The sequence below is a fragment of the Zychaea mexicana genome, assembly GCF_025766255.1.
Source record: "Zychaea mexicana strain RSA 1403 chromosome Unknown BDB00scaffold_28, whole genome shotgun sequence".
Classification (NCBI taxonomy): Eukaryota; Fungi; Mucoromycota; class Mucoromycetes; order Mucorales; family Lichtheimiaceae; genus Zychaea; species Zychaea mexicana.
In genome coordinates, this window is record NW_026516691.1 from 7,899 (window position 1) to 73,008 (window position 65,110).

At 43.4% G+C, this 65,110-nt stretch overlaps 22 protein-coding genes across 22 annotated transcripts in view; 10 read left to right on the top strand and 12 right to left on the bottom strand.

The window, feature by feature from the left end:
- Nucleotides 1-4,020: 4,020 nt before the first annotated feature.
- On the bottom strand, nt 4,021-4,356 carry BDB00DRAFT_818660 (uncharacterized protein; the record flags this gene model as incomplete). Its single annotated transcript, XM_053123173.1, has 2 exons — nt 4,021-4,085; nt 4,128-4,356. A coding segment is annotated over one exon (229 nt), but the record flags the coding sequence as incomplete, so codon positions are not given.
- A 184-nt stretch (nt 4,357-4,540) lies between these two features.
- On the bottom strand, nt 4,541-5,408 carry BDB00DRAFT_818663 (uncharacterized protein; the record flags this gene model as incomplete). The annotated part of the gene is made up of 3 exons (XM_053123174.1): nt 5,303-5,408; nt 4,751-5,012; nt 4,541-4,665 (listed from the first exon to the last, which is right to left on the bottom strand). Coding segments are annotated over exons 2-3 (311 nt in total), but the record flags the coding sequence as incomplete, so codon positions are not given.
- On the bottom strand, nt 5,305-6,154 carry BDB00DRAFT_818665 (uncharacterized protein). The gene is given in 4 exon segments (XM_053123175.1): nt 5,305-5,454; nt 5,537-5,797; nt 5,827-6,026; nt 6,041-6,154. 3 exon segments carry the CDS (start codon nt 6,139-6,141, stop codon nt 5,547-5,549), a joined length of 552 nt encoding a protein of 183 aa, XP_052980573.1. The 5' UTR covers nt 6,142-6,154; the 3' UTR covers nt 5,305-5,454; nt 5,537-5,546.
- A 5,754-nt stretch (nt 6,155-11,908) lies between these two features.
- BDB00DRAFT_310754 (uncharacterized protein) lies at nt 11,909-13,632 on the bottom strand. The gene is made up of 4 exons (XM_053116876.1): nt 13,596-13,632; nt 12,641-13,262; nt 12,238-12,558; nt 11,909-12,111 (listed from the first exon to the last, which is right to left on the bottom strand). The coding sequence occupies exons 2-3, from the start codon at nt 13,189-13,191 to the stop codon at nt 12,378-12,380; spliced, it is 732 nt and encodes a 243-aa protein (XP_052980574.1). The 5' UTR covers nt 13,192-13,262; nt 13,596-13,632; the 3' UTR covers nt 11,909-12,111; nt 12,238-12,377.
- BDB00DRAFT_818683 (uncharacterized protein) lies at nt 11,911-12,246 on the bottom strand (the record flags this gene model as incomplete). The annotated part of the gene is made up of 2 exons (XM_053123176.1): nt 11,911-11,975; nt 12,018-12,246. A coding segment is annotated over one exon (229 nt), but the record flags the coding sequence as incomplete, so codon positions are not given.
- Nucleotides 13,607-14,203, bottom strand: BDB00DRAFT_787169 (uncharacterized protein; the record flags this gene model as incomplete). Its single annotated transcript, XM_053120675.1, has 2 exons — nt 13,607-13,992; nt 14,122-14,203. The coding sequence occupies 2 exons, from the start codon at nt 14,201-14,203 to the stop codon at nt 13,607-13,609; spliced, it is 468 nt and encodes a 155-aa protein (XP_052980576.1).
- Nucleotides 14,204-15,544: 1,341 nt separating this feature from the next.
- On the top strand, nt 15,545-16,284 carry BDB00DRAFT_903252 (uncharacterized protein). Its single transcript, XM_053128565.1, has one exon. The coding sequence runs from the start codon at nt 15,721-15,723 to the stop codon at nt 16,129-16,131; it is 411 nt and encodes a 136-aa protein (XP_052980577.1). The 5' UTR covers nt 15,545-15,720; the 3' UTR covers nt 16,132-16,284.
- Nucleotides 16,285-18,996: 2,712 nt separating this feature from the next.
- On the top strand, nt 18,997-20,018 carry BDB00DRAFT_787170 (GPR1/FUN34/yaaH family-domain-containing protein; the record flags this gene model as incomplete). Its single annotated transcript, XM_053120676.1, has 4 exons — nt 18,997-19,169; nt 19,270-19,278; nt 19,370-19,826; nt 19,956-20,018. The coding sequence occupies 4 exons, from the start codon at nt 18,997-18,999 to the stop codon at nt 20,016-20,018; spliced, it is 702 nt and encodes a 233-aa protein (XP_052980578.1).
- A 1,475-nt stretch (nt 20,019-21,493) lies between these two features.
- BDB00DRAFT_762087 (tyrosyl-DNA phosphodiesterase I) lies at nt 21,494-23,216 on the top strand (the record flags this gene model as incomplete). The annotated part of the gene is made up of 7 exons (XM_053119314.1): nt 21,494-21,571; nt 21,673-21,813; nt 21,878-22,204; nt 22,290-22,472; nt 22,557-22,690; nt 22,926-23,003; nt 23,090-23,216. The coding sequence occupies 7 exons, from the start codon at nt 21,494-21,496 to the stop codon at nt 23,214-23,216; spliced, it is 1,068 nt and encodes a 355-aa protein (XP_052980579.1).
- A 172-nt stretch (nt 23,217-23,388) lies between these two features.
- Nucleotides 23,389-25,183, bottom strand: BDB00DRAFT_761975 (major facilitator superfamily domain-containing protein; the record flags this gene model as incomplete). The annotated part of the gene is made up of 7 exons (XM_053119305.1): nt 23,389-23,630; nt 23,752-23,912; nt 23,985-24,078; nt 24,185-24,399; nt 24,527-24,666; nt 24,763-24,825; nt 24,950-25,183. The coding sequence occupies 7 exons, from the start codon at nt 25,181-25,183 to the stop codon at nt 23,389-23,391; spliced, it is 1,149 nt and encodes a 382-aa protein (XP_052980580.1).
- A 3,921-nt stretch (nt 25,184-29,104) lies between these two features.
- Nucleotides 29,105-30,222, top strand: BDB00DRAFT_818696 (uncharacterized protein). Its single transcript, XM_053123177.1, has 3 exons — nt 29,105-29,293; nt 29,390-29,594; nt 29,704-30,222. The coding sequence occupies exons 1-3, from the start codon at nt 29,207-29,209 to the stop codon at nt 29,967-29,969; spliced, it is 558 nt and encodes a 185-aa protein (XP_052980581.1). The 5' UTR covers nt 29,105-29,206; the 3' UTR covers nt 29,970-30,222.
- A 951-nt stretch (nt 30,223-31,173) lies between these two features.
- Nucleotides 31,174-31,767, bottom strand: BDB00DRAFT_818697 (uncharacterized protein). Its single transcript, XM_053123178.1, has one exon. It carries the CDS (start codon nt 31,683-31,685, stop codon nt 31,380-31,382), a length of 306 nt encoding a protein of 101 aa, XP_052980582.1. The 5' UTR covers nt 31,686-31,767; the 3' UTR covers nt 31,174-31,379.
- A 2,901-nt stretch (nt 31,768-34,668) lies between these two features.
- On the top strand, nt 34,669-35,546 carry BDB00DRAFT_818700 (uncharacterized protein). Its single transcript, XM_053123179.1, has one exon. It carries the CDS (start codon nt 34,723-34,725, stop codon nt 35,302-35,304), a length of 582 nt encoding a protein of 193 aa, XP_052980583.1. The 5' UTR covers nt 34,669-34,722; the 3' UTR covers nt 35,305-35,546.
- Nucleotides 35,547-36,688: 1,142 nt separating this feature from the next.
- BDB00DRAFT_871410 (uncharacterized protein) lies at nt 36,689-37,034 on the bottom strand (the record flags this gene model as incomplete). Its single annotated transcript, XM_053126825.1, has 2 exons — nt 36,689-36,793; nt 36,885-37,034. 2 exons carry the CDS (start codon nt 37,032-37,034, stop codon nt 36,689-36,691), a joined length of 255 nt encoding a protein of 84 aa, XP_052980584.1.
- Nucleotides 37,035-37,276: 242 nt separating this feature from the next.
- BDB00DRAFT_818708 (uncharacterized protein) lies at nt 37,277-39,457 on the bottom strand. The gene is made up of 9 exons (XM_053123180.1): nt 39,185-39,457; nt 38,920-39,079; nt 38,677-38,771; nt 38,501-38,592; nt 38,301-38,399; nt 38,167-38,235; nt 38,004-38,096; nt 37,689-37,920; nt 37,277-37,603 (listed from the first exon to the last, which is right to left on the bottom strand). The coding sequence occupies exons 1-9, from the start codon at nt 39,302-39,304 to the stop codon at nt 37,391-37,393; spliced, it is 1,173 nt and encodes a 390-aa protein (XP_052980585.1). The 5' UTR covers nt 39,305-39,457; the 3' UTR covers nt 37,277-37,390.
- BDB00DRAFT_818712 (P-loop containing nucleoside triphosphate hydrolase protein) lies at nt 39,437-42,697 on the bottom strand. Its single transcript, XM_053123181.1, has 7 exons — nt 41,648-42,697; nt 41,320-41,564; nt 41,070-41,229; nt 40,914-40,989; nt 40,082-40,833; nt 39,833-40,012; nt 39,437-39,758 (listed from the first exon to the last, which is right to left on the bottom strand). Exons 1-7 carry the CDS (start codon nt 42,401-42,403, stop codon nt 39,741-39,743), a joined length of 2,187 nt encoding a protein of 728 aa, XP_052980586.1. The 5' UTR covers nt 42,404-42,697; the 3' UTR covers nt 39,437-39,740.
- Nucleotides 42,698-43,833: 1,136 nt separating this feature from the next.
- On the top strand, nt 43,834-48,554 carry BDB00DRAFT_311157 (uncharacterized protein). The gene is made up of 14 exons (XM_053116878.1): nt 43,834-44,267; nt 44,401-44,467; nt 44,814-44,852; nt 44,972-45,037; nt 45,128-46,300; nt 46,398-46,444; nt 46,564-46,645; nt 46,718-46,812; nt 46,896-47,016; nt 47,224-47,541; nt 47,643-48,066; nt 48,151-48,230; nt 48,300-48,384; nt 48,502-48,554. Coding segments are annotated over exons 1-14 (2,778 nt in total). The 5' UTR covers nt 43,834-44,088; the 3' UTR covers nt 48,504-48,554.
- Nucleotides 48,555-49,713: 1,159 nt separating this feature from the next.
- Nucleotides 49,714-50,197, top strand: BDB00DRAFT_818726 (uncharacterized protein). Its single transcript, XM_053123182.1, has one exon. It carries the CDS (start codon nt 49,874-49,876, stop codon nt 50,027-50,029), a length of 156 nt encoding a protein of 51 aa, XP_052980588.1. The 5' UTR covers nt 49,714-49,873; the 3' UTR covers nt 50,030-50,197.
- Nucleotides 50,198-50,327: 130 nt separating this feature from the next.
- BDB00DRAFT_787177 (Septin-domain-containing protein) lies at nt 50,328-51,970 on the top strand (the record flags this gene model as incomplete). Its single annotated transcript, XM_053120677.1, has 5 exons — nt 50,328-50,421; nt 50,634-51,006; nt 51,110-51,227; nt 51,324-51,779; nt 51,860-51,970. 5 exons carry the CDS (start codon nt 50,328-50,330, stop codon nt 51,968-51,970), a joined length of 1,152 nt encoding a protein of 383 aa, XP_052980589.1.
- Nucleotides 51,971-52,657: 687 nt separating this feature from the next.
- On the bottom strand, nt 52,658-56,836 carry BDB00DRAFT_871416 (uncharacterized protein; the record flags this gene model as incomplete). Its single annotated transcript, XM_053126826.1, has 2 exons — nt 52,658-53,811; nt 53,878-56,836. The coding sequence occupies 2 exons, from the start codon at nt 56,834-56,836 to the stop codon at nt 52,658-52,660; spliced, it is 4,113 nt and encodes a 1,370-aa protein (XP_052980590.1).
- Nucleotides 56,837-57,987: 1,151 nt separating this feature from the next.
- Nucleotides 57,988-59,134, top strand: BDB00DRAFT_818735 (ribosomal protein L6, alpha-beta domain-containing protein). Its single transcript, XM_053123183.1, has one exon. The coding sequence runs from the start codon at nt 58,289-58,291 to the stop codon at nt 58,994-58,996; it is 708 nt and encodes a 235-aa protein (XP_052980591.1). The 5' UTR covers nt 57,988-58,288; the 3' UTR covers nt 58,997-59,134.
- Nucleotides 59,135-63,254: 4,120 nt separating this feature from the next.
- Nucleotides 63,255-65,110, top strand: part of BDB00DRAFT_818740 (uncharacterized protein) — a 3,321-nt gene continuing 1,465 nt past the window's right edge. The window contains exons 1-4 of the mRNA XM_053123184.1: nt 63,255-63,691; nt 63,795-64,289; nt 64,440-64,491; nt 64,556-65,110. The exon at nt 64,556-65,110 is cut by the window's right edge and continues 150 nt beyond it. Coding sequence (XP_052980592.1) covers nt 63,620-63,691; nt 63,795-64,289; nt 64,440-64,491; nt 64,556-65,110 — 1,174 coding nt within the window. The 5' untranslated portion in view covers nt 63,255-63,619. The remainder of the gene's footprint in view (nt 63,692-63,794; nt 64,290-64,439; nt 64,492-64,555) is intronic.

Here is a 65,110-nt window from a genome sequence, read left to right on the forward strand (position 1 = left end):
AGTATTGACATACTACATACATGGTGAGCCTTTGGCAGTCGTTCTTCGGAAACTCACATATGGTTACAAACACTGATTTTCTTTTCGTTGAAAAAAACATCATTTATGTTTGTACTGAATTTAGAGCTTTATTTGTAATTATATATATATATGCATTTCTAATCTAGGTGATGTTTTGACTTGAGTACTTATAAAAAGAGTCGTGTAGTCCTGCAGCTGTTAGTAAGTTCACGTCCTAAGTAATGATAGCCCCCTGTTCTTTTTTGTTTTTTTTTTGCTTGTTTTTTTAAGATCATACAAAAGTACTAGTACAGGCACTTCGCTGCTTGGTTCTGCCTTTCTGTCTTGATGTGTTGTCGATTTTTCAGTAGCCCATATTGCCGTCAGTTTGTCTGTTGTTTTTTTTTTGAGCCACGAACCGTATTTTCGCATTTCCTAGTTGATCATCTTGACTTCGCTCTTTTGCATAGACGGCGTTGTCCTGAGTTGCGACTTGAAAGTTGAACTCCTATGCTTCGAATCTATGTCTTGCACTGATGATTGTTGAGGTTATTTTGGCGATGGAAATAGTCTTAGACCTAAACAGATGAACGTCAAAGAGCTTTTTATGTTAGATAGTGACGATTAGATGAAATTTGAGCACCTGTTGCTGTTTTCTGTTTGTACGTACTGTCAATATTACCAATCCCTTCGCTCGTCCTGTGCAGTTTAACTTGATGGCGTGTTCGTGTTGGCCATGGCTTGACGTTGTTTTTGTGTAAGATGTGGATAATAGAATTGGCTGTTCTGCGTGTTGATTTCTCTTTGTTTTGTTGATGGTTCCTGAATATGCTTGTATAACATATCTGTCAAGACTTGTTTTAACGCTGCTGTTGTGCGTGTGATATGAATAAGCCCATTCGATGATACGACTGATGTCCTCTTTTGTGTGCCTTCTTGGCCTCGTGCTCCATCAAACGTCAGTGACGCCTTTTCGTTTCGCGACACTGGCTTTTGCTTCTTCCATTGCCTTGAGCTTCGCGTTTTGTGTCACGGACTTGGTTTTGCTGATTACTGTATATTTTTCTAAACTAATACTAACACTACTTTTTTTTTTTCGATTTCTTGTTTTTTTTTGGGGGGCCATCAATACATAGAAAATAACTTACTAGCAATCTGTCAGACAAAGAATAGGTGTAAATTTTGGCGGATCTCGATTTGTGGAAAGAGACCTTCACTAATAAAGAAGATAGAGTAAAATCACAGTGAGCACAAGTGTTTACAAAAGTACTGAGCATAAAGTGCGTTGATTTTCCTTACCACGATACTACTATACGTGCTTGTTCTCCTTTTTGATTTGCACTATCATTCACGACTGGAATAGAGACTGCCACCATCTCTCTCTAGTGATGTTTCTTGTTGCTGCCAACGCATGACAAGGAAAGGATGATAACAAGTGTCCTTCCTTGTCTGCATCATGCCCGGCTACACTGGTCGCTGTTTTCACTACTAGATTCATTTGAGCTTGATAAGTATGTATTCCCAGTGGTACTAATTGCATCATATTTCTGTTTCAGCCTCACATCATCGACATTCAAATTACCTGTTAGTCTCCTACTATGATTGTATTGCTGCCGTAAACCAATGAGTATGCTTGGAAGTCCATAGTGTGTAGATCTTGATCACATGTCTTGTCTTGTTCTTCTGTGCATCAAGAGACCTTGATTGTTTCCCTCGTCGTGTAGTGGTTTCGGACGCGCTTTAATGTTCGTTGCTTGCTTGTTGTTGTATATTTGACAGTTGTATATGAATGACGAGCCAGCTTCGTTCGGCCATTGATATTGTGAAAGTGCCGTCGTGTCGTTCCATCATTCACTTGCTGATACTGTCCTTAGAGGCAATGTCTTGTTTGATGCCCTTGGGCGGTTTTTTTTGTTTTTGCTGCCACTGCCTGCTGCTTGTTCATTTGCCACCGTGTTACATAGACCCACCAAAGCAGAAAGGATACTGGCTAATATGAATACTGGCTTGTTCAAAAAGCTCTGAGCATTGCTGTCCGTGATATCCCTGCTGCACATACCGATGTTTTTTATGACTCTTCATCGCCGACTTTTTGTGCCACCTTTGCCGCCTTGTTTACTAAGAGGAGATGTATATAAGTATCATTCCCTGTTTAATTAAGTATTGGCCTGATCAAATAGTCACGTACTGTACACTTACTATTATTATGTATCCACTAAACGGTCGTGTGAAATGTTGTCAGTTTCACCTAAATCTTGCTGATGCTTTTGCCTTTTGCTGTCATTGCTTTTGTGCGATTCATGTCGCTCGCGTTTGTTGTCAATTCTGCCTTTTTATAGCTTGCAACTGTTGATGAAAGCTTTGGTCTTGTTGTCATTTCGAATGTGTCGTCAATGTTGCTTTTTTCTGTCGTTTGAGTTTTGTACTCCTTGCTGCCCTGTAGATTTGTCACCATTTCCGCCCTTGCTGCTGCTTGATTTGTGCTGTCACACAGTGTAAAATCGATTGACCCTGTGTTGCCGCCTAAATTGTTGATGCCATGAGTATTCCCGCCGTATATGTGGTGTAATAACTCTGGTTCGCCAAGATAACGTCATATCATATCGTGCATTGCCTAGCTCTCGTAATTCCTTGTCTCTTTTGCTTCTTGTGTGTGATTGCCGCCACATCGGTAGCCACAGGTTATCTGCCAACAGACAATACTGTTCTTGGTTTGATTGAAGGTTGTTGCTCTCTGTTGTTTTCGTTGTCATAAGCAGGGATAAACAAAAGTTGCCATCTTTGGAGGAAAAAAACATCGTTGACCAGCTTGACAAGCTATCATACGTGCTGTTGCCGACTTCCAACTTCATGTCCTATGCTTCCAATAGCCACCATATTAAAAGATGTCTCCTCGAATGTCGTTTGTTTTGTTGCCACCTTATTGATTTCCGACGGACTGAAATAATTGCCATATTCCACTGTTGTCGATTTTTTTGACCAGCTCAGAATTTCTTACATGCCGATGTCCACAGGTCAGCGACTGCTGTCCAATTCGCGCAAAAGACACGTGTCGTCTTTTTGTCTCGGTCGTTTTGTCCACCCACAATAGTTGATGTCAGAGTTTGTACACGACGACTTGCAGTTAATTCGCCCATGCAAGTTTTGAATGTATGTACCGCCTTTTGATGAGGATCTTGAGTGCAGATACCCGCATCCGTTTGAAAAGTACTTGTCGCCATAGCATCACCAGTAGATAGTAAATCTGCTCCTTCCCTAGTATGTCGATTCGTCGTTTGAATGGATGTTGCTTGTCCTTGGACGCACGCTTGTTCGATGTCGTTGTCGCTGTCGTTGGTGTTGTTGTAATGATCAAGAACGTCAGATCAGAAAAAAACCGTCAAAGAAATTTCGCATGTTGTGTATTTGATAATGTGCTGCCAATAGACTGATCAAGCCAAAGACGGAATTCTGCCAATCCTCGATTCGAAACCAAGCCCCGGAAATCTGTTGCCACCTGTACCGGCATAACCACCATGACTGCTCGTCAGATACGTCCACCAATACCATAGGAGACGGCATGGTCAAGCCAAAGACGGGATTCTGTCTATCCTCGAACCGACACCAAGTAAAAGAGGTTGTTTTTACTCGGCTAGCCTGGAAATCTGACGCCTACCCGTAGCAGCATAGTCACCATGACTTTCCGTCAGATTCATCCACTAAGACCACATGAGATGGCATAATCAAGCCAAAGACGGGATTCTGTCAATCCTCGTTTCGAAACCAAGCCCTGGAAGTCTGACGCCACCTGTAGCAGCATAATCACCATGATTCATCCACCAACACCACACGAGACGATGTGATCAAGCCAAAGACGGGATTCTCACAACACCCCGAAGTTTTTACTCGGCTAGCCTGGAAAGCTGACACTTTCCATCGCGGCGTACCACACACACCGCTGGCCAAACACCCCAGTCCGGACACCCCAGCTTCAGGAATCCCCAAGGCAAAGGTGAAGGAAGGAGTTGGACTTACATGACATGACACTGACTACAACCGGTGGGGGATCCAGGACATGGAAAGGGCGAGGATAACTCCGGTTGAGCGGGTGGCGGGGATTGGAGGAACAACATTGCCCTGGTACAGGTAGGACTTCTGCAGGAACACCATCCACATGAGCTGGAACTGACTGGAATGACAACCCTGGGAAAGGAATAAATTCCTTAAGTTTCTAGTAGCCTTCTTCAAACCACATCCGAGTTGAATGCAGTACGAAGAAGGAAAGAATGAAAGGAAAAAGGCTATATCAGTTAGTAAGCCTCTTCTTATAAAGATGGTTGTAGGTATTAAAGAAAGCACAGTACGTACCGTAATTATACAAGCTCGGCGCCTTGGGTTGTCATTTGCTGTCAAGAATCGCCGCTGTACATGTGACACGATGGTATATTCCTGCTGCCTACACAACCAGAGCGTTGTTCCCCTCCCCACCACCGGCTCTACCATCATCGCTATCCCCATGTGCCCCCCCACATCCCTTCAACCCCCGGTGGCTGTAGCAGTGCCACTGCCACTGCCAACTCAATCCTGCCTTTACCTCGAAGAAACATCCACTGGGATGGCCGGACCGCTCCCCAACGCCTGACGAAGGCGGAAACCGCCAGACACCACCGAACAACAGAGTACGCTCTACTTGAAACGAGATGATAATATTATTCGTTAGTATTCTATGCAGATCAAGCAAATAGGGCTCAACACAAGATCGAATATTTACCCCAGCAGAACGCACGCAAACAGACACCGGAAAACAAGAAGAAAAAAAGCGGAGCAAATGGAGACGACGGCAGTAACGGCGGAAAGTGATGGACAGCACCAGGAAAAAGGGACGAAGACAGCATAAGTGGCATAGGTGGCATAGTGGGCATAGGTGGCATAGTGCGCGGAATTCGTCCTTCGCGGCTTTCTCTTCGTCGTACGTTTGCGCGGCATCGTCCTTCGCGGCTTTGGCGTCGTACTCGTGCGCGGAATTCGTCGTCCTTCGCGGCTTTCTTGTCGTCGTACGTTTGCGCGGCATCGACCTTCGCGGCTTCGGCGTCGTACTTGTGCGCGGAATGCGTCGTCCTTCGCGGCTTTCTCGTCGTCGTACTTTGCGCGGCACCTCCCTCGCGGCTTCGGCGTCGTACTTGTGCGCGGAATTCGTCGTCCTTCGCGGCTTTCTCGTCGTCGTACTTTGCGCGGCATCGCCTCGCGGCTTCGCGTCGTACTTGTGCGCGGAATGCGTCGTCCTTCGCGGCTTTCTCGTCGTCGTACTTTGCGCGGCATCGACCTTCGCGGCTTCGGCGTCGTACTTGTGCGCGGAATGCGTCGTCCTTCGCGGCTTTCTCGTCGTCGTACTTTGCGCGGCACCTCCCTCGCGGCTTCGGCGTCGTACTTGTGCGCGGAATGCGTCGTCCTTCGCGGCTTTCTCGTCGTCGTACTTTGCGCGGCACCTCCCTCGCGGCTTCGTCGTCGTACTTGTGCGCGGAATGCGTCGTCCTTCGCGGCTTTCTCGTCGTCGTACTTTTTTTTGTTCAGGCGCGCTCTGTGGCAGCACCTAGCTCCTGATCATCATCAGATCGAGGAGGAGGCGGGAAGGGACGCGGCGAGGAATCGGGACAGAGGTAGGGTAGGAGCGACATGAGCGAGAATGTAATCGGAGGCAAGGGATGGAAGTGGTTGACGAGCTTCCACAAGACGAACGCAACGAAAAGCACAACTATGCAAGCCAGAAGAGCAGCAAGCTTGGCAACAAAGATCACATCGTAGCGCGCATTCTCGTAACCTGGGACGGTGAAATGATGACCATTGCACTGATAAAGCAGGCCCACAAGGGGTGGTACACTGCGAATCTCACAATAAAGGCAAGGGCAAAATTGACGAGAAGGAAAATGAGGGCAACAACGGTGCGGAAAGCGGCTAAACCGCATTGGTTCTTGCTCGGCATCGTCATGCTGGGGATGGTGAAGGTGGGCATCGTCATGCTGGGGATGGTGATGGTGGGCATCGTCATGCTTGAAAGATTGACTTACTGCTTGTCTTGCGCGACTTGCTCTTGCGCGACTTGCTCTTGTGAGACTTGCTCTTGTGAGACTTGGAGGACTTGGTAGATTCGCTCATGTGGGACATGGTAACTTGAAAACGCGGGTGAAGAAGAAAAAAAAAAGGAAAAACGACTCTTTTTATGACCATGAGAGCAAAAACAATTGAAATCCCGCTGAACGCGTGACGTAACAACTTTTTTTTTGCTCGTTTTGAGCGTAGAAAAGATACTCGTTCGGGAAAAAAAGTGAACAAGTAGAAGGGGCAATGAAGGACGAGTGCTATTGTTGTCATCGTTATATGGCGCCGGCTTTATGCGTGGAATGTACAACGGGTCTCCGCTTAGATCTTCCAGGCACCGTGTCAAGGTTTCTTGGCCAGTGCGTCAGCGAGAAGGGAACTTGTGATTACATATAGAAAACACCCGCAAATGTTGTTAGCCACAAGTCAGGGTAGTTAAGATATGCACAGGCATCTGTTAGCAGCAACGATCGAATTATTACCACTGGACTTTTGAGATCTTGTGAAATCGTCCGCTTCCACTTTTGAGTTATTCAAATTATCTTATAGGCCTGACGTATTTATATAAAACGTTCGAAGTCTATAAGGTATGCCAGTAGTTTTCACTGTTTTTAAAGAGAAATGCTTCCTTTGGTTCACGAATGTAGAGGAAACAAGGAGCTGAAGGCGAAGAGGAAAGGGTGGGCATATTGGAACGTATAATGTAACGGCTACATATGTAATACTTGCTATCCAGATGTCTTGTCGTGAGATTGTATAAGAGTCATGCAACGAATTCCTTTCCTCCCGATCGAAATTAGCACATGGTAGAGACAAAGCGCAATAAATTGGTAGTCAGAAGCTTCTTATACCATGATATGTCGATATATAATCCGGGAAGTCCTGTCGCTAAGGCATCCTACTTAATAGACTGATACTACTGTCATTTTGATCCGGAAATTCAACGGCGGAATTCTATATGAAGAATAACGCTGTGGAAGAGAGCTATTAAGTATGGATCAGTGCCTATATGTGAAATAATAACACAAACGCTGGAAGACATGCGTGACGACATTTTGGAAATGTGTAGATGATGCATGTACGTTTAAGCTACGCAGCTTTGGTGTGAGTGTTGCAAAATAACTGAGATTTCTTAGCGTGCTTCAACATTTATTCATCCAAAGTACACCACAGGCTGCTACTCCGTGCCCTTCAGAGCGTTGTGCATATTTTTTTAGTAATCTACCAGCCTAAAGTCATCTTTTGGTGCAGTCCTCAAGACACTTTCATGATTAGACGTAGTATGCTGTCCACGTAATATGTACAGCAGCACGTTTATCATGCTGCTACAGTAACCATTGCAAGAAGTCTGTATTCTATTATACGGTACTCTTGCGATGTAATTATATACTCCCATTCTCATTTTCTGAGCGAGTGGTAGATATGGTAGGAATCATTCTCTTGCTTTGTTACATAGAAAGCATGGTAGTATTGATTGCGTGAGAAACATATTGATCATCATCGTTCTGAGATATGTCGTTTCACTGGATTCTTAGGGAAAATCATAACCATACAAATCGCCCTCTTACAGTGATATCATAGCTCCATTTCTAATGTCACCTCTTATGAAGGCTACTCTGACTACTACTTCACATCCAAACATCTTTGTACAAAGTGTAGTTTTATGGCTCATTATGTATAACGATGTAGCCCAGGATAACTGCTTTGCAATTTATGATGTCAATGTATTGTGAGATATACAGAAGAAGAGTTGCGTTGCAGGTACCTTACTTGAAAATATAGCCACACTTTAGCTCCTATGTAATCCTTTCGCTTTCATTTAACATCAGTATTGACATACTACATACATGGTGAGCCTTTGGCAGTCGTTCTTCGGAAACTCACATATGGTTACAAACACTGATTTTCTTTTCGTTGAAAAAAACATCATTTATGTTTGTACTGAATTTAGAGCTTTATTTGTAATTATATATATGCATTTCTAATCTAGGTGATGTTTTGACTTGAGTACTTATAAAAAGAGTCGTGTAGTCTGCAGCTGTTAGTAAGTTCACGTCCTAAGTAATGATAGCCCCCTGTTCTTTTTTGTTTTTTTTTTGCTTGTTTTTTTAAGATCTATACAAAAGTACTAGTACAGGCACTTCGCTGCTTGGTTCTGCCTTTCTGTCTTGATGTGTTGTCGATTTTTCAGTAGCCCATATTGCCGTCAGTTTGTCTGTTGTTTTTTTTTGAGCCACGAACCGTATTTTCGCATTTCCTAGTTGATCATCTTGACTTCGCTCTTTTGCATAGACGGCGTTGTCCTGAGTTGCGACTTGAAAGTTGAACTCCTATGCTTCGAATCTATGTCTTGCACTGATGATTGTTGAGGTTATTTTGGCGATGGAAATAGTCTTAGACCTAAACAGATGAACGTCAAAGAGCTTTTTATGTTAGATAGTGACGATTAGATGAAATTTGAGCACCTGTTGCTGTTTTCTGTTTGTACGTACTGTCAATATTACCAATCCCTTCGCTCGTCCTGTGCAGTTTAACTTGATGGCGTGTTCGTGTTGGCCATGGCTTGACGTTGCTTTTGTGTATGATGTGGATAATAGAATTGGCTGTTCTGCGTGTTGATTTCTCTTTGTTTTGTTGCTGGTTCCTGAATATGCTTGTATAACATATCTGTCAAGACTTGTTTTAACGCTGCTGTTGTGCGTGTGATATGAATAAGCCCATTCGATGATACGACTGATGTCTCTTTTGTGTGCCTTCTTGGCCTCGTGCTCCATCAAAAGTCTGTGACGCCTTTTCGTTTCTTGACATCGGCTTGAGCTTCGCGTTTTGTGTCACGGACTTGGTTTTGCTGATTACTGTATATTTTTTTAAACTATACTAACACTACTTTTTTTTTCTGTTCTCTTTTTTTTTTTTTTTCGATTTCTTGCTTTTTTTGGGGGGCCATCATTACATAGAAAATAACTTACTAGCAATCTGTCAGACAAAGAATAGATGTAAATTTTGGCGGATCTTGATTTGTGGAAAGAGACCTTCACTAATAAAGAAGATAGAGTAAAATCACAGTGAGCACAAGTGTTTACAAAAGTAATGAGCATAAAGTGCGTTGGGTTTCCTTACCACGATACTACTATACGTGATTGTTCTCCTTTTTGATTTGCACTATTATTCACAACTGGAATAGAGACTGCCACCATCTCTCTCTAGTGATGTTTCTTGTTGCTGCCAACGCATGACAAGGAAAGGATGATAACAAGTGTCCTTCCTTGTCTGCATCATGCCCGGCTACATTGGTCGCTGTTTTCACTATTAGATTCATTTGAGCTTGATAAGTATGTATTCCCAGTGGTACTAATTGCATCATATTTCTGTTTCAGCCTCACATCATCGACATTCAAATTACCTGTTAGTCTCCTACTAATGATTGTATTGCTGCCGTAAACCAATGAGTATGCTTGGAAGTCCATAGTGTGTAGATCTTGATCACATGTCTTGTCTTGTTCTTCTGTGCATCAAGAGACCTTGATTGTTTCCCTCGTCGTGTAGTGGTTTTCGGACGCGCTTTAATGTTCGTTGCTTGCTTGTTGTTGTATATTTGACAGTTGTATATGAATGACGTGCCAGCTTCGTTCGGCCATTGATATTGTGAAAGTGCCGTCGTGTCGTTCCATCAATCACTTGCTGATACTGTCCTTAGAGGCAATGTCTTGTTTGATGCCCTTGGGCGTTTTTTTTTGTTTTTGCTGCCACTGCCTGCTGCTTGTTCATTTGCCACCGTGTTACATAGACCCACCAAAGCAGAAAGGATACTGGCTAATATGAATACTGGCTTGTTCAAAAAGCTCTGAGCATTGCTGTCCGTGATATCCCTGCTGCACATACCGATGTTTTTTATGAATCTTCATCGCCGACTTTTTGTGCCACCTTTGCCGCCTTGTTTACTAAGAGGAGATGTATATAAGTATCATTCCCTGTTTAATTAAGTATTGGCCTGATCAAATAGTCACGTACTGTACACTTACTATTATTTTGTATCCACTAAACGGTCGTGTGAAATGTTGTCAGTTTCACCCAAATCTTGCTGATGCTTTTGCCTTTTGCTGTCATTGCTTTTGTGCGATTCATGTCGCTCGCGTTTGTTGTCAATTCTGCCTTTTTATAGCTTGCAACTGTTGATGAAAGCTTTGGTCTTGTTGTCATTTCGAATGTGTCGTCAATATTGCTTTTTTCTGTCGTTTGAGTTTTGTACTCCTTGCTGCCCTGTAGATTTGTCACCATTTCCGCCCTTGCTGCTGCTTGATTTGTGCTGTCACACAGTGTAAGATCGATTGACCCTGTGTTGCCGCCTAAATTGTTGATGCCATGAGTATTCCCGCCGTATATGTGGTGTAATAACTCTGGTTCGCCAAGATAACGTCATATCATATCGTGCATTGCCTAGCTCTCGTAATTCCTTGTCGCTTTTGCTTCTTGTGTGTGATTGCCGCCACATCGGTAGCCACAGGTTATCTGCCAACAGACAGTATTGTTCTTGGTTTGATTGAAGGTTGTTGCTCTCTGTTGTTTTCGTTGTCATAAGCAGGGATAAATAAAAGTTGCCATCTTTGGAGAAAAAACATCGTTGACCAGCTTGACAAGCTATCATGCATGCTGTTGCCGATTCCAATTCATGTCCTATGCTTCCAATAGCCACCATATTAAAAGATGTCTCCTCGAATGTCGTTTGTTTTGTTGCCACCTTATTGATTTCCGACGGACTGAAATAATTGCCATATTCCACTGTTGTCGATTTTTTTGACCAGCTCAGAATTTCTTACATGCCGATGTCCACAGGTCAGCGACTGCTGTCCAATTCGCGCAAAAGACACGTGTCGTCTTTTTGTCTCGGTCGTTTTGTCCACCCACAATAGTTGATGTCAGAGTTTGTACACGATGACTTGCAGTTAATTCGCCCATGCAAGTTTTGAATGTATGTACCGCCTTTTGATGAGGATCTTGAGTGCAGATACCCGCATCCGTTTGAAAAGTACTTGTCGCCATAGCATCACCAGTAGATAGTAAATCTGCTCCTTCCCTAATATGTCGATTCGTCGTTTGAATGATGTTGCTTGTCCTTGGACGCACGCTTGTTCGATGTCGTTGTCGCTGTCGTTGGTGTTGTTGTAATGATCAAGAACGTCAGATCAGAAAAAAACCGTCAAAGAAATTTCGCATGTTGTGTATTTGATAATGTGCTGCCAATAGACTGATCAAGCCAAAGACGGAATTCTGCCAATCCTCGATTCGAAACAAGCCCTGGAACCCTGTTGCCACCTGTACAGCATAACCACCATGACTGCTCGTCAGATTCATCCACCAATACCATAGGAGACGGCATGGTCAAGCCAAAGACGGGATTCTGTCTATCCTCGAACCGACACCAAGTAAAAGAGGTTGTTTTTACTCGGCTAGCCTGGAAATCTGACGCCACCCGTAGCAGCATAGTCACCATGACTTTCCGTCAGATTCATCCACTAAGACCACATGAGATGGCATAATCAAGCCAAAGACGGGATTCTGTCAATCCTCGTTTCGAAACCAAGCCCTGGAAGTCTGACGCCACCTGTAGCAGCATAATCACCATGATTCATCCACCAACACCACACGAGACGATGTGATCAAGCCAAAGACGGGATTCTCACAACACCCCGAAGTTTTTACTCGGCTAGCCTGGAAAGCTGACACTTTCCATCGCGGCGTACCACACACACCGCTGGCCAAACACCCCAGTCCGGACACCCCAGCTTCAGGAATCCCCAAGGCAAAGGTGAAGGAAGGAGTTGGACTTACATGACATGACACTGACTACAACCGGTGGGGGATCCAGGACATGGAAAGGGCGAGGATAACTCCGGTTGAGCGGGTGGCGGGGATTGGAGGAACAACATTGCCCTGGTACAGGTAGGACTTCTGCAGGAACACCATCCACATGAGCTGGAACTGACTGGAATGACAACCCTGGGAAAGGAATAAATTCCTTAAGTTTCTAGTAGCCTTCTTCAAACCACATCCGAGTTGAATGCAGTATGAAGAAGGTAACAAGGAAAGGAAAAAGGATATATCAGTTAGTAAGCCTCTTCTTATAAAGATGGTTGTAGGTATTAAAGAAAGCATAGTACGTACCGTAATTATACAAGCTCGGCGCCTTGGGTTGTCATTTGCTGTCAAGAATCGCCGCTGTACATGTGACACGATGGTATATTCCTGCTGCCTACACAACCAGAGCGTTGTTCCCCTCCCCACCACCGGCTCTACCATCATCGCTATCCCCATGTGCCCCCCCACATCCCTTCAACCCCCGGTGGCTGTAGCAGTGCCACTGCCACTGCCAACTCAATCCTGCCTTTACCTCGAAGAAACATCCACTGGGATGGCCGGACCGCTCCCCAACGCCTGACGAAGGCGGAAACCGCCAGACACCACCGAACAACAGAGTACGCTCTACTTGAAACGAGATGATAATATTATTGGTTAGTATTCTATGCAGATCAAGCAAATAGGGCTCAACACAAGATCGAATATTTACCCCAGCAGAACGCACGCAAACAGACACCGGAAAACAAGAAGAAAAAAAGCGGAGCAAATGGAGACGACGGCAGTAACGGCGGAAAGTGATGGACAGCACCAGGAAAAAGGGACGAAGACAGCATAAGTGGCATAGGTGGCATACGTGGGCATAGGTGGCATAGTGCGCGGAATTCGTCCTTCGCGGCTTTCTCTTCGTCGTACGTTTGCGCGGCATCGTCCTTCGCGGCTTTGGCGTCGTACTCGTGCGCGGAATTCGTCGTCCTTCGCGGCTTTCTTGTCGTCGTACGTTTGCGCGGCATCGACCTTCGCGGCTTCGGCGTCGTACTTGTGCGCGGAATGCGTCGTCCTTCGTGGCTTTCTCGTCGTCGTACTTTGCGCGGCACCTCCCTCGCGGCTTCGGCGTCGTACTTGTGCGCGGAATGCGTCGTCCTTCGCGGCTTTCTCGTCGTCGTACTTTGCGCGGCACCTCCCTCGCGGCTTCGGCGTCGTACTTGTGCGCGGAATGCGTCGTCCTTCGCGGCTTTCTCGTCGTCGTACTTTGCGCGGCATCGACCTTCGCGGCTTTGGCGTCGTACTTGTGCGCGGAATGCATCGTCCTTCGCGGCTTTCTCGTCGTCGTACTTTGCGCGGCACCTCCCTCGCGGCTTCGTCGTCGTACTTGTGCGCGGAATGCGTCGTCCTTCGCGGCTTTCTCGTCGTCGTACTTTGCGCGGCACCTCCCTCGCGGCTTCGTCGTCGTACTTGTGCGCGGAATGCGTCGTCCTTCGCGGCTTTCTCGTCGTCGTACTTTGCGCGGCACCTCCCTCGCGGCTTCGTCGTCGTACTTGTGCGCGGAATGCGTCGTCCTTCGCGGCTTTCTCGTCGTCGTACTTTGCGCGGCACCTCCCTCGCGGCTTCGTCGTCGTACTTGTGCGCGGAATGCGTCGTCCTTCGCGGCTTTCTCGTCGTCGTACTTTTTTTTTGTTCACGCGCGCTCTGTGGCAGCACCTAGCTCCTGATCATCATCAGATCGAGGAGGCGGCGGGAAGGGACGCGGCGAGGAATCGGGACAGAGGTAGGGGAGGAGCGACATGAGCGAGAACGTAATCGGAGGCAAGGGATGGAAGTGGTTGACGAGCTTCCACAAGCCGAACGCAACGAAAAGCACAACTATGCATGCCAGAAGAGCAGCAAGCTTGGCAACAAAGATCACATCGTAGCGCGCATTCTCGTAACCCGGGACGGTGAAGATGACTACCATTGCACTGATAAAGCAGGCCCACAAGGGGTGGTACACTGCGAATCTCACAATAAAGGCAAGGGCAAAATTGACGAGAAGGAAAATGAGGGCAACAACGGTGCGGAAAGCGGCTAAACCGCATTGGTCCTTGCTGGGCATCGTCATGCTGGGGAGGGTAAAAGTGGGCATCGTCATGCTGGGCATCGTCATGCTTGGGAAGGTCAAGTTGGGCATCGTCATGCTGGGTAAGTTCGACTTACTGCTGGTCTTGTGCGACTTGCTTTTGCGCGACTTGCTCTTGCGCGACTTGGAGGACTTGGTTGATTTGTTCAAGTGGGACATGGTAACTTAAAGACGCGGGTGAAGAAGAAAAAAAAAAGGAAAAACGACTCTTTTTATGACCATGAGAGCAAAAACAATTGAAATCCCGCTGAACGCGTGACGTAACAACTTTTTTTTTGCTCGTTTTGAGCGTAGAAAAGATACTCGTTAGGGAAAAAAAGTGAACAAGTAGAAGGGGCAATGAAGGACGAGTGCTATTGTTGTCATCGTTATATGGCGCTGCTGTGGCGCTGCATGATCTCTCTTTGTGTGTGGAATGTTTCACATACGGGTCTCCGCTTGATCTTCCAGGCACCGTGTCAAAAAAAATGACTAAATAAAATTCAATAGTTGCGACGGTAACAGTAATAAAACGTGATGTAAAGTTGATAATGCGCTCGTCGTGATGGTTAAAATTTGCACATGCACTGACTGTTGATCGCTGATCGGTGCATTCTAGTGGATTGTCAAGATCCTGCGGAAAGCACCACTACTGCTGTGAATATTCCGAAATAATGCTGGAAGTTGACAGAAAGCAGCTTATTGTGTAATGTGTGTGTGACCTTGACGCAACCTCAATTTCAGAGGCTACCGCATCAACTTGCCACAATTAACAGCACTCCTGTCATTAAACGGTCTCTACGACAAATACTATTGCTAGCTTCTTTGTTACGGCTTGTAGTAGTCTGGAAACGTCGGATAAGCTGAAATTTGACGCTGCATCTGGCATCAGAATATCATGAAGAAGGTCCTCACATACTGTATTGCGACGCTGTACACCCTCGTCTTCTCTCTATTCTTACATTCACTATGTAACCCGCATGATTGCCTACTTTGTTTTTTGCTTCCCTCCCTCCGTCCTTCCTCCTTTTCTGTTTCGACTTTTTCATGGGGTCTATCGTGTCGTGCGTTGGACGCATGCTCTAAAGATCCCACATTATACTGTATCGCCCCTCGCTTGACTTACCTGTATCTTTCCCCTTTGATAGTATCGCTTCTTATACTTCTTCTACTCTGCCACCGATTCTGGGTCGCTTGGCCAAACACAAAGTAACAGTGGCGGATGCATTTCACATCAGCACTCCTACCCGAATTCTCACTCGCAAACCTAATCATCTTTTCCCCAACCGTGACATTATTATTCAGTGTTCATTGGATCGCACCTCCTTTCATACTATTCCTTTTTTACTCGATTATGTCAACTTCTCCAGTCCGTAGATCCCTCTTCCTTTTCATCCATAGCTTTTGTTTTCCTTCCCCTCTTCACTCACTTTCTTCTCGCGTTTTTCGCAAAGTAGTAACTCCATCCAACCTCCATAATTCCAATATTGTACTTCTTTCTTAGAGCCTTTCGAGTCGCGACACTGGAAACGGTTTGGGTTGGAACCCATATCTCACATCGTCGGCAATGTTTGGTATCGTGCTCTTTCATCAAAAAATTTCATGCCGAGCCACATTACACAATCTAGTTTCCGAGTCCTCTCCCTCCCCCAATTGTATATTCTGCCCTACCACTCCCGACACTACTCATTTCCTATATGCCTGTCCTAGCAAGTGGGCCATCTGGTCCACTATATGGTCTGATCTTTTCCTTTTTTCGCCTACATCTTCACCAAGTTCACCATGCTATTTTCTCTCTCGTCTTCCTATTTAAACCTTCCTCCGTGAGCAGCCATGTCATTATTGCATGCATTTTACACGGCTTATGGTCTGCTCACTGGCGCTATGTATTTGACCAAGTACCTTTCATCCATGACACCATTTGCTGTGATATCCACTTTCTCGTCACCAGTAATCGTCCTTTACTATCCTATGAACCCCTTAAGCCACTCATCAACTATGATGTATCGCTTTTCAACACTTACTATCCTTCCTGCCTCTCTCTTTCACCTACACATACAAACTCACTCACTCCAAAAAAAAGGAAGATCGAACAGTATCTCCAGTGACTCCAGTACCAATACCTTTCAATAGTTCCAACCACCCGCCTCCGTCGCTCTCCCGGGTCTCTTGTTTCCTATCCGCGCTTACACCTTATTCTTCTTGTCTCTATCTCTTTCATTCCCCGATATGTATAATATATTCACTGTCTTCCGCTGAAGCACATTAAATTACAGTATGTAATAGCTTTGTTGTACGTACTTCATACACTCTACGTACTTGACATGTATACAACAGTTGTTTCATGTTTATTAAGTTTCTTTTTATGTACTGTATTGCTTTTTTCCTTTAATTTATTCTTTAAAATATGATGGAAGTGGGAGTCAACAGTTGGATAATTGTCATAGTTATGTCGACAGCAGCATAGTTATACTTTCCACAATAACAGAAAATAACACAGCGCGAGTATCTGTAGCTAAGATGAGTGTAGACTGCTTCATATACATGAGCTTTTGAGAAAGGATAATAAAGTATCGTCCTGCTGAGGTTACTTACATAGTCAAGCAGCTATGTCGACAGAAGCATAGTTATACTTTCCACAAGAACAGAAAATAATACAGCGCGAGTCTCTGTAGCTGAAAAGGAGGTAGACTGCTTCATATGCATGAGATTTTGAGAATAGAGATTAGACATTGTCCTGCTGAGGTCGCTTTACTTATTCTTATAACTTTATTTGTATAAATCATATAATTGATGCACGATAGTGTACCGGGACCGTAGATGTAGATAATACGGTGGAAAGGTACATTAGCCGTGGATATTAATTTACATTTGTACAAACCATAACACCATGCTTTGATAAGCGAACATGCGTTTTGCTTGCGTATTTGCACTAGAATTACAAGTTATGTCTCGTCAATAATCCTATCTGCCCCACTTAATTTATCGAGATCCTTTATCATTCAGACTGTACCTTTTATCCCTGCTGCCCAGCCTGGGTTATTTTAGTCCGACAAGCCTTTCATGATCTTACGCGAGCAAATATGCCCCTTAGGACGCAGTATTCATACCGACGCACTGTAGTGCGAGCTAATTATTTGAAAATGGATTTTAGTATGCAGTACAGTTTTAATCGCCACAGCATTATCTCTTAAAACAATGAAGTTCAAGTATATAGCATTATGCCTAATTGCCAAATTGCCAAATTGCCAAATTTCGATACAACTGTAGTAAATATCACTCATAGCATTGTGTTGTATAAATCTACTAGTGAGCCACATGATGATTACGAACAGATCATCTGTGTGGTGCAATGTCTATATTAGAAGTTAATAATCGTTATAAATGTTTTCCAAAACTGGATATACATCTAGTGTAGAAAACATAGGAGTTCTACTTCATCCTAATAAGGACAATATCAATAACCATTGGAATATGCTTACAAGCCGTGGGTATTAATATTGAAAGACATGGGCGATATTATGTGAAGCAGATGTTGGTACGAATCAATCCAGCCTTGACATGCTTGTTTTGGTTGAAATTTATTCTCACACTGGCCTTTGAGAGTAATCGGTGGGAACATGAAAGAATATATGACACATCAAGTTGGGGCGGTGGGGGTGGGAGAGGACGAGGAGGATGTGATGAAGAGATATTGCTGGATTATTCAATCCTTGTGCTGTGCTGTTTTTCGTGAATAACCCTTTGTTGGTAGCGTCGACAAAAACAATACAGTACTGTATACTGCTACGGATGCGAAAAACGAGAAAGAAAAAACAACAACTATGATACAATATGGAGACACGCGGTGAGATAAGTCAAAAGCAAGAGTAAAATATACAGCGGTGGCGTGTGCTTTGGGCGTCGGTTTGTCGGGTAACCTAAACTGTGTCTCGATAGGAAAAATCATCAAATAGGCACACACACGCACACAACACCTGTCTAGTAGAAATATACGCTCCCTTAATAGTAAAATCGTATTAGGTGAAATTTTGAACAGCGTGGGATATCTGTAAAAGTATCCCTGGAAAGAGAAATTGGGCCGTGGGCGTAATTTAAGGTAAATGGTTCCACACAGAGTAACCGATATGGCTTGTCAACCGATAATCGTTGGCTTTGCAACAGCCTTTTCCTTTAGTATATGCTATATTATGATTATGTACACTACCGTAGCAAGCCCCGATGTGCGGTGGATGGTACGCCGACGGAAAACGAGATATCTTCTCGCGTATATCTCATTGGATAGATATAGCTCAAAGATTCCATCAGCTCCACTCTCGGGGGTAAAATACCCAAATATGCCTGTCGTACATACCAAAACTTAAAAGAGAAAAAAAACAGTGAGAGACTCGGGTCTATTGTTGTTTTTCTTCAATGCAAAGAAAGTAAAGAAACATCACGATATGAACCCTTTTACTGCATTTGCTTTTTATTCTTATAAATACATATATAAATGGAATAAACTAGCAACTATCAAGCTATATGGCTTGAGAAAAGCTTTACACATTCCCACCAACGACATTCGTAGTCCTTTTTTCCCCTTTTGCGTAAAAATTATATGAATACAGCCTGCGTGGGTAAAATGCTGATGTGAATAAAATCTGTTTTAAGAAAAATTGCGGGGAGATCTCAAGTTGCACATGAGTCCCCAATAATGCAGCAAAAAGAGATGTCAGTCCGTCCATTTTTTGCAATCCATGGTGTCACACGTAAACTGTCCGTTTGCCAGTTCATTAGTAGTAGCAGTACTTTATGTAAAAAAAACCTTTGTATAAAAGGACCACCGGGGCTCAGAATCCGCAAAAAGGTTATCTATCTCTTCCCAATACCGTTACTGCAAAGTACCACTACTACCCTCTTATATACTATATATAAAACACCCCAAATCCATTTTATTTGTAGATATACTCACAATACATACTACTCTCACGAAAATGTCATCTGTTGATCAGAAACCCGAAGTCGAATTGCGCGAAGCCGTCGTTGTAGACCTTGAATCCGGCGAAAAAAGCTCTAGTGCTGGAAGCAAGCAACAACAGGCTCCCCAGCACCATGGACCACCTCCTGGACAAGCTAACCCCCTCGCTATTGGCTTCGCGGCTTTTAGGTAAGCACTAATAAGCTAATCGCCTTTGATTCCTTATCCTAGTATCTCATTTGTTATGTTATTGCTTTATATGCATTTTCAAACCGTGACCGTATGATAGTCTGTGTAGGTGAGTAAATCAAGACCACACTTTTTCTTCTAATATGTCGCTGATGTACGTGATAGCTCTATAGTACTAACCATAAAACATACAAAAACAGCTTTGTCTTTGGTCTCTATAACTCGGGTCTTATCACAGATATTCCTCAAGTCGCTACAGGCGTAGCTGTCGGATTCGGTGGCCTCGGCCAGCTCTATGCCAGTATCGCATGCTTTCTCCAAGGTGAAACCTATTCCGCTACTACCTTCTTGACATATTCCGGCTTCTTCTTTGCCTTTGGCATCATGTTCAGCGTGCCTTCTGGATTCGTTGAAGCAGCTACTGCTGAAGGCTCGATTGATCCACTCAACAAATGTATGGGTCTGGTCCAGCTTGCTTTTGCCATCTGCTCCTTCTTTTACTTTCTCGGTACTTTGCGTCAGCCCAAGCTCATCCAGCTTATTTTGCTTCTGGTGTTCTTTACTTTCTTGTTCGGCGCGATCGGTGCTCTCACTGGCATCCATGCTATTACTGTTGCCTCTGGATGGTTTTCCTTTGCATTGGCAGCTGTTGCATGGGTAAGTTTAATCATGATTGTGATTGGAAGAGCAAAGGAGAAATTGGATAATTCGAGAGCGTGTGCAGCGACTACTTATCTGTGACACTACAAGTATACTAACATCATGTACTCTTTTTATATATTTTAGTATGTTATGTGCTTCTTCATTTATACTCCAGAGAACACTTTCATCCGTTTGCCATTCTTTTAGATCATTTTCTCGTTGTGTACATGTTATTTCCCTTCCTTAATATCTTTTCACCTGCTGACAAAACTCTGATATATATGATCTTTCTGTAAAAAATGAATCAAGTACTATATCTACTATTAGCACCGATACTATTTTATATTATAATAAAAATGTTACGACTTTTACTTGAGCTAAATAGCCCAGCTTTCCATAACTAGAGATAAGACCGGTCATAGTAAGTATGATCGAATCTCGTCTCGTATGCCTGCTAAAACCATTCATTCACAGTGCGATAGCGACTGGTAACCTTTTCTCGTGTACAGTATAGATAGCAAAAGAGATTTGATTTTATATCTGATTTTTTTATCATAGTTAGAATATGTTTCAGTAAAGTAACGTTGGAGCTGCAATAAATGGAATCACCGGTTGTGCCCGTATGACAAATAAGATTTCAAAAATAATAATAGAGAATGTGCTGTTGAATCAATATCGTAAGCTCGATTTGAACGCTCTTTGCAGCTACCTCTTCATATATGCTTTAAGTATTTGCTGTATCATACATGGTAAATTGAAAACATGAGCAGCGGCATATTGAGTAACATTAACATATGCTGGCAGCGCGAAAAATTATATCAGCGTGTTGTCATATATGCATCATATGCGCTAACGCAGTGGAACGTAGACGGCAGTTACTGGGACACTTTCAGTGGGCTGTCGGCTAATAATGTATGTTCTCTCCTTGGTATTTTTAAATCAAGTCTCCATTACTCATATTATTTACATACTACTACTGTCAGGATGTCGTTGCTTAAAACAACACGACAGCTTTGGAGACGCGCTGCAACGCGTCGGCCTTTTCGTTCTTTTGCAAAACCCCACTTTTACACAATGTATCAAGACAACGACAGCGATGACGAACAAATGCGACAAGCAATTACAATGTCCCTTCAGCAGCGTATGTATACTACTCTATTTCTTGCCAATACAATGTGGAAGGCTCACGTTTACTACCGTGCTTTTTTAAACCTTATAGATCAAGTCGAACAGCAACATTGCCCAGATGCCAACAGTGACAACACTAATGATAATATTCTGACACAGCGTCTGGACGATGAGGAACGAGAAAGTGAAGACATTCGAAAAGCCATTGCACTTTCGCTAGGCAAACCGGTTGAAAAGCTTACTGCACGAGAAGCCTTACTGGGGTTAACACCGGGCACCAAGCGACCACTCTTAAGCAACAATACTACAGCTACACCTCAAAGTCCCGCAAAAAAGTCTACACCTGCCGGTCCTCCACGTTACTGGGATGGCACTGTCAAACTCACACACGTTACTGGCTTTACTGGCCCTAACTTTATCCGCTTTGAAGAAATCGTCCAAAGGGTAATACAAATAATATAGATAGTGTCATGCCATTGTAAACTATTGAACCTTCCGTCGCACTAACAACATATTGTTTATAGAATGTTTTAAAGAAGGCTGTGCTTACCGCTATGGTTGTCAGCACTGATTGGATTGAGGCACAATTTCCTTCAGATATAAACTTGTGTATTATACTCCATGGACGACCGGTAAATAGTATATATGAAGTGGAACCCTATCTTATATCAGCTCGTAACTAATTTGAAATCAAACGAGATACTAACTTTTTCTGTTCAACATCATTTAACAGGCAATGACTCGGCAGTTGGGACCCAACCGTGTCTTTATTATGCCGCCAATGAAGGATGAAAGGTTTGGTGTTTTTCATCCAAAATTAATGCTATTGGTTCACGAATCATCTTTGCGTGTCGTAATTGGATCCGCTAATTTGGTAATAAACGTCTTCAAAGCTTGACTCTGAGTGTTTCTTAAAGGCTGACACTATTACGGAATAGGAACGGTACGATTACAACGACCTAGAAAACGTTGTATTCATCCAAGATTTCCCGCTCCTCACAAAACATGTCGACTCAGCTGATCGACTTCCTGAGTTCGCACGAGAAATATACGATTTGCTTTGTCACATGCATGTACCATCCTCAGTAAAAACGGAGCTGTTCAAGTACGACTTTTCTCGAGCTAAAGCGCGTGTCGTGGCGTCCGTCTCTGGTGTCTTTGAAGGGGATGATCAGTATAAGCGATATGGCCATGCTCGTCTCGCTCAAGTAATTAAAGATATAGGTGCTGCTGATCCAAGTCGTCCGCCACAAGTAGAAATGCAGGTACTGCAAAACTATATTCAACACAATGACCATTTAAAGGATTGATAAGAAACTGAGATAAGGAAACGTGAATGGTGAGATCTAGACTTCTTCATTAGGTGGTCTCAACATAAGCTATCTGCACGAGCTGCATCGAACCTTTTCAGGGATGGATCCTTATGCAAATGGTGGCAAGACACCACGCCAATCGAAAACAAACGAGCTTCCCCCAATAGACATTGTATACCCGTCAAGAGATACTGTAGAAGACAGCGTGCTTGGTCCACCTGTACGTTAAGTTGCGGAGCGGTTAATGACCATACAGCAATTAGAAAATGGATGACAGTCTATAATGATTTACGGTTCTTTGTAGGGTGCGGGCACTATTTGCTTAAATACTAGCTCGTGGAGAAAATCTACTTTTCCAAAGCAAGTCATGTGCGATGCTATTAGCCACCGAGAGGGCACCTTAATGCATTCAAAAGTATGTATGATGTTATATATAAAGTACCTAATATCTGATTATCAATGTTGGTGAGTAACAACATAAACAACTTTTGCAGTTTATTGTGGCGACTTTGAAATCAAAACATACATCCCCCTCCTCTTCGAAGAGTAAAGCCGCCGCATCATCATCAACGTCATCAAGCAAAGAATTAAAAGGATGGGTTTATTGCGGGTAAGTTAATACAATGGAAGTGATCTTGCAATACAAAAGCTAAAAGTTGGGAAACATGATTAGGAGTCACAATGCCACTATGGGGGCTTGGGGTAAACTATCTCTTTCAAAGAATAGCAAAAAACCCAAGATGGCTATCAAGTGAGTGGATGCGGCTACATTGGCATATTAAATGGATAACTTGCATCTTTAAATAACATCTAATAACCACTGCTATGCTCTCGTAGCAATTGGGAGCTGGGCGTCGTTCTTCCACTATACGAGGATTCAAATATTCCAGTGACGTATGTACGGCCTCCTCCTCGATATAAGCCATCCCAAAACGCATGGACTCAGGATGCAGAGTGGTCATAATTCATGTTTTTATAATGCAATAATACAAGCAGTACATAAATCTTTCAATTCTACCACATTCCATAGATAGCAATAGTTTTTTATATTATGCTTTACTATGATTTTACAGATAGGAATGGGAAAAACAGTTTGATATTAAGGAACGTATACATTTATATGTAGACGAAATTTCTCACAGGATTGTGAGCATTTTTGTATAAAGACGACGCTTGATGATGATCAACAGAAGAGCAGATACGATACATGTGCAGCCACACAAGAACTTGTATGTTAAAAACGGCTCGCTAGAACTAAGTGATTCAATTACACTAGCAATTGTAATCGTGGATGTCCCGAAACCGTTAATAACGGAGAGAACACTTAAAGTAAAAGAAATATTCTCAGAACCGACAAGAAGGATGGTAACAGAAGCACCTATAACACCGAAGCCCAGAATATATAATGAGACGCACTTGGCTAACCAATGGCTTGTACACTTTTTACTTGCCATCTTTTCTATCACATAAATCAAAAGAGAGAAAGCGAATACGCTTACCTAAAGCAGTGTATCCTCCAGAGAAAAAACCATAGATTACAGCAAAAGTCATCAACGTTGCAAAGTTGTAAGCGAACATCCAAAGAAGAAAACAGCTCAATCCGCAAATAATTGTTGAAAATATCAGCATGTTCAGCACTCCTAATCGGCTCGATGTTGCTCTACAAAAAGCGATATATATAAATGGCGCGAAAAAAAAAGTTGTGTGAGATCAAGTTTCCACTATTACAAACCGCAAGCATATGCGACCAAAAAGCGCGGCAGCGCAAATCACGGAAATAATAGCGGACCCTTGTATGTCTGAAAGACCAATGTAAGTAGCATACGCTATAATTGATACAAAAATGATGTGCACAAGTCAATATATAAAAGTCGTTCGATTAAGATTATGCAGTGGGAGCTCAATATATACTTGACACAACCGTGGACTAACATGGAAGAAATGTTGGTGGTAAATACAGAATGCATACTTGTAGAAGGTTTATTATTCCCCACAATATGACATTCGTCTCCTTGAGCATCCCAACCTTGGGCTTGCTTTCGGTAGCGTCATGATCGCCTTGTATATTTGTTTGCGGTCGCTCTTTGATCAAAATAAGAGCAATGAGATTGAGAAACAAGAAGGCGATGCCAAGAATTCGAAATGTCCTGTACATATATATATATATATATATAATATAGAGAGAGTATTATATTTTATCAAGTCAGCAAGCCAATGCTTACATAAAACGAGAGAAGATCTTGCTGCTAAGAAATAAAAACTTGGTGCTGTTACCATCGAGCGTTTAATGCATTGTTAAGCAGTGTAACAACAAATGGTAGTACGATGCCAGCAAACGATGCACTGCTGCTAATAATTGTAAACGCCATACTGCGCTTTTTATGAAACCACTGAGGAATAACACGTAAAGATACCTTCATATATGATAGAATATAAATTTTGAAAGTGTCAAATTTGGTTAGTAGATGTTGGACTACTGATATGAGACGAATCGGATAAGTAACACTCACCGCATACAGAATCGAAACGCCAATTCCACTGCACACACCCACAGAAAGATACAACTGCCATATCTGTATACAATTGTAACAAAAAGTTAAGACATTTGTTTCCAGCTGTGGTATACAAATATATTCAACAAAGCCATGGTTTTCTATGAGCTCGTGCCTCAAATAGAAGAACATGTTACGAATATACCTCGCTTATCATGCTTGCAGCTACTAATCCTGCGGAAATCATCAGTGTGCCTATACCGAGCAGCACCTTTGGACCAGTATAGGTATACAGGTGATTGGATGGCCAAAAAAATATGTATATGACTGCTGGGATTAATGTACCGACACCAGAAAGCTTGATTACTGCATCGTTACTTTTTCCAAATGCGTTGCTTTCGTAATAATTTTGAAAAATCCCTGAACACAATACGATCATGTCGGGGTTATTATGAGTTTTATGCAACTCCTATATTCATGCAAGCCAAAAAAAGTACCTTACATACCCCTTTAATAATTGTGGCGTTTGTTGTGGGCGTAATCATAGAATCGCCAGCACCATCAATGATTAGTGTCGTTTTTGTATCCATAACGCACATTTTTGCTTTTGGGCTTTGGATATATGTACCAGCAGTAAGGTAGTCCACCAACAAGTAGTGTCGCCAAAAAAGTGCCTAGTGAGACGAGCCAGGCATATATTCCGTCGAGCACGGGCAAAATCATGGCTGACATGTTGAGTTGCTGCTCTAGCTCAAGTTGAGAGCTCGTGTCATTTTCAAAGGGTGCATTGTTGCTTTCAGTGAAAGTTGCTCTGTCGTTTCTCGTCTCGTTTTCAAAAACTGTTCGTGAATCGGAGATAGTACTAGTAGCGTCGTCGGTCGTCGTTATCATGTTCCAGAAGGTTTGGTCTGTTTCAGAATGGGTTGGCTATTAAGTAATCTAATACCTTTTTTGGCTCTGCTCTTATAAGTACAATTGATACAAGAAAAAAAGGAGAAAGAGACGCAGGAAAATAAAAGTTACCGCCACCGTTGCAGCAGCTGCACGATAAAAAAAGGATGACTAAAGGGAAGCAATATGTAGATCACATATTGTCTGCATAACTTAGCAGCATACGCAAGTGATGATGAGCAGTAGATGCTTACAGAAAAGCCTCCTCAACGTACAGTGACATCGTGTTGATGCTACATCTGGTAGGAGCAGGCTTGTAAATAAGATATGTAGTATAAAAAAGAATAAAAACAGACATTAGGATGTAAAACGTAGCTCAGCCCACCAAGAAGCATCCCTAGACTGAGAATATACCAACATTGTGTTGTCGATAACTGATCGCGACTGTGTCGGATACGCAAAATAATAAGTAGTTCAGTTTATCTATGCTTGCAGCCTGTAATACAGTAGTGGGTAGCGTACTTTGCTGCCCCCCACCCGCTGATTTCATGTAAAGTTACACAGCAACTATCAAGTTATGATATGAGATGTTTGCCCGATATGAGACGCTTTGGCCAGGTATTTTTATGCAAGCGCTACTTGAAACTGATGTACCATTTTATCAGCAGTTTTTGAATACCCACTGAAGCTATAGCAGCCTCATGCTCTGTCGAAGGATGCGATCCCGGTACAACGTTGCCATAAACGCCGATTGTTAGATTTTAATAGAGAGTATCACCTAACAGAATATCATAATCGGAAACGCTAGCAGTAGTGTTCCCTAGGCATTTCAGCAGGTAGACTTAGATACAGATCGCCAGTAATCATTGAGTTCGGAATACATATGTCCAGCATCAAAGCTCTGCAGCATAAAAACTCAGTGTATCCTAAAAAAAAAACTAAATTGTATCCAAAAGCACCGGGATGTAGCGGAAGCTACTAGCAAGTCACACGAAGCTAAATTAATAGATTACACTGACACCCTCTATAAGCATCAATCCCACCCCAACTACAACAATCATATAATAGTCATCACCTTCGATCACCACCCATAGCACCCCTATATCTTATATCCGTCATCAAGTATAAATGTCAGTGTTTTGAGCAGTAATCAATCTTTAGTTCTATCATCATACATCTTCATATATTATTCCAATTCTATCCCAGTCAATCAAGTCATAGCTGTAACACGGGATCGATCACTTGTTTGGTTGACCAGATGCTACTTAGTGTATATGGAGTGATTAAGTGCCCGGATGTGAGTTGGATGATCACATAATACCTTAACTCTCATTAAATTGCCGTTTCGAAAGTGAAGTGTAAATGCTGTTTGTGTTGGCGAACAAAATGTTTCTTCCTGGCAGTACATTGGCTGCTCCACGCAAAAAGAAGAAACTGCCCAACATTGATAGAGTCGCAACTTGTCTTGATTTTGTTAATTCCCAATTGATTTACATAATCTAACGGAAGAGAAGTAATGGGCGGCTATTGGTACCTGTACTTCATCACTACCAAAATCACTTGTGATTGAAAGTAAGCTTGAAAAAATTCTATAATCAAAGATGTACCACTCTTCTTCCTTGGGTGTGCTACTTATAATAGTTGCCACATACCTAACAATGGTTCGCAATATTGACGTTTTCTCAATTGCCTTTGGATGGCCACCTGATCACATTGTCACACATCCCCTTGCCACATGGAATGGAACGAACAAAATAAACTTTCTTTCTTGAAGGATGCAAGCTTGTGTCCCTGTATGTCGCCTACTTTGTTTCAGGCAAAATCCTGCATCATCCTATTGCAGTAGCTTGTAAAAATAAGAACAGAAATGTTTGCAAAAGTGAGCCGTGTTGTAGTAGTGAGATTACCGTTTTTGCTATGCAGTTAACCGCACGACAGTCAGCAAAAGGTGACATGTGTACTTGTATAACAATGTCGTTTAGGCATCAGTGATGACAGTAGCGGCTATCACTGTGTATAAGTACGAAGAAGAACAACATGGCGCGGGTGCATGCTTTGTTTGTTTTATTTCCGGATAACAGCTTCGAGTCTGTCGTGTTACTCAGTTCTTCCATAAGCTGTCCACAGTCTATATGAATCAAGTTTCTTCCAGAAATTCTTGTTCTAACAGCTGTTTCGGAAGAGTGGATGAATATAACCAGACTCTCTACTACTAATTGCACTGTTAGTGGGTAGGCACGTCGTAGTATACAGATGATGTTTAATCGACTCCTTTTGTATTGTCTTTTGAATACTGATTCGCTAAAGCCAACTCTTTCCTTGCGTGTAGCAACAGATCTGACAGATTTTTTGATGGTATGCCACAAAAAAAATGGTACGATGCGGCTATCCCGTTTAGCTGCCACTACCAGAATGTGTGTCGGTGTGGAGGGATGACGTGGGCATCTTGCTCAAAGAATCTTCCATGCAATTGAGCGGAGAAATGCCATTTGTAAGAGATAAAGTAGGAAACTAAAAAAAAATCGAATAACCAATGCGACTGAAATGAAATAGTATTATGGTTAAGGAAAGGTATGGTTTGCCATGAATAAAGGCAAAATGTATTCAATAAAGAAAGGCTCGATTCAAGGCAACCAACAGGATCGGACCTCGCGTTCAAAATGTGGTACAACCCTCGCTGTTTGAATACTGCTAAAATTGTGTGCACGGCCGCTGCCCACCAACTGATTGTATAAAATCCCCAGAGCAGAGGGGGACCTTTTCATTCGGTTACAAAAGAAAAGAGGCTTTTGCTTATGAGCTGTAATTGACATGAGAGTTTTCTACCATGTCTACAAGCGCTTATGGGGAATGTCTGATATCGAAGAGTTGGGCAATCACTAGATAATAAATGAGATGGAAAAAGAGAAAACCAGAGTGCAGGTCGGAGATTGCACCTCGTGCTCGTTGTTATGTTTTGTACATTACGCTTTTTGTTGCATTACGGGTTCCGAGAGCCTGCAAGTTGGCTATTTTTAAATTTGAAGCACGATTGAGGGGAGACAGCTACTTGAACGGTGAGACACAGTATGGAATTCTACCATGTAATTGCGATCATCGCCTTTAATTACCCCCCAAACTGATATCCCTTCGTAAAGACTAGAGAAAGAGAGCGATGGTTAGCCAGTTACGCAGATAAACCGCTATATTGAATGTGGATATTGTGATCGCATTAATTACCAGGCAACGGTAACTAGCACGCATTACCATGGTTGTGGATATCGCGCTAAGAAGAAAAGGGTCCTGTGCATTTCCCATAGCACCGCGCTATAACCAACAGGCCCCCATTTAAACAACAATCCACGCGCGCGTATGCACTGTATGTATTGCGGTAGCCTAATTGTCACTGTGTCACCTATACCGGATTGTGCTACAAGAAATTTAAAAAAGTTTTTTGAGCGAGAGAGTCGTATATAAGCGACCCGGTGTGCCCCCTTCCTATCCGAGTTTCTTTTCTTTTTCTCTTCATTCATTCACTCTACTCTAAATACCACTCCTTACCTTTCTCTCACATCTCCCTCGACCTATCATCATGAAGTTCTCCGTCGCTGCCGCTCTTTTCTCCTTCGCTGCCACCGCCTATTCCCAGGGTATCTCTGTCATCTCGCCCGGCCTTGGTGTAAGTCTTTCTCACAACAGCAACAAAACATCGAGATTGTGAAAGAAGAGAAGAATAGGAAAAACTGAAATTTTGGGAATATGTCAATTGATATAGGTTGAGTGGAAGGCTGGCACTACCCAAATGGTCACCTGGAGCATCAACAGCACTGCTCCCGCCAAGACCATTCAGAAGCTCACTCTCCGTGGTGGTGCTTCCAACAACCTCGACGTCGCCTACATCATCAGCAACACCGCCTTCGATGCCAGCACCGGCAAGTACGAATGGGCCATTGACAGCAAGACCGAAACTGCCGTTTCTTGTATGTATCTCTCTCTCTCTCTGTGTGTGTGTTAAACATTTAATGCATTGTATATAACTGTTTAGCTCTCCGTAATTGCAATTTTATACTGATATACGCGCATGAATAGACTCTGTTGAAGTTACCACCGACACCGGTTCCAGCTACTCGCCCTACTTCTCCATCATTGGTGCTGCCCCCGGTACCACTAACAACACTTTGTTGGGTGTCCAGCCTGGCGACAAGACCAGCTCCGCTTCCGGCTCCTCTACTGCCGACGCTGACAATGCTGAGAGCTCCACTGAGACTGAGGATAATGAAAGCGCTGCCTCGACCCTCAAGCTCGGTGCCTTGGTTGGTGCTGTTGCCGCTGGCACTGCCGTTGCTCTTTTCTAAGCAGCTTTAGATAGAGTTACTTCTTTTTTCCCTCTTTCCTCGTTTGTTATCCATTCCATTCCCTCCTGTTGTATCCAGTAGCATTATAATACTACGTACTTAGCTTCTTTTTTAAAAAAAACCTCTTAATGATTTATTTGTTCCACTAGCATATAAGAAAACCAAACCAAATGTTGTAACTATTATTGTGTCATGTCTGTATTGTCTTTGGGTACTGGAAAAGAGAAAGGGCGGGAGCGAAAGGTATGCTCGATCGGCCCCAGGTTGTACATTGGAGTAATACAAACTCGTGCACGAATTATCGAGCCTGTGCAACCACATCTCCGATGTATTTAGCTATTACGAGATAATTGGTTGCCACCACTTTGCTCAATTCTTTCCTTTTATTCACATGCAGGCGGGTGTCAGAACGAACCGCTTCGCTTGAAACCATTTGCTTCTTAGTTTCAATCTACTGCATAGTTGTCCGGACATGCTTGTGTTATTTGTTAAAAACATCGTGGCTCTGTTTGAACTTGTGTAAGAAGTATAAGCCGACGATGCATATTGCACACATACTGCCATATTCTCATTATTATTAGTAAGATTTTTTGAAGCGATTAATTTTGGGCAAACACATTCACGCTTATCTAGCTGTCAAAAATGTTAGTCGTAGCACCTCGATTTTTTTAAGCAAGTTCCCTCTGATACTTCTCGGATGAAAAAGTTAAAAAGTAGCCACAAGAGTTATCCATCCATTACTTTTAGGTGCTCGTTTGGTCAAGTAACTAGATCGGATGCTAGTGGGGCTGTTGTAAAATTTCGATGAACAACCTCCACACCGTCCATTCTACACCGGGTGCAGCGATTCTGCGTTTCAAAAGGCCCCAATAAGAGAATTACTTGATGGTCTAACGAAAAGAATGCAGAAAGACTTGTAATTTGAGATATTCCAAACGGCTACCTCTCATACACAAAAAGCAAAAGAATGCAAAAACCAAGAGACAATTACTAGCGAGGCGACGATTAGATGATACAATTACAATACTCAATGATCAAGACGTTGCCTAGCGACGTAATTTAGTCAGTTTCCAGATTTTCCACTTCTGCCACTTGGTAGTAACAGCAGAATATCCAGCTTTGATAAGCTCATTTGAAAAGAGCACTTATCCACGAAAAGATCCCCATGATCCAGCGGCCTACTACTATTAGCATGAAAATATGCCATGTTTGTAATTCCACTCTTTTTTTTTATTCCCAAACTGGTAATATTGCGTGCGTAGAAATATGATGTTGTTGTGTAGTTTTAGGAGATGTCGTGTATATATATATTTACATAATCTTTTGTGTGTGTGTGTGTTGTGTGTGTAGAGAATTGTAAGTTGGTTTTAAAAAGAGTTATTACACTGTGCATGTGTGTGGGATTCACCTCTAATGGGCAACTTTGTGTGCATGCTTGATTTCACCATAGCAATGGCTACATAAATGATGCATCAATTTGCTGTTTCCGCATGCTGGACATTGGGTGACATTTTCTTTGTTCTCCAGGCCCTTGTTGGACGCGCGCATTCGCTTTTTCGAGTGTGAGGTCTTCTTTTTCGGAGCAGCCCAAAGGAATGGTTCGAGCCAAATGGGGGTTTTAAATGTGCCTGCAGTTGCTGCAAGTGCACCCAATCGAGGTGCTTGTGTCGTTAATGAGGGCAATGAAAAGTGGTATCCAAGTCGTGCAAGTGCCATTGTTGTTGCTGTCTTTTATTATCAAAGATATAAAAGTTGAGAGAGTGTATTGTATGGCAGCTCAACTTTGGGACGCGCAAAGCCACCATCCCCTAGCAAAGGGGTGGGGGGCTGCCCCTCTCATACTCCGATCAAGCGCCGCATCTCGATCTTTTGGTACCGTTACTGCTACCTACATGAGGCCTGGGTTCCTGTAATCTGGGAACGGCTTTTGATGAGCTTTGTTTTTGTAAGGAGCCGGACATACCTGTCATAAAAGGAGACATTCTTCTATATGTGTGTGGCGTATCTATTGCTTAATAAACGTGTACAACTACCTCCGATAATGATGAAGAAAGGTTGTTGTTGTCGCTGCTGTCGGAAATATAACCTTTGAGCTGAAGCACTATCACGAATGCTATGTCTGTATGACTTGCATGTTTATTTATTCAAACAGAATAGTCATCATCTTAAAACGTTTTTATAATAGGGGTCTGGGAAAATTTCTTCGAGCACATTGGTACACTAAACGAGAATCAATTTGTTTAGATGATGTTCTAGATCTGCAGATGTGTGCGCAGCCATAATAAAGAATGCAAAATACAATGCTGCTAGAGAAGAAGGTTACAAGGTTCTACGGCGTACTATAGACAATAAAACAAGCTACAATAGAGCAGCATGCCATAACTTTAATTCACTAAGCAACAAGTAGAATGCAATATCACTATATAGTAACGTTTTGTTTTGTTATTTGTTGTGTAAAGCAATCCACTCCCTATAACAAGGATTGATGGGGAGCTATTTGTTGAAAGAAAATTCTAACACGTAAAGGAGATGACTCAAAAGCACAAAAACAAAGTTTATCATGTCCACTTGCATTACCATCAACGGAGTAAATGATCATATACGGTTCTGCTTGATGAATGGCCCAAAAGACAATATTACAAACGAATAGTAGCGTAGCATGGTAATGCAAATTGACGAATGAGCAGTAGAAAAGAGCCTTTCCAGAATAATCACAACCGTCCACGGATGCTATAATAAAGATGACACAATACGCACTCTAACCTAGGGATCAGTAAAGTAGAGAGAAAGTTTACAAAGAAGGGAGTTACAACTGTATATTGGGTGAATGGATGATGAGGGATGATGATAATGATGATCATGGGCAAAAGATTAGAGAGAGAAAAAAAAAGAGAAGAGAGGAACGCCATCATCTGATATATTGTATGCTTGCCGGGTTTCGGATCGATAATGATGACAGTAACTAGCTGCTATGTATGAGTAACTTATTCTACCTTCTTAGCAGAACATTTCTAATCGGTCATTGCACTGCATAGTTTCTGTCTTGTATGCTTTGTGTGTATGCATTTCTATAGGAACAATAGTTTTGAATTGTCTAATGCATCTTTATTATGTTTGGAAAGAGCCCGAACTTATCACTGATGAAACTGATCGAAGCAGCAGAAAACCCGTAAATAATAGCATTGTCCCAAATAGTAAGAGGAACGAGAGAAGGAGAGGAGGAACGGGGCCCGCCGCCCGTCGTCCTTTCCTTCTTCGTTCTCCCCACCCCCCCCCCTCGCACACCACCTTTTTAGAAAACATGAGCACCCACTGTACAGAGTGGCGCCGTAGGATAGATCCTGCTGAACTTTTATTATAGGTGCCCATAAAAAATAACAAACATAAAGCCACGGGTATAGGATCTGTTATTTGGGTCTGGTGAGTATATGTGGTCCAGTTTGTAGGCAGTACATACTAATTTAAGCTCAGAGTCTTATGGGTATGCCATGAGTGGGGTATGGTTTTGCAAAGAGTCAGAAAAGAGTGACCCTGTTCAACCACCATGATCCGGGTCAGATGACCCAGTGGAATCACCTTGAAAAAAAAAATAATGTTATCTGGACCCAGGAGGTCCCCTTTGGAAACTTGATCCTCAACCAAGACACTAACCCAACACCCCCTCCCATTACAGCATCTAATACCACGCATCCCTCCGGCACCGTGCCTGACGGATATGCTTTTGCCTTCTATATATATTTGGTTACTGACTCTCCTTCTTTCCTTTCTCTACTTCTTCTTTTCAATTGTGATAAAAGGAGTACTGTTGCCGCCCTGCCCTTTTGTTTTTTGTTCCACTATCTTATTTTCTCCACAATTTATAACGCTATGGCTTTCTCAATTCCCATTTATCGTGTATCGGACGTCCATGCTGACAAGGTAATGAATTTATGCGGGCAAAAGGAATTGGCTTTTCAGATATAATATATGTGGAATGGGCAGTGGAGTGGTAGCCTAGTATATCTCTAGCATCATATATTGTATCAGCAATTATGCTCATCATCCTATTACGTGGTATATTGAACGAAATTTAGCAACCGAGCACGCGTGGTGTATTGCCACTGACACCGTCTCCCACTACAGCATCCTCCTCCTCCTCGTATTCTTCGGGTCACCTAGAAGTGTCCCACTATACAAAGCGGCATGGTAGGTTTTGAAAGAAAAGGCTATATTATCTGTGGTAGTGTAGAAAGCAAGAGCCGGCCGGGGAAGGCCCGATGCATTATTATTTTTTGGCCCAGAAGAAGACATGCTAAAAATAACTGACCTATTGCTCGTCCTTTTCTCAACTTCCATGTTGTATATACGTGTCTGTATATGCAGAAGCAGACCACCACAGTCGACAACCACTGAAACAATCTCCGTCATCTTATCGGTGCAATACCAGCAATTATAACAACAAGCGCCGATATGGTTCCATAACGGATCACCAGAATGCAGCATTTCTAGGTAATATATAAAGTCTTTATATTTCCTTTTAAGTCTCTTTGTCTAATCTATCTCTCTCTCTCTTCTTGTATTCTTTTTCTTCTCTCCTTGCAATAACCAAGATTCTTCAGGCCCTTCAACAGCACGCTCAATCAGAAACGACGACGACGACACTGCGAGTATAAGAAGCGTTTCCTCAAGCGGTAGTGAAGCCTCATTTAAAACTGCCACAACAACAACAGCAGCAGAAGCAGCAGCAGCTAAATTTGCAAACACTCAACTTGACATGCCACCGACACCACCACACACAACCGTGAGTCCCAATGATAACGACGAAGGTCTCTATCTATTATGGACACATCAGCTGCTTCGAGAGCGAGGATTTAAGCCACCTCCTTGCCGTTTAAAAGAAAATGACGTAGATGTCTTGGCCAAACAAGACGTAACGGGACACGACGAAAATAATTATCAACATCATCGTCTTGGCCGCCACGATAACGATGAAGATAAAGAAGAAGAGGAGGAGGAGGAGGAGGACGAAGATGATAGCGACGACAGTCGGAGCACCGATAGTAGCCTTACAGACGGAGACAACGATAAAGAGTCATCTTTATTACTAACGACTCCCGATATCGCTGACTATGGCAGCAGAATGCAAATGTACTCGTCATTCAATTCATGTGCATCGTCGTTCACGGGTAGCCGTTCACAGCAACCCGAATACTTTCACCACCGACCTTCCGCAGCATCGTCGTCGATGCATCTTTCTGCCGCCGCAAGGCATGCAGCCGAAGATGAAGACGAGCAAGACAAGCCTCTGTCGTTTTTTGCGTCATTTTTTGGAGCCTGTTTCTCCTGCCGTCGCTGAAAACGTACGATACATGAACCCTCCAACCCCCTCTATACATCATATACTCCTCATTTACATTCACATGAGCATTTCAAAAAAATACCTGTCGTTTTCTTTTTATTAAATACAATTGATGGTCGTTGTTGGAGAGAACGTGCGTGTGTGTACGTAATATGAAAGGGCGTGCTATATAACTGACCAGCAGCCACACACGTATGTTTCGTTATATATATTATTAATAATAAATAATAACAATAGTCATATACTTACCATCGAGTGTTGATGAGGGTGCGTTCAATGTCAGTTCTTCAGGAACATAATGCATGTGTGTGATGTAGTACAATGACTCGGGCAGCAGCGGCATTTTTTTTATTGATTGCACTTGCGCCTAAACCCCACCACGTAGCATACAATATACTTGTTGTTTGAGTAGATAGATTCTATTTCTTTTAGAAACCACTGATCTGCATCGTGACCCCTCGTGACGCACCGGGGCCAATGAAAGGTAACGTGTATCTTGGCTCCATTGTTCCTATTTCTTCTTTCGGGTTTGATCTAGTCATCATCATACTGTCCAGTAACAACAGCAGTGAGTGGTTGTAGTACACTTCAGTCATGTCGCCCCGATTAGAAAAGAAGAATGGCCAGTGCTCAAGGCCATGCTACAAAGACATGAATGACCTTGTTGCAATGTTATATGTTTGAACGATCCTACCATCTGGGGTAGTAGTACAACAACAGTATCATCGTCATGAAGCTCCCCTACCACTTTGTAGGGTTACGGAAACAGAGGCGTCGGTAGTATTAGTAGTTTTTACTATCCAACCAAGGCAAGGAGAGAACAGCTTGGATACTTTGAAAGAAGCTTCTACAAAGACTTTTTTTTTTGATATAATGCACGGAGCATCCCCACTTTTGCACCGCCCCCACCCCTCAAAGTTTACTTGTTGTACTCCTTCCTTCCTTCTCGACTACCTACTCCCCCCCAACACCAACACATATTCGTCAGCTGCATGCTCCATGCAACTCTTTGCATATGAGCCTGGTGTGATGTAAGAATGTGTCTGCTCGTCCAATGACAGCTTCAAGACCAGGGTCGCATAGCGCTGTTTCCAATTCTCATTCGCTGATGGCATGGCCTGCTTCGCAATTATAAGACGCTTTTGATGCCATCAGTATACCTGCATCTCTATAGGATACGCATGTATCCTTGCTCACTCACTCTTTTCCGATGCTGACCACTTTGCTGACCACTTTGCTAAACACACATCAGAAACACACTTCCATCCATCCATCCATTCATTTTACGGATCCGTACGACAGCACTGTGCTAAATCGTTCGCTCTATGTATAGGCGTTGCTGTGTAAGGTTGATGGTGACAAGGCTGCTTATGTTTTATTATTAAGCTTGTTTCTTGGACATTTCGTCCAATTCCTTCTTGATGGCATCTGTGGTCTTTCGCTGTTCAGCGAGAACGTTTTTCAAAGCCTTGATCTTTTCAGCCTCCTACACACACACACATATTACAAGGAATTGTCAGCTTTTTTGTGTAACCTTCTTTACGTTGTGATTACGCAAGAAAAAAAGAAAGACGTACAGCCTGTCGTGCCCACATATTCTCAACTGCCTTTTCCTTGTCATTCCAACCCTTGGATTCTGCGGTGGCTCCTTCAGTATTGCCGTGAATGTTTGCACGTTGCATTTTGATGTGTCTAGCACGTTGTAAAACCCGAGTGGCACGTTGCATGGTTTGATGAGTTTTGTTGTTGTTTCGAAGAAAAAGTGGAATAATAATTGTTCATGCAAACGCAAAAATAAATGAAATAGCCCCCTTGTAAACACGAATGCATATGGCTGTGTGTTTCACCCCGATAATCCCCACCCCGGAAAATACAGAGAAGACGGCTTCTTTTGTTTCTGAGTAAACCCCACCTTTTGTATTTGACGGTTCAACAAAGTGTTCAGGTGGAAAGAGAGTAAAAGAGGGGAAAGAAAGAAAAAGGGCTCTTGTGTCGGAAACTGCCGATGACTTTATTCTTTTCGTAGGTTAGCGTACAGTATCTACCCAAAATGAGTGGAAAGAGATCGGCCTTGTGATCGTTTTTAGGTACGCTCCGAGTCAAATTCGAGCTGGAATTGGACATAAGGCCGGTAGCTGCTGTCGTTCACCGTTTGAAGGTCATGGTCCAATATTTCATCATTCTGTCCCGAATCATCACTGCTTTTCTTTGCATACGCCTGTCCATGCACGCCGCCCAAACGGCCATATTGTGCGACCAAGACACCGTCCACTTTTTCCTCATATTTCGGCTTTGCCTGTATTAAACAATCATTTTTTTTCATAAACGATCATTCTTAGTGCAGGGATTAGGGGCACATTTTGTAGGCGAAAATGTCTTACCGCAACGGTCACGGCCGTAAAGTCTGGTGGCAGGCCATATCTAAGCACAGATTCGACAAACACGCGTAGCGCTTTGAGATGGATCCATGACGCAAATACTTCTCCAAAGTTGGTTCTCGACAATCGAAACAATTCCAACTGCTGTTCTTTCTCGACTGCTTCAGCCTCGGATAACTCGCGCTTTTGAGACTGAAGAGCATCCTCGTCGAATTTGAATTCGCGTACTACGAATCTAAAATTTTTATTTATTGTATAAGACTACTACTGATGATATTGTTGTTGTGCACGAAAGCAAACGTTAAAAGTTTGTTTTACCTTTCTTCTCGAGCCTTATGAGCAAACTCTTCCGCCACACGCTGGAAAAGAGTGACCGAAAAAAGTCCATATTCGTCGTCCTCGGCAATTTTACTACAAAAAGAAACACGGTTTTGTTCAAATCGTTGCTTTTTTACCAAAGACAACAGCTTCTTCCACTTACACAGATGAGCGTGGCACAATCATCGCAGTGAGTGTCTCGTACTTGTTCAACCATTGTTTGTACGCAGATCTAAATAAGCAACATACAAAGAGTTAGGGTAGACTCATTGTCACATAGCAACAGGGATCTATTACTTTGGCACGGCAACAAATAGTGTAACCAAGTACTCTGAATTCAGGACACAATGTTCTTTTTTGACAATTCCGTTCAAGTTTTTGGCAGAAAGATTGCCACTAATAATGTGGAAACAGTTAGTGACTCTATATCTCGAATCCCTCTCTCACATTCTTGAAGTACTGTCTAAGCTAATAGTATCGATGTTTTCTTTCTTTACGTTTCTTTCCGTTGAAGTGCTTGTAGAGAGTTCTTGCTTTGGGTATACGAGTTGAGCTTTGATTTCATTACATTGTCAATCGATGTAACTTCCTGGAAGAAACAACACGACTGTCAGATAATTCGTTTATGCACAAACGTTTACTGATGGTGACATAAAAAACAATCAAAACATGCCTGGTTTAGCGTTGTAGTGATCTCTTGCAACGACTTATCAGTGCGATATTTCATTGTGTTCCATTGGAATGTGCTTATGTATTCCTCGACGGGTTCTGTATCATTTTAAATTTTTCGCGTTGTTATTCTCTCTTTGTTCGATCCCGTAATTTCACACACACACACACACACTCTCTGTCTATCTATGAGACATCTCCTCCTAATGTCATTTCCTTTTTATTGAAGAAAAAGAGGATACGTTACTGTCGTTTGCCAACATGTATTCTCGAACATGACCGTTTGTGCTGTCGGTTTTGATCAAGTTGGCCAAGATATCCGCAAGCTTATTGACAGTCTGTTCAAACGCCGTGTCGTACTTTGCCAAATCGTCCGACAAGAGCACCAAAGCATCAAGCGTACCGATCTGTTTTGGTTTTTTTAAATGCAATAAAGTTAATACCTCGGAAAAAGCAGAGAAATGCATGGACCAAACGACTCGATTGTTTTTTAAATCCTTTTAGTTTTTTACCTTGAATTCAGGGACGTTGAATGCATAAGTCAAAGCGTACTCGCTGAGTTTGCCTCGAATATTCAGAAAGGTATTCTGCTTGTTACCCAAAGCGGGCACAGAGACGAAAAGGTACTTCATTTACTTTTTTTTTTTTTGGGAGGGAAAAGAAAACGGTGTTTTCACTCGAGAAACAAAAAAAAAGGAAGAGAGGAGTAGAGTTTGTGTATGTGTGTAGAAGGGCGCCCTGCAAGCCATGCACTCGGCACGAACAACAACCAACAGACCAAAAGGACGTGACTTATAAGGGTGGGGGCCCTCCTTTGTTTCAAAAAGTTTCAAATGCCACAGTTTCCATAACTGGATTGCTCATGCTACTTTGCTCTGCATAACCAATTATTATTATTTTACCAAGAATCAAATAGCTTTTTGTTGTGTATGTGGCAAATTGGTAAAAAGAAAAGAAAATAATAATAATGAGATTTAGACAACATGCAAGGATGGAAGGAAAATATAGTGCAATGCTACTACTGCTGCAACACAGACAGTAACGGTGTCGTCGTCTAGAAGAACAAGTCTATGGGCATACAAGTTTCTATAGAATTCCCGAGAAAAATAGCCCTGTTAGCAAACTAGTGATAACAACAAAAGGATTGTTAGGCTACATACCTTATAGTCTTTGATTGTGCCTGAGAACTTGTTGAGAATACCCCCATCACAGATCCAAATCTCGTCACAGACGCTGCTGATAAACCGTTCGTCGTGAGATACTGTGATGACACCACCCTTGAATTTCTGAAGAGCAGTTTGCAAAGCATCAATTGACTCCATATCCAAATGGTTAGTAGGCTAAGAGAAAGAAAGAATCTGTTAGTCGATCTATTAGAGGAATGGGAACCAACTCCCGCAAGGACTTACTTCGTCAAGTACCAACACGTGAGGCCGTTGTAAACTGAGGATAGCAAATGCTACACGCGACTTTTGACCACCAGACAAAGTCTTCATCACTTGCAGACCAACCATACCAGTGATACCAAACGCACCCAAATGTCGTCGATACTCCTCCTCATTTTTACCAGGGTACTGGTCGGCCATGAAACCCACCGGCGACTTGGTCAGATCCAGCTGATCAATGTGGTGCTGTGTGAAATAGGCGATGCGAAGACGGCCGTTGCGATGGACCTCACCCGAGTTTGGAACGACTTGTTCAGTCAACAACTTTAACATGGTTGACTTACCAGCACCGTTGGGACCCACGACAGCAATACGCGAGTCCAGACGCAAGTCGAAATTGACGTGGCGAATGATTGTCTTTTTCGCGTCGTAGCCGAACGTCACCTCGTTCATTTGCAGGATAGGCGGTGAGATAGAATCTGGATCAGCAAACTGGAACGTCACTTCCTTTTCGCTCTCTGGTGCTTCCAGTACAGGCAGCTTTTCCAGAATCTTGAGACGCGACTGTGCTTGTGGTGCACGCTTTGCATTGTATCGCCAGCGATCGATAAAGTCTTGCAAATGCTTGCGATATTCCATTTGTGATTCGTATTCACGGATGGCAGCCTTGAGACGCTCGTCCTTGGTGGCATGGAAGTTGGTAAAGTTACCCTTGTAGTAATCTAACTTTTCAGAATGCATATACAGAATATCCGTAGCGACTTCGTCCAAGAATTCTAAATAAACAACAATCACGTTTAATAACTTTTTTGGTAGTCAAGTCTCAATCCCCCACCCTCCCGCTGTTCTTCCATACCTCGGTCGTGAGATACTACAAGCAGAGTGTTGGTCCACGTCTGCAGGTATTTTTCAAGCCAAACAATGGCAGGTATCTGGTAAAAAGAAATGAATAGCACGAAAAGTGTCAATTATCATCCCAATTTTACTTCCGGGATCAGGGGGCAAAACTTACATCCAACATGTTATCCGGTTCATCAAGCATGAGCACATCAGGTTTACAGAACAGTGCACGAGCAAGTGAGATACGCATACGCCAACCACCCGAGAATTCACGCGTGGGTCGCCTTTGATCAGGAGTAGCAAAGCCGAGACCCGATAGAATTGCAGCAGCCCTAATGATCATTAACAGCGGTTGTTAGTATAAGCGTGTACATAAAAACCCCATTGTCCACTCACCCACTCGATCTATATTCAAAACTTACTTTGATTCTGCCTTGTCACTTTCAATTTCCTCAAGCTTGGCAAAGACTTCCTTGAGCTCGGTTGACAGCTTGTCCTTTTGTGCGACCAGCTCATTCTTTTCCTCCTCTGTCAACTCTTCATCACCCTGCTCTGCTTCAATCTGGTTGATACGAGCCGACAAATCACGTTCCTTTTCAAGCAAATGTTCACGCCAGACATCGGCTCTTAACACCATCTCAATTGCAGGTGTGTCGTCGCCAACAACCTAATTAACCAAAACCGACACAATAAGCCTCCTTTTCGTAATACTCAACTCGTCCCCTTTTAAAAAACATTCAATACACTTACTTCTTGCTCGACATACAAGACGGAAATATGAGGAGGCACATTGATCTCACGACGAGCAATAGCGCGCAACAACGTGGATTTACCGATACCGTTTTTACCGACCACACCATAACGACGACCAAAAGCGACGGTCAAGCTAGCATCGGTCAAGATACGACGACCAGCAAACGAGATATCAAAGTTATCGACCTTGATATCCTTGGATTTGCCCTTGGTTGAAGTGTAGTCGAGAATCGGGTTATACAACTTGTATTCTTCCTGGAGCGCCTTTTGTTCACTCAACAACCTGGACGCCTCGTATTCCACCTTCATGTTGGTCTTTTGCTGACGCTTTGCAATCTTGTTGGCCAGTTTTTCTTCTGCCTTGCGCAGTTTCTTTTGGTCGACTTGGGATTGTACGCGCTTGCCAGAAACGTGGTCTAGTTCGACACCTCCTCCACTACCGAGACGCGCTGTGGCTGAAACACCAGACTGATTGCCAATCGTAATGACTTGATCTAATTTACGACCACCGCCCGTATTATTTGTGATGCTGCTGTTGTTGTTGTTTTTCAGAATCATGGTCATCAAGTCATCACATAATTTGTTAATGTTGTCTTCTTCACCACCGGCATCGAGAAGAATCGGTTTGACGAAATCGCTAATTGTGTCCTCGTCGTCATCGCCTTCAAACTCGTTTTCTCTGAGATAGCCGTCAATGTATTCGACGATCGCATCGTCAACGCCGGGAACAGCTTTTCGGATCAAGGCTTCCATTTTTTTTTTGAATGTGTCTTTTTTGATGCTGCTATGAAACGACGACAAAAACGACGATTGGTAGTAGCTCCTTGCACTTGCAAAGAAAAAAATTAAAGCTTGTTCCTGCTTTAAAGCAAAGTACTGCGGCAGTATAAAATGTGACGCTGTTTAAAAAAAATAGATCACATAGGGCCGCGCCTATCTCGTTGTCATGACAACAAGAGCTCATTGTTGTTGTTGTTGTTGTTGTAGGTGTCCATGACAACTGGCTTTTCGAAGGAAACGTAGCGACATAGAAAAAAGATCAGTTAGTCGTCATGTCGATCAATCAAGATAGTACTTACCCGATCAAAGTGATACTGCATTATTATGTGAGGTTCTCGTCATTGTTGCCCCATCGCTTGCGTATCATATGCTGCACGTCGATTATCATGCGATATTCAAGGAGATTTTGTTGGAGCGCTTTAACCAAAAAGAAAAAAAAAGGATGAGCGTCATGCAGCACAGGATAGCATTTTCTATTTTTTTTTGTAACAACAGAAAAAGGGATCATTACTGTCAAAAATCGAAATTCTCGAGTTCTAAAAGTAGAAGCGTTACAATAAAAAGAAAGAAAGCGTTCCGGGTCCAAGGCCTCGGGCATGTATGCACCATGCCGATCAATTACGTTTCACGACTGGTTCGGCGCTCCAATAACCTAAATTGCAAAAAAGAACAAAATGATAAATATATATATATATTTTACTATTACAAAGCCAAACGATGTGTTTCATAACCAAGGGAAGAAGTACTTGAAGATTTAACATTTATGGGATCAATAACAACAACAACAACAACAACTTGCAACAGTGTTAAAAGAAAAAAGTTGTGAATGTTTACACATGTTTACAAAAATGGTTAAAAGCCAGCGAAAAGACGTAGTATAACAGCTTCTTTAACGTTGTGTTGCACAACGCGCGAGTTGATCATTGAGGCTCTCAACACGATTTATCTTTATTACATGTTCGAGGGGAATCACATTCTGTGTGTTCCTAAAAGTGAGGCACACTTACCAAATCACAATCCACCACCCCCCATATCGTCATACTACGAAGCAATCGTTTTCTTAGAGTACATCCATCATTACGTATCAAACGTTGTACAACATGCTGGTGCCCTTCAAACTTTTGTTCTTCCAAAGTCGAGTGAGTGAAAGTGAGCGAGCGATCTTACCCGATATTCGCAAACGCCGAGAATATGTATACGAATCTCTGTCTAGTTTTGGGTATCGTGAGTGTATGTCTATTTTTCAAATGTGGGTTGCAAGTGTGAAGCGTTGTGGCAAGCAGCAATCCCAGAATGGGCAACTGCATAACAGCTCTTTTGCTTTTTTATTAGACCGTTTTCTTTTGGTGTTGTGTACCTCTTTCTCTCTCTCTCTCTCTCTCTTCTTCTTCTTCTTTACTACTCTCCAAAAGCAAGCTTATCGCTGCTGCTGCTGCTGCGTGCCTATATTGGAATTAGAAAAAAGAAACCATAGTACACTCTCTTATTATTACAAAACTAGGTGGCGACCTCATTTCCCCACCATTCTTTTCTTATTGTCGAACCAAAACCTCCTTTGATCCTTCTCTCAACACCCTCCTCCTCCCGCCAACCCTTGGTTACCCCCCCTCTCTCTCTATTATCCTCCTTTTCGAATTCAAAAAAGTCCCAACCCGGCCATGTACAAACGCCATTCGACTTCAGAACATAATGCCGATCGGCTCTGCGACCAATTACGAGAAGAGCAACAAAAAAGCAATCAGAATGCCGCCAAGACATTCATAGAGTCGACATTACGGCTAAAGCTGGCGTCGGACGACTTGCACAAGGAGCTCCAGGACGGCGTTATGCTATGCAAGTATGTGCACAATCACACAAATAGAGAAAAAAAAACAAATAACAAACATTTCCCTCTTTTTTCTTTTTGAATTTATTATTATATGCTGTTTGTTTTTTTTCTAACCCCCCCTCCAACAACATGCATTGATTAGACTAGCAAATTCTTTACAGCCAGGCACAATCACGAGTATTGGATGCAAGAACATTCCATTTGTCAAGGCAAGTACCTTTGAAATTGTCGCGCACACAATGCAATGGGGTGACCGAGGAAAGGAAGGGGGAGAGAGAGAGGGAGAAGAAGGAAAGAGATAGAGATGGGGGAGACATACTATGGGTGTTAAGACGAAGAGAGGGCTTAAGCGAATTTAACAAGGAGAGAGAGAGAGAGTGTGTGTGTGTGCGTGTGTGTTACGTTCAACAAGGCCCAATGCACTGCATACATGGGTGAATTACAGATGGGAGGCAAGAAAAGAGGCGGTGGCAGGTGGGGTTAAAGCAAAAAGCCGAAGAAAAAAAGAAATGAAGGTTTCTAACCGCTTGCCTTGTGTATCTTTGATATTAACAGATGGCCAACATTAGTCTGTTCCTGCAAGGGGCACGCGAGGTAAAACTAAAAAAGCATTACATGGATAAAAAGCCATATAAAAACCCTCTTTGTTATCTCTTTCTTATAACACCCTCCTTCTCTTATATATATACACACATACATATATATATATACAGCTTGGTTTACATAACTCTGAACTATTTCAAACCGTTGACCTGTACGAAGCTAAAGATATGGGCGCTGTAAGTAACCACATCCTCAGATATCTAATTGAGATAGCGGGATCATTATAAATAGCGAATGGCTAATATCTCATACTTATTCTCTCTCAGGTGGTGAACACAATTTTATCATTGGCGCGATTGAACATTAGAGTAAAGCATTCTTCCTCCAACGAAGAACGATCCAAAACGCAATCACAGCAGCAGCATAATACAACATCACGTACGGGACGACGACGATCTTCATTTCCGCGCTTATTAAAAACCAACAACAACAGTAATGTCACTGATCGCTCGTCAAACCAACAACAACAACAGCAGCAGAAAGAGTTATCACTGCGACGATCACCACTCCTTTCTGCAAAACATCATGGAAAACCACAACCCTCAGGAGACGAAGCAGCAGCACGCAATGGTTATCGACATGTAAAGTCCATCTTTGGACAGCAGCCCAATATCGCTAATATTAATAGTAATAATAGCAACGGCACAACAACAACATCAAACAGAGTGTCACCTCGAGCAGTGGATATCAGCAGGATTAGTGAAAAAGCTGAAGCATTACGCAGAACGTATCGGTCCAATATGCAACAACAACAACAACAGCAACGACCTACTCTAGATAGTGGCTATAGTACAATGGCTGCTCGTAGCAATGATACATATCGGCGCCGGCAACAGCAACAAAAGCAATTGTGGAATGATACTCATAACGCACACATTGCGTCCTATGACGATGGGCATTATTCGACGAGCAGCAGTGCAGAAGAAGATGATGATGAGGAGGAGGCAATGGCAATGGCAACAACGACGGAGGACACAGACTCTGTGGAAAAAGACAAGGAGTACCAGAGTGACAAGGAGCACCAGCAGATCCATCGCACGTCGACCGGTTCCACAGAATCCGCAATGAGTGATCCAATTTCAATACACGTGGTGATGCAGGGCGAGTACCATAACGTTGTACATCATCGCCATCGCTACTTGGATGTACCGGACAATACTACTACGACTACCAATGAGTTTGATGTCATTGATCCATACCCGGAACCGTCGCGATCCACTCCTGCGACTCTACGTCTCAAGCAAAGTATAGAGACATTGGATTATTTTGCACAAGACAATGAGGATGATCTACAGCAACAACGTCAGTCGTGTTGGGAGAATCGGGTAGAACCCACGAAGTCAAGCCATTCGGACTCCTTGCACCCTGAACAAGCAAAACAAAAAGAAACGACCAAAGTTGTCTTGAAAGGAGAGAACGGTCAATCCAATACCTACTATGTAAGTTTAGTTCTCTGTGTGTGTGTGTGTGTGTGTTGCTTCTCACTTGTTCACCGTCATACTCAAAAAAGCTAAAAATGACTCGGTTATGTTATAGCATCTTGGTAATTGTATTGGAAAAGGTCAATTTGGCTCAGTGTACAGGTATGTTCTTCTGTTCGGTTGTCGTTTTGCATCTTACTTTGCTAACGACGACGACCCCTCACATTTACACGGGATCTCACATAATATTCATACGGTTGTGTGTTTAACTATAACAACAGGGCATTGGATATCCAAACGGGTGAAATTGTAGCGATCAAACGCATCCAGATCGGAGATGTGGAGGTGGATCAAGAAATTTTGGTAAGAAACACTTGGAATCTATCAGGAAAAAAACTTTAACCTTGAGATACTTATTACTCGTTTGTTGAATAGCAAGAAGTCGATCTACTGAAAGAGATGAATAATCCGAATATTGTACGCTATCTTGGCTCAGTGCGTGATGATTCGCACTTGAACATTGTCTTGGAGTAAGTTCCCCGTTTTTGTCTTTCGTCCTATATAATTGCTTTCGCTAGTTGCTCAAAAGAGAGAGAATATCTGCTTTCTTTAGGTATATCGAGAATGGCTCTATTCTATCTACATTGAAAGCGTTTGGCAGCTTGCCCGAGAAATTGGTTGCTTCCTATACCCAAAAGATTCTTTGTGGGTTAGCATATCTTCATGAGCACGAGGTGAGTCCTCCTCAACCTTTCCTTTCCCCACCCCCACCATCACCATCACCTCCTCTATCTCCATCATTGTCCCAACAAAACATCTTCTTGGTGAACTCTCCTAATCTACTTAACCCCCCCTCGTTCCTTGACTGATACATCTTCTTTTTATTTTCCCTGGTTTTATTTTTTTTTTCTCGGAAAACTTAAACTTACAAATGAATATAGGTGGCACATTGCGATTTGAAGGCGGCCAACATTCTGACGACCAAGACGGGTGATGTCAAGCTCACTGATTTCGGTGTCTCCTTGAACCTACGGATCAAGCAAGACGACATGGGAGCGCCTGCAGGGACACCCAACTGGATGGCTCCCGAAGTGATTGAGCTCAAGGGAGCATCGACAAAGTCGGATATCTGGTCATTGGGTTGTACCATTGTGGAAATGGTGACTGGAAAACCGCCCTATGCGGACATGATTGCCATGTCTGCACTCTACCATATTGTCGACGATGAAGAACCGCCTATTCCAGACAACGTTTCTGACGTAAGCTTTCTTCTATAAAGCAACGCCAGAACATTCACTAAAAAAAGAAATCTGTCTTTCCCTTCATCAATGGGCTGTATGTGTGTGTGTGTTTCTCTTAGGCTTTGCATGATTTTTTGCGTGCATGCTTTCAAAAAGATCCAGAACATCGACCGACGGCTCATGAACTCGTTCGACATGCATGGCTAGCTCCGATAGCTTTGTCCGTACCTCCTCCTCTCACTCCTTCGACATCGGCGGACGAGCTCACGATTTCTCCAGCAGATGGCAATAGAGATCACAAACCGTGCGACGAATCGTCATCATCATCACCAAAGACCACCGACAACGACGATGATATTGATTTGACTATGATTTACGAATACATGCGCGCCAACCCCACCATGGACTCGCAGCGTGTACCAGCACCGCATATTCGCAAAAAGGAAATCATTGAACATCAATTTGTCAAGACATCGTTTGGCAAAGCCATCACATGCAAAGTGTGTCTTGTCACTGTCAAGAAGCATGCCGTCTTTTGTGAAGGTAGTTTTTTATTATCTTGACAAGCCCTTGTTTGTTGAATCATTGGATGCTAAAAAAAAACCTTTTTTTTTCTTATGGTTTTAGCTTGCGCATTGATCTGCCACGAAAAGTGTCGTCAAAACGCAGCATCTTGCAGACCTATCTTCCCATCCACAAATCCAAAGGTACAGAAAAAAACCATTGAGAAAATCTAAGCCAAGAAAGCTAATGTTTTCTTTTCACCTACGTAACAGCCCCAATCAAGTCGTCGAGATTCATTCCCTCTTGCAACCTCTGAGCCACGTACCCATAATAAGCTTCAAAAGATGCTGGCATCCTGTAAGTACCAGTAGTATTAGTAGTAGTAGTAGTAGTAGTAGTATTTCACTTTGCAAATGTTCCCACAAAACGAGAAGAGGTGCTAAACCAATGTCTTTAAGTGTACCTGTAACATAGAATTGCTCTCCTCTCCACCGTCATCAAACTCATTATCATTATCATCATCAACAGCAGCAGCAGCAGCAGCAGCAGCATCATTACCATCACCATCGACGCAAGTCTCATATAATCACGCATCGTCGTCGACCGTTTGATGCAACCTTATTATTATTATCATCATCTCCTCTCACACACCCCTCTGATCCGTTGGTTCCGATTCTTCCTGTTTTCCGTGAGTTGCGGGCGACAACCCCGAAACAGTGAGGAAAGAACGCATCCATTTCATCATCCCGTGTCATCACTGTCTCTTGTTACTTTATCTATCCGGCAATCACATCCCTCCCCCGCCTCCCAACCTATTATTACGCATTACCTCTTCACTATGTCACCACGATCCCTCGATCTTTTAAAGATTTAGACTCTCTCTTTTCTCTATAATGGACAAAGCAACGCTCCCTTCGTATCATCCACTACCTTCCCACCCAACTAGAGACACAACAAAAACCAAATTGTATTATAAATCCTTCCTTCCATCTCCTCTTTTACTTTTAAACCCGTTCTGCTCTTTTTTTTTATTTTGTAAATTGTACACATTTTGATTCTTTTATACCAATCTAATTTGCTTCACTGTTTATTTTTTATGTTTACGTCATTGTTAACAGTCTTTCTTATCATGCAGAGCTATTCTATCTGTTGCCACTACTGTATGCTTGAAATTAGCAAGTAATTGTGCATATGATAGCAGCATAATATGATTTAGCACAAGTAAGGAGCAGGGTGTACTTGACAGTGGTGGTGGGTATTCATCAACTGTCCCAGATGAAACAACAGGACCGTTATGCAAACACCAGCTGAGGAAAAGTATTGGTTCATTTATCACAGCATAATAAAATTAGAACTGAGTGCTATTCTCGATGGTAATAGTAATAAGTAGTACAGTACTTTGAGTAGTGGGGTTGCACCATGCCAGCCATTCCATTGGTGTGTTCCAAATAGGGTAACCGATCATGTGCGCTTTCAAAAAGAGGACTTCTTGGAAACGGCTACAGGCCTTGTTTCACTTTTTATGCTTTCCCAAAGTTGCATGGGGGGTGAGGGAGGGACCATATAATTCGCCTCCACACTCTTGCACTGTTTTTCCAATCTTTTCTTACTCTCTCTCTTCACCATGTTTTCATCCATTGTCACCAATATCCGTGATAAATTCAAGAACAAGCCTTCTCCTCAACAACAACAACAACAACAGACTCCTGCAGTGCCCGAGATCCGCAAGCCATCGGTGGACAGTAGTAGTTCGTCGTCGACCCATGACGACGATAATAAACAATTCTTATCTTTACACAAGACAGTGTCATCGCCTTCTGCATCCGTCCACAGACCCCGGTCCAGCATGGACGAAGTGGCCAACAACGGCACGGTGGGTCGCAAGATGTCAGTGACAGAAGCCATTCCGGTACGACGCCGACGGTCGACGCTGTTTGGTATTTCGAATGTTTCAGCGGACGATTACATTCAAAAAGATCTGATCTCCAGTTCTTGGAGTTGAAGGGAAAAAAGGATGGCTGGTGTAACCATTCGCAATGGGTGGTTGGTGGGTGGTGTGCCAAACAACTTCTTGTAAGATTATTATTTTGAGGCGGAGGCTGTACTTGCTTAATTACCTCCTCTCTCTCTCTCTCTCTCTTATATACATACGCTCTTTTTTTCTTTCCCCTTCCTTTCTTTCCTTTTCCCTTTTTCTTTTTTTCCCTCTTTCTCTCTTTTTAAGATACCTCTTCTTCTTCTTATTTATTATCTTACTCTCTTGTAAATCCATCATCTCCCCGCATCCCGTTCAAAATACTATGGTTCCTACTGGCATTGGCGTAGCTCACTTACCGAACCAGCGACATAAAATTGTGGCCAAGCGTGGCGCGAATTTTACCCTGATGGTTTGCGGTAATAATCACTTTCAACAATCTCCAGTTGTACATATCTCTCTCTCTCCGTCTCCCTCCTTGTCTCCTCTGTTTTCAACACATACACAAAAGGACAAATAAAATCATCATTTCTATGGGAAAAAGAAAAACATTGTTTATTCAAATGTAAAAAACTTGTAAATCCAATACAAAAAAACAAACATTTTTCTTTTACTCTTTTATTATATACAGGTGAAAGTGGATGTGGAAAAACGACGTTTGTAAACACCCTGTTTACGACCACCATCAAGGATCCGCGCAAAGTCGAGCACCGACACAAGACTACAAGCACAAGCAGCAGGAGCAGCAGCAACGACCGTACAGTCGAGATTGAAATCACGCAAGCCGAGCTGGAAGAAAGCATGTTCAAGGTCAAGCTGACGGTCATTGATACGCCTGGCTTTGGCGACTATGTCAACAATTACGACAGCTGGTCGCCTATCGTAGACTTTGTCGATGACCAGCACGAGAGCTACATGCGTCAGGAGCAGCAGCCAAGTCGCAACGGGATCATTGATCGCCGTGTGCATGCTTGCTTGTACTTTATTCGGCCGACTGGACACAGGTATAAAGTAGTAGTAGTAGTAGTAGTAGTAGTAGTACAACGTGGAGGCCGGAGAAGTTGTGCGATACGTTAGACCAATCAATGACATTCATCTCTTATTCAGTCTCAAGCCTTTGGATATCGAAGTCATGAAGCGATTGGGTTCGCGTGTCAATCTGATCCCGGTGATTGCAAAGGCGGATACTCTGACCCCGAAAGACCTTGCAGCATTCAAGCAGAAGGTAAACTTATCTGCAACCGCCCCCTCTCTCTGTTACACACATAAGCAGTGTGAGGGACACTCACACATGTATATACACACACACACACACCCCTAGATTATGGATGTGATCAAAGCCCAAGACATCCGAGTGTACAGCTGTCCCATCGACAGTGACGACGAAGGCACGACGCAATGCAACCGCGACATTATGGCAGCGATGCCATTCTCCGTGATCGGCTCAACACAAATCGTGCGTACACCTGATGGACGCGACGTTCCCGGCCGTGCCTACTCATGGGGTGTGGCCGAAGTCGAGAACGAGCAACATTGCGACTTTAAAAAGCTACGCAACCTGATTATCCGGAGCCACATGCTGGATCTCATTTCCACGACAGAGGAAACGCATTACGAGAGTTATCGGCAGCAACAGATGGCTGTGCGCAAGTTTGGCGAGCCCAAGCAGGCCAAGGGTGAGAACCGGAAGCATCGTGACAAGGAAGATTTGTTGCGCAAGAACTTTACCGAACAGGTCAAGCAAGAAGAAACTCGGTTCCGGAAATGGGAGCAACAGGTAATCATGTTAATTTCCCCCGCTCGTGCATGAATTAAGCTTTGTTGCTAATAATTACGTGATGATGATGATGATGATAGCTCATGGCAGAGCGTGATCGTCTCAACAAGGATCTGGAGGAGCAGCATGCTGCTATCAAGGCTTTGGAAGGCGAACTGGACTCAGTGTACCGTGGTGCTATGCGAAGATAACAGCACATTGTTATTATTACCTCTGTAATAGTACACTGATCACACTCCTACTACAACTACTACTACTAAACTACTTACCAGACGATTGAACACGATTGTGGTATATATATTCTCAAACGGTATATCAAAGTATCATTTATAGTATCGGCTCCCTCTCCCTACGTTTCATACAAGGAATATATAAATGCATTTATAATCATCACTACATTTAAAAAAGTTTTCTTTCCTTTGGTTTTGAATATGTACAGTTTGAGTATTTTTATTTATTTCTTCTTTTTTTATATGCCCCCCCCCACGCTCTGTTGAAATTGATCAATTGATATATGTGCGCGCGTGAGTGTGTGTTGCTGGCTGAAAAAAAGAAAAAAGGGACAAAGTACAAAGTATACATTAGAGGAAAACGTGCCTCCAAGGGATGTGTAGGGTGGGGGGGGGGAGGAGGGAGGGAGCGGGGGAAATGTGTGTCCCACTGGTTGTTCTTTTATGTTCTTTTTGTACAAAACAGTCTTGCTAAATACTTGGCACATGAGAGATGAATTGGAGAGAGTGTGTGAAAGGTGAGAATTGTTGGCGTGTCGTTTTTTTATATAAAATGATATGAAAGAAAACGTGTTGCTTTGTTGTTTTGCGAATGGATGATGGGAAGAAGAAGTAGGGGGGGGGTATCGTATCGTATCGTAAATAGAATTATTTCTTGAATTTGCCGCACTTTTGCATTTTCAACCAGAACTTTGGAGGCAGACCAAAGCCAGGTCGTTTGGGTGGCTGCTGTGTTGCTTGGCTACTATCGTTTCCGTGGTTACTGCCGTTACCATTACTATTCAGCACGCTGTTGCCATTGTTGTTAAGCAGACTGTGGATCGATGACGAAGGGGATAAACCAGCAACGGGTGGCGTTGTAATTGTAGTAGTAAACGGCTGCGGCGGAGGAGGAGGAGGGGGAGGGGCAAGAAAAGGCTGAACATCTGCTGCAGGTGTTTTTTCGTCCTTGTAACCAATATCGAGTGTGATTGTGATCAACTTTTGGCTGAGATAGTTGTAATCACGTTGGATCAACGAAACGACTTGGTCAAGAAGTATAAAATACATACTGCTGTCCGAAAAGCGTCGTTTCTCCTTTTCTCTGACGTCCATTCCACCGTTGGTGTCGTGGCAGATCATGGACGAGAACGGCGACCACAATCGATCCTTCTCCTTGGGCATCACCAGTCGACGCACCAGCCCAGGATACCGCTGCCAGAATGCTTCGGTAGACATGTTGAGCAGCATGCTGACCTGTACATCCACCACAAAGAACGAATACTTTTTGGATGATTCTTCAAACAGCTGGACGGTGTACAGCGGCAAGTACTTCATTGCATCCGCCAATGATCGTGGTGGTTTCTGCTGCTGCTGCTTTTTAATCATCATGTCGTTGTCATCCAAGACGTCGTCATTGTCATTGGCCGGTAAGAGAGATGACAGTGAATGGGCGTTCGTGCTGTCAAGATCCTTCTCCTCTTTGACCTTGGTCGCGTGCCATCGTTCCGGAGGTGGCGTCGGGATGGGTGTGTGCGGACCATCGGGTGAAATATCGGTCGTCGTCGTCGTTGTCGTCGTCATCGTGGGTTGCAGTGCATGGAGATTCTTTTTGGGTAAATGGCGGCCAGACAATTCGCGCGCATGCGCCTTGGCCTTTTGCATGCCATCATCCGCTTGTTGTTGTTGTTGTTGTTCCTCCTTGACTACCGCCATCACTGCAGGTTCAGCTGATGCTGCCGGTTCTTGCTTTGTCTGCTTTGTCTCCATGTTGGCCGCACGAACGAGTCGGCGCTTCTTTGGCTGACGTTCAGAAGGTTGATCTAAACATTTAAAATGTGTAATTTTAGTATCCTTTTTCTTTATTCCAACAGCAGACAATGCCGTACCTTTTGTTGCGTTATCACGACCGACGGCCTTCTTGCTCGAAGCTGAACGACGTTGCTGTCGATCGTCGCCATTACCACCGGCAGTAGTGTTACCATGGGTCGCGATTGGTTTTTGAGCAGCAGTAGCTTTTTCTTTCTGGGCAGCAGCCGCTGCCGCAGCGGCGGCGGCGGCTTTCTTTTTACCATTCTTGACAGCGGCACGCTTCAATGTCTTTTCAATACCCTCAAACCCTTTCTCGACAGCAATTTCAAGAGGCGTCACGCCCTTGGCATTGCGCGCATGTGGATTCGCACCATGTTTCAACAACTGGCTGATCACTTGGACGTGTTCGTTCTCGACGGCATCGTGAAGCGCTGTATCCTGATCACCGCCCTTTGAGTTGGCATCAGCACCATTGTCGAGCAACAACTGTACGACTTGCTCACGGCCACGAAGTGCTGCTTCATGTAACGGCGTCCATCCGGCATTGTCACTTTGGTTTGGATCTGCACCGGCTTTGAGCAATGTCTCGACGGCAGTCACGTCGCCTCGGGAAGCAAACTTGTGCAGTTGTGTACGACCACTCGTATCCTTCTTGCGTGGGTCCAGTTTGGCAAGATCCACTTTTTTGCCTCCTCCTCCTGTTGGTGGTTCAGGTGCTGTTGTCTTTGTCGCACATGTTGATGATGGTCGCGTTTCTGGGTCGGCCGAAGGTTCTCGTGAAGAAGTAACATCGGCAGAAGTCGATTTTTGACGTCGTCTTGCAGCTCCTGTGACTGTTGTCGTTGGTGTTCCACGACGCTTCTTGGTGTCTTTGACAGGCAGGTCTTCTTCCTCGTCTTCTTCTTCTTCATCTTCGTTGCCCGAGGCATGGCTGCGCTTTGTCCGTCGTGGTCGTTTGTTCTGCTCCATGACTTCAAAGGATCGCATGATTGCCATGATCTTCCGTTCTTCGCGCGACAAGGGGCGATTGCTTGTGCTTGGCGCTGCATCAGGTCGATGGCGTCGCTGTTTGGTGTGGGAAATAAAAGTTATTTCGTCAATGGCGTCACTTGCAGTGCGTTGCTTACGCAGCTCGTCAATGCGAGCGGCCAAGATGCGACGAATGGCGGCGTAGTCGGTCACATCGTAGGCGCTTTCGCTGTTGTCGTTCGTGTTGTCGACATCGGCACCTGCATCGAGCAAATACGTGACAAGCTTTTCATGGCCATAGATACTCGCTTGATGAAGAGGCGTGTTGCCGTGGTGGCCGGGGTAATTGATGTCAGCGCCATGTTGCACCAGCAATTTCGCAACAGCAACGTCACCGTGACGAGACGCCTCGTGCAATGGAGTCCATTGGTCATTATCGCGAGCGTTGGCGTTTGCACCTTGCTTTAACAACAAAGCGACCTCGTCGTAATGCCCTTCAGCACACGCATTGTGCAAGATCGTCCGACCGCTCTTGTCTTGCGCAACCAGTCGATTCAATTGCTTCATCTTGTCCTCGAGGATCTGGGCACTCTCGCGGTCGTCACACACATCGAGCGGCGTCTGCTTGTCCGAGTTCAATGCAAACACATCGGCTCCAGCATCGACAAGGAGCTTGACACAATCTGGATAGCCGTTGGAACTGGCGTCGTGCAGTGGGGTATCGTCGCCAAACCCGCGGGCGTTCACATCGGCGCCACACGATACCAGGTACTGTGCAACATCGTGTTGGCCTTTGAGGGATGCTTCGTGGAGCGGTGACCAGCCTGCATTGTCACGCACGTTGACATTGGCACCACGGCAGACAAGTTCTTTGACCCTGTCGAGCTGGCCCGACCCAGTAAACACAAACAATTTTGTCCGACCCGCCTTGTCTTTCTTGTTGGGATCTTGGCACGGTGCTCGTCCCTTGGGCTTCCGCTGCGAGGCAGGAGTGGGTGATGTTGATGATGATGATGGGAAAGCGGGTGCTGTTACATACGTTGACGCAGAGGGTGCATCTTTACTGCTGCCAACAGAGGAGGATGCAGAAGATGATGAGCGGCGGCGACGATTGCGTTGTTGTTGTTGTTGTTCAGTGGAACCAACAGCAAAAGTGGAAGAAGGAATGGGGGGAGTGTTTTCGGTCGGCTGTTCAGAAGTGGATTCTTTCCGTGGACGCCCGCGGCGGCGTTTTTCCTGAACTGTTGACTGGGACACTTTTACGGTTTTCCGTTCTCGGCTGGTGCTCGAACTGTTCTTTTCGAGTTTTCGTTTCCGTCGCAGACTGCTGCTACTGTTGTTGTTGTTGTTGTTGTTGCCACTACTGCGCCTTGACTCGTCATCTTCATCGGCTACACTACTGTTGTCATCGTACTCTTCTTCTTCTTCTTCTTGACCACTCATGTCGGAATCTGCCGCGTCATCAAAAACACTGGTGGTGATGGATGATGCAGATGAGGATGAGGAAGGGTAACGTGCCCGTTTTGTTGCCGACGGAACATTAGAGTGCGACTGCTGCTGCTGATGATGATGGCGATGACCACGTCTTGGCATTTGAAATTGGTCCCAATACCGGTCTTCCTCGTCGCTTTCGGCTTCTTTTTGACCCTCATCAGCAACTGCAGCAGCAGAAAGAGCAGGGGCGATCTCTGTTTCGGCATCACTCTTATTTGCTGGCCCAGGAGTAGGGACATCTTTTGTTAAAGTCGTCGTAGAAGCAGCAGTGGAATCGTGCGGATGACGAGGAGAAAGGTGATGAGGACGTTGTTGATGGTGATGATGATGATAATGATTATGATTGCGATGGCTCAAGGGCTGCTTTTTGTGTTGATGCAGTTGTTTGCCGGAGCCATTTTCCGACATGGTGCCGTTCAAATAATCATTTTCAGTGGATGCTGCTGTTGCTCTTCGTTGCTGTTGTTGCTCGTTTCTCGTGGCGGATGCTGCTGTTGTTATTGAGGATACTGGTGACCTCAAGATATGTTGTTGTTGTTGCTGTTGCTGTTGTGATGATGGTATGTGTGCCATGAAAAACCTCAATGATGCTTTTTATGTGGTGCCGATGAAGATGATGATAATGAAAATGATAATGCTGTGTATGATTTGTTTCCTTTGTTTCGTCTTCGAATGATCTATTATAAACAACCACAAAAAAAAAGCAGTGTGTGAGTGAAAGAGAAGAGAGAGAGAGAGAGAAAGAAATGCTCGGAACGGCAAGAGTATAGTATGGAAGGGTAGGTTCTCCGACGAGGTTTAGCATAGTCGAGAGAAAAAGATTCTTCTTTTCATTGAAGTGACGTACATGGTTTTTCTTGTTGTTGCTGCTAGGAGTGTTGCGTGCGACTTGTGTTGTTGCGACGAGACGAGAAAGGTTACGTTATATGAAAATGTGGGGTTTTTGTGTGTACTGACAAAGAGCCAAATGCTGCGCACACGAGTTCACCACACTATAGAATATAAGAAAAAGAAAAAAAAGGCGGTATGGGCTGCTAAGCAGAAGGGCACGGCAGGTATCCTATGCAACGAATGTGTACGTTTGAGTTAATTTGCAAAAGAGACAGATCGGTGAACAATGGAAGAGGAGTGTTTGTTTGCTTACTGTAATGTTATAAAATCGAACAACGAAGGAAAAGGCCAAATATATATAAAAGCGAGGAAATGGGGTTGTTAGTCAGAAGGATTCTTAAAAGAAACAAAGGGTCGGGTCAAATCATCTTTTCATCTCAATTTGCCACACGGTGAATGTGTAGTGCCGTGAGGTTGGACAATGGTTGAATGTGGAAAGAAACAGTACCTTATAAAAAATATAAAAAATAAAAAAAGGGAGAGGTGGAAAGAGAAGCGAAAAGAAAAGAAAAAGAGGCGGAAACTGTAGCTTCAGCAAAACTGTTTCTGAAATCGAAAAACTCACTCTGCTTCGCCAGTGACATCATGACTCCAAAGTGCTTATAATAGAAATCAGAGAGAGCGAGAGATTTCTCATCACCTACTTCTCTCTCTCTCTCTTTGGGTAGTGGCCTTTCCTCCCCATGGCTTTGTAGCTTTCTAGATGGTGGAAATCTCTCTCTCTCTCTTTCTCTTTCTCTCTCTTCCTTTGCTTTTTTTTGATATGCACAGTACTATTGGCTGCCCCTATGAGAAGAGGGAACCAGGTGAGTATCTGAAAGTGCAGCACTGAATTTGATGGCTTTACAGTTACCTCTATTCCATTTATTGTGGTAGCGTGGCTGCATCACCTCTCTCTCTCTCTCTCTCTCTCTCTCTGTGTCGAATGAGCTCCAGCTTTAATAGATAGCAGCCTATTATATCAGTTTCACCCAGATAGAGCGTACACCTAAAAAAAAAAATAGAGAGAACCTTGGCGGACTTTGTAAAGCTTTAGAGTAGTAGGGCGTTTTCCGTAAACAAAGCTGGAAAGGATATTTTCTCTCTTTCCCTTGTTGGATAACGAAAATACCATACACACACACACAACACACCATGGTGCTGACTCCATTACGACATTCCGTTCGATTCGTTGCATTACGGCAAACAACAATAACATTAACACGCTCATTCCATGCTGCCGCACCTGCCGCCTCACACATTGGCCGAAAAGCCATTAGTTTTTCCGACGATGTCAAGATTGAACATGACCTGACACCCATCTCCACACCACGCATTCCCTCCGAATTAAACAACACGACGCTGACGGTGACAGGACCTCTCGGTCAACAGAAACTTGTCATTAAGCCATTCGTTAACGTTGCCACAAAAGCGGCTTCGCCCGACGATCCCAATTCGCAGAACCGTGTTGAAGTGTCGGTACAAGATCCCGAGATCAAGCAACAGCGTGCCATGTGGGGTACTACCCGTGCACTGATAAGTAATGCCATCACCGGCGTCTCTGACGGCTATCGTGTCATGCTGCGTCTGAATGGTGTCGGTTATCGTGGTGTGTTGGAAAACAACGATCGTTCCTTGTCGCTCAAGTTGGGTTATTCGCATCCAGTCATCATGGATTTGCCTCAAGGCGTCACCTGTGCTATCCCCCAACCTAATCGATTGATCTTGCAAGGCACCGATTTGCAAATTGTCACCGAGTTCGCTGCAAAGATTCAACGGTGGAGAAAGCCCGAACCTTATAATCAGAAGGGTATCTTTATCAATGATGAAACAATCAAGAAGAAGGAAGGCAAGAAGAAATAGACATAAATTCCCATCCTCCCCCCCCCCTTTCCCTCCCTTTCATCATCCCCTTTAAACATTTATATTTTTACTCTTTTGTATACAAGAAAAAAAAAGTTCTACAAATTGTGCATATAAAAGTAAATTTTTTCATCCTCTCAAGTTAATTTACTTGCGATTGATTGCTTTTGTCCGTATTGTCAGGAGGACATTGACCGAGACATAACCATCACTCTACAAAAGAGGGCATGTGCGTGCCAATCTAAATGTGTTTTAAAACAATGACGGAATGATAGCTTTTAATTAATGAGCCTTTTTTTTTTTGCAGAACCTTAACGCAAAGTTTTTGTTGCATCTTTCCATCGAGGAGTGTACATTCCCACATGGTTTGTGTACAAACGACTTTTTGAATGAAAGAACGAGGAGATCTTTCTGACGAAACTGGATACTGACGTGCTGGTTCCACCCTGGTGTCTCGTTCTCTCTCTCTCCTCAATGATTCTTTATATTGCATCTATGTAAGAGAACTGCAGCTATTAATTCTGCACATAGCATGGGGACGAGTTTAACAATCCAACGGAAAGCGCTAGATATAATGCTAAAGAGGATGATCGGTGTATGATGCTTTCCCCTCTTTTCCTTCAGATTTGACTAACTAGCAGCCCGTACTTTCTGGTTGCTAAAAAGTTGCTTATTAAGAAAACAACATCCGTTGCTATGGAAGACCTCTAGCTTATTATATGATTTGTTAATGAGAAACAGTCTGCTGCTATATTATGATATGATTGATAACGAATATCAGGCTTATAATGGAAATAACACAACCATCTTATAATCTCGTCGTAAAGGAAAACATGATACATGTAGTTGCTATGGAAACACTAGCTTCAAAAAATGTTACCATGGAGATGCTATGGATACTCACGTTCCCATTACTACTTGGCAAACGTCTATTTACCCGTCGATAAATGTATCAGATATTACTCGTTGCTAAAAGAGATTGACAAGCAAATTGTTCCTATAAAGACTGTGATGCTTTGTCAGTACTCAATGTCAATCATTGAGATCGAATCACTATTGTCGCCTGCTCTTACTATATGCAAAAGTGATTCACTGGGTATTTTATGCGTTTTAGACATCACATTGTGTTTCATCAAATTTAAGTTTTTACTGAACCAATTTATTGGGATTTTCGTTTATTCTATACTACGTGCTAATCTTAGAACACACTTAATGCTGTGATAGTGAGATGTATCTGTGCATACGATATAATAAAAAGGAAGAAGAAGATTCAAATCATCCCTCCACTGCTGTGCTCTGCTAATTGATGTAAAACAAAATATTTGTTCTCCAGCCGTCTGTAGCGGGTAATGGAGCCAGCTGGTAATAATTTGAGGGTTAAGAGAGTCTAATGTACATGTCATCATTTTGTACTGTTTCATGGTATCACAACTGGCATCACTTTTTCTCCCTACGGGTTTTAGTTTCAGGTATTGCATCATGTCTTCGTGAACTAATGTATCTCAAGGAAGGTGACCCATGCCCACAGGCGCCGGTCCATTTAGTCTTCCATAATAGTACCCAACATTCTGAGAGTGAAGATTACAAGACCTTCCATATTGTAATCATCAAATACATATAGTGCAGTAGAAGCATGCTATCGGGCTAACCAAGTGTAATACATGTATGTATAAACTACTGTGCTATGTACAGTATCCGATCAGCTATGATGGCTACCCTTGTTGGTGGTGGTATTTTTAGTATCCATACAAGCTATTCGCTATATCATACAACTTTAATATATGTAGCTTCAGGGGATATGAGGTCTTACATCTGCAGGTCGTTTAGAATATATTGCTACACTTAAAAGGACGGGAATCTCGGCAGTTATTTGCTAAAGCAAAAACGAATCAATCAAGTCGTTGTAATCGAGAACTTTCCAAACATGTAACAAGCGTTGTTGTTCTTGTAGTATTATGTGCATGGGAAATTCGTCGTGCACGGATTGTCGGGTACTACCCTGATATACAACATAGTCTTCTGTGCAATTGTATGAACAACCCCAGTTTGTTCTTTGTTTCTAGAAATAACTGCTATAGAAATAAATGCACATAAAAAATAGGAACACACGGACACAGAAAATCTACATGCATACCTACCATCAATGTATCTTTTACTGCTATTCTTTTGGTATTCCGAGCACCATCTCAGTTGAACATGGAGCAAGGGAAAGGTACACATAATAATCAACTTTCCGGTTTTTTTTATACTTTAAATAACCTCCCACACCGGTTGTCAATACTTCCGCGGCTGTACCTTTGCTTTTAAAAGTAGATCTCAGAAGAAGCAGCAGATAGTGGTATACATGTATAGGGGTATATCGATTTAACAGAAACAACAAAACCTGATTTTCTTTGTTAAGGTATGTACTGTAACCTATTATGTCAAGCACAGCCATGTAAGCGGTTGGTATTGACAATATCCTTAATGATCTTCCATGTTGACGTTACACGTCTGTCTCTCCCTTTAGTCTCATACTCCCAACTTGATTTTGATTTTTTTAAGAAGTTTTAGCATTTTGAGGTTTAGCACGTTCCCGACGGGGCACAGACACAGTAAAGCGATCATCTATACCTTCTGGCCTTTTTTTTTTGCAATCGAGGTTGGTTTAGAATTCTCGAATATAGGATAGACTTTCTAAGGAGCCAAAAGTACCCGAGATTTAGCAGAGAAAGGCAGGATACACAATGGCGACAACAAGATACTTTACTGATTTCTACAAAGATCCTTGTCGAGTGACATAATTCCGGTACTGTCTGTAAGCGGTTGTGTGTGTGTAAAAGAGCCGTAGACAGGCTAGAACAAATTGATAACATGTCCGATTTTTTATTAGCAAGTTGTTTGTTCGTGCACAGACAGGGGGGACAGAGACAGACTAAGAGAGAGGAACGTTACGTAGCTTTTTCCGAAGATCTCTAATTTTCATCAGAGCATGTGTGATACAACGTCTTTTTAGCGCTGTCAGAAAAAGAGGAGGACGAAACCAAACGTGTGCGCGAAAAGAAAAAGAGGGGTCAATAACCGCTGTTGTGTATGATGTGTGCGTAAGTGACACCACACAGCGGGTGAGTTCAACAGCAACAACGAGGGCCGGCTTTTTAGGTTGTGTAACCATGGCCAGAAACGCCCTCTCTTTCACTTCTCCGACTTGGCTATGGCATAGATTATGATGAATATGGAACATCCACCCTTATCGAGATAGATGCGATGCTTGTACGTGTGCTCTGTTAGATGCATACAGCTACGGTAGTGATGTCCACGTAGTAAGCTACTACTACTACTACTACTACTACTACTACTGTTATACTTTTGGTGATATCCTTCAACCTGATTTGACGCGTTCACTTTTCGCAGGAGGCCTTTCTTTGTGTTTGGGATCGTTCCGAGGGGTGAACACAAAAACAGGGAGGGATACCAAAATGGTAAAAAAAAACAAGGAGGATTCAATACTACGAACATGTAATTTCCGTCGTCGTCGATGTTGCAGTTGTTTTCGTGTTCTCACGTTTTCCTTTAAATAGTGGCGTATCTGAGAACGTTAACAATTATTTAAACTTGGGCCCCTTTCTTTTACATGACAAGAATCAATCACGATGCGCGCGCGCGAGAGAGAGAGGGAGCTGACAGTTAGCAGAAGCAGATCCCCTTTGATTTGCTTTTTTAAATTCAAGAAGGGAACGGGATGCATTCGCATATTCTCAAATACTACTATAGAGCACAAAAACAACGGGTGTTGATTGTTGTTGTGTACGAGGCGCTTCTGCAACACAAAGCCAACCGCATGGTCCTACCAAAGTATTAAAAATGGAAACGGTCGAGTGGAAGCCAATTCGGCCCGTATTTTTGCTCTCCCCTCTTCTCAAACTAAGAAGCCCCACCCCCAACCCCCATCACACAGCATTATACTTTCAAGAATCCATATAGCAGCATACTACGTACTAGAGCTGTTGCTAGGCGAATTAGGGACACACGTTATATTGTTAACAGGTAGTCTGGGAGACCACTGCATATCCTCCATCAGTAACCAAGAGCAACGACAGCAAACTGACTGACAGCTAGCTATTGTGCTGTGCCTTGGAGAGGCTGGAGAGAACAGAGTTTATCTCCAGCTGGTTACGAAGAACCCGATCTAATAACAACCTGCGATCGTGGTAGCTTTTGCCACTCGTTGATAAACTCAATACGTCGTATAATGAATTCGATAATAAGAATCAAGAAGCTTTTTTCCCTTCCCTTCTTTCCCCGTCTCGCCCGCTTTTCTTTCTCTCTTTCTTCTTTTTTCTTTGTCGCCTCTTTTTCCTCGTATTCTTCTTTGCTCTCTGCACCGCAACAAACAGCAAAACATATAAATACATCTCTTTCTTGACCTTTTCCTATATACCCTGTTTTCCTTTTCTCTTCCTTTATCCCCTAAATTCACTTACCCACCCCCCCCTCCCACCTCCTACCAGTTCGCCTGGGCTGCCCTTATTAAAACCACAAAAGAACATACGAGAACAAACAACGGCAATTGATAACGAGTAGTAAAGAGAGACGACGAACGACGCTTTACACTGTATAAAATCCACAGCAGCCCTCTTCATCATGCCCAACAGTTCGCTCTCAACCTACACCACCATGATGCGGGTCACCAAGAATGGCAGGCCTTACTGTCAGGTACTGGCAGAAATGCGTCTCTTGTTCAAAATATATATATGCGCATACATCAAAACATCCATCATCTTCATCATCATCATTAACCCATGTATATTAAAAAAAGGACCTGAACGATCTGTTTGCTGCGCTCGTGATACAACACGGCTTGCGAGATCATCGGTACAGGTTCCGAACCATCCCTGCCAGCTTTGTGTTTCTTGAAGCGATCGAGGTCCTGGGTCATTTACAGTTCACGCACGTCATGAAGACTGCCGATCCGGCGGATCCGTCGCGTCTGATTGCCACACGTACCACTACCACCTTTACAATGTCGCCCAACATGGCTCGTACCTTGGGCCAATACTTTTGCACATCGCGATTGCTGGAGAATGCCATTGACCCTGTCAACCATTCGCTGAAAGATAAGGTCATTTATATCTTGTCGCCCAAGGGCAAGTACGTGATTGAGGACTTTTCTCAACGAGCTCAAGTGCCGATCAAGCAAATGGAAAAGGCCCTCTCAAGTGTTGATTCTTTTAATATCGTCACCTTGGAACGATTGCCGCAGCATGACGACCAGTTGGCATTTGCTCGGCCCAACATGACTTTGGCTTTCAAGGTAAATCAAGTAAATTTGTCATATGAAGGGCGAACGAGCGAAAAAGCTAGAATGGAGAGAGAAGTTATATGAACTCAAAAATGGAAGCTGGGAAAATAGTAACCGTATTTCTTGTGTAACGTATGCACATGTTTATTATTTTCATTACAGACGATGATGGCGTATTTGCCGATGGAGTCGTTGCTGGCAGATGATGCTGGAGGTAGTATCAAGATTTTCAAGCGCCCCCCTCCCTTTACTATTACTATACTAATCGAGTTGCAAAGGCATCGACAAGAAGAATCTGGACGATTTTCGATACGCATTCTATGGTTATCAGGCATTCGAGTGGATCAGCGAATACACGACGGTTGTTACACGAGAAGAAGCCGAAATGGTCGCCGCCGAATTTGTCCTGTACGGCTGGATTGCACAAGTGCTTGATAAATCCGACCGCGACAACAGCATCCGCGACGAATCCGTAGTGTTCAAGATGGGTCGTGGCACTGTCTATCATGTCACGTCGCGTGGTCGATCTGTGCTGGGCTGGGACAAACCGCTCGACAAGGAACTCCGTGGCACTGTTACTGATAACCAAGACATTGTTATCATGAAACAGCGCGGACTCGCAGCACGGCTCAAGCACATTGAAAAGCCAGCGACAGTACCCACCGCAATCCCATCATCCAAAAAGAATAAACAAGCTCCAGCTTCTACCAACACAGATGCTGCGTCGTCGCCATCCTCTGCCGCATCCACAGCCCCATCGACTGCATCCTCAACGTATTCTGCCGAGAGCCAGAACCCGTCGTCGTCAGACGATAGCAGCACGGAGATCATTC

Bases quoted from the DNA above. Each gene is read 5' to 3' on its own strand.
- BDB00DRAFT_818665 (XM_053123175.1), bottom strand. From the start codon at position 6,141: ATGTCCCACATGAGCGAATCTACCAAGTCCTCCAAGTCTCACAAGAGC. The intron at 5,798-5,826 runs GTGCAATGGTCA...TCACCGTCCCAG, and splicing joins CTTGTGGGCCTGCTTTATCA to GTTACGAGAATGCGCGCTAC.
- BDB00DRAFT_310754 (XM_053116876.1), bottom strand. From the start codon at position 13,191: ATGCCGCGCAAAGTACGACGACGAGAAAGCCGCGAAGGACGACGCATT. The intron at 12,559-12,640 runs GTAAATATTCGA...TCTCGTTTCAAG, and splicing joins TTTGCGTGCGTTCTGCTGGG to TAGAGCGTACTCTGTTGTTC.
- BDB00DRAFT_903252 (XM_053128565.1), top strand. From the start codon at position 15,721: ATGCCTGTCCTAGCAAGTGGGCCATCTGGTCCACTATATGGTCTGATC.
- BDB00DRAFT_818696 (XM_053123177.1), top strand. From the start codon at position 29,207: ATGAAGTTCTCCGTCGCTGCCGCTCTTTTCTCCTTCGCTGCCACCGCC. The intron at 29,294-29,389 runs GTAAGTCTTTCT...CAATTGATATAG, and splicing joins TCATCTCGCCCGGCCTTGGT to GTTGAGTGGAAGGCTGGCAC. The intron at 29,595-29,703 runs GTATGTATCTCT...GCGCATGAATAG, and splicing joins GACCGAAACTGCCGTTTCTT to ACTCTGTTGAAGTTACCACC.
- BDB00DRAFT_818697 (XM_053123178.1), bottom strand. From the start codon at position 31,685: ATGGCACTTGCACGACTTGGATACCACTTTTCATTGCCCTCATTAACG.
- BDB00DRAFT_818700 (XM_053123179.1), top strand. From the start codon at position 34,723: ATGCCACCGACACCACCACACACAACCGTGAGTCCCAATGATAACGAC.
- BDB00DRAFT_818708 (XM_053123180.1), bottom strand. From the start codon at position 39,304: ATGAAGTACCTTTTCGTCTCTGTGCCCGCTTTGGGTAACAAGCAGAAT. The intron at 38,236-38,300 runs GTAATAGATCCC...TTGCTTATTTAG, and splicing joins CTATTTGTTGCCGTGCCAAA to ATCTGCGTACAAACAATGGT. The intron at 37,604-37,688 runs GTAAGACATTTT...TGTTTAATACAG, and splicing joins TTACGGCCGTGACCGTTGCG to GCAAAGCCGAAATATGAGGA.
- BDB00DRAFT_818712 (XM_053123181.1), bottom strand. From the start codon at position 42,403: ATGGAAGCCTTGATCCGAAAAGCTGTTCCCGGCGTTGACGATGCGATC. The intron at 41,565-41,647 runs GTAAGTGTATTG...TTGGTTAATTAG, and splicing joins TCTTGTATGTCGAGCAAGAA to GTTGTTGGCGACGACACACC. The intron at 41,230-41,319 runs GTAAGTTTTGAA...AATGATCATTAG, and splicing joins AGTGACAAGGCAGAATCAAA to GGCTGCTGCAATTCTATCGG.
- BDB00DRAFT_311157 (XM_053116878.1), top strand. From the start codon at position 44,089: ATGTACAAACGCCATTCGACTTCAGAACATAATGCCGATCGGCTCTGC. The intron at 46,813-46,895 runs GTAAGTTCCCCG...TGCTTTCTTTAG, and splicing joins CACTTGAACATTGTCTTGGA to GTATATCGAGAATGGCTCTA. The intron at 47,017-47,223 runs GTGAGTCCTCCT...AAATGAATATAG, and splicing joins CATATCTTCATGAGCACGAG to GTGGCACATTGCGATTTGAA.
- BDB00DRAFT_818726 (XM_053123182.1), top strand. From the start codon at position 49,874: ATGGACGAAGTGGCCAACAACGGCACGGTGGGTCGCAAGATGTCAGTG.
- BDB00DRAFT_818735 (XM_053123183.1), top strand. From the start codon at position 58,289: ATGGTGCTGACTCCATTACGACATTCCGTTCGATTCGTTGCATTACGG.